The 72,089-nt window shown below is 37.2% G+C and overlaps 3 protein-coding genes across 8 annotated transcripts; 2 read left to right on the top strand and 1 right to left on the bottom strand.

Moving 5' to 3' along the window:
* The first annotated feature begins 5,551 nt into the window (after positions 1–5,551).
* Positions 5,552–13,043, top strand: LOC149828999 (uncharacterized). 4 transcript variants are annotated; one of them, XM_090017856.1, is made up of 9 exons: positions 5,552–5,738; positions 6,606–7,184; positions 8,286–8,451; positions 8,526–8,576; positions 8,684–8,866; positions 9,019–9,136; positions 9,341–9,790; positions 9,860–10,164; positions 12,518–13,043. In XM_090017856.1, the coding sequence occupies exons 2-9, from the start codon at positions 6,724–6,726 to the stop codon at positions 12,881–12,883; spliced, it is 2,100 nt and encodes a 699-aa protein (XP_089873982.1). In that variant the 5' UTR covers positions 5,552–5,738; positions 6,606–6,723; the 3' UTR covers positions 12,884–13,043. The 4 variants fall into 4 exon arrangements, with proteins under 4 accessions (XP_089873982.1, XP_089873983.1, XP_089873981.1 ...); XM_090017857.1 differs by adding an exon at positions 12,331–12,428 and having other exon boundaries at positions 9,341–10,164; positions 12,518–12,668; XM_090017855.1 differs by having other exon boundaries at positions 9,341–10,164.
* A 10,894-nt stretch (positions 13,044–23,937) lies between these two features.
* On the top strand, positions 23,938–42,537 carry LOC149829000 (protein EMSY-LIKE 3-like). Of its 3 annotated transcripts, none has more exons than XM_090017859.1 (10): positions 23,938–24,234; positions 35,821–36,026; positions 36,106–36,215; positions 36,576–36,828; positions 36,910–37,131; positions 37,216–37,284; positions 38,632–38,871; positions 38,942–39,010; positions 39,088–39,160; positions 42,009–42,537. In XM_090017859.1, exons 1-10 carry the CDS (start codon positions 24,207–24,209, stop codon positions 42,215–42,217), a joined length of 1,479 nt encoding a protein of 492 aa, XP_089873985.1. In that variant the 5' UTR covers positions 23,938–24,206; the 3' UTR covers positions 42,218–42,537. The 3 variants fall into 3 exon arrangements, with proteins under 3 accessions (XP_089873985.1, XP_089873986.1, XP_089873987.1); XM_090017860.1 differs by having other exon boundaries at positions 36,576–36,798; XM_090017861.1 differs by lacking the exon at positions 42,009–42,537 and adding an exon at positions 41,575–41,612.
* Positions 42,538–43,967: 1,430 nt separating this feature from the next.
* On the bottom strand, positions 43,968–53,363 carry LOC149829001 (alpha/beta-Hydrolases superfamily protein). The gene is made up of 3 exons (XM_090017024.1): positions 53,189–53,363; positions 52,102–52,459; positions 43,968–44,487 (listed from the first exon to the last, which is right to left on the bottom strand). Exons 2-3 carry the CDS (start codon positions 52,451–52,453, stop codon positions 44,165–44,167), a joined length of 675 nt encoding a protein of 224 aa, XP_089873150.1. The 5' UTR covers positions 52,454–52,459; positions 53,189–53,363; the 3' UTR covers positions 43,968–44,164.
* Positions 53,364–72,089: the final 18,726 nt, after the last annotated feature.

Raw genomic sequence — 72,089 nt, forward strand, 5'->3', positions numbered from 1 at the left:
AATCGTTATCGCAATAATCGTTATACATAGTAATCGTTATACAGAGTAATAACTATTCATAGTAATCGCTATATATAGTAATCGCTTTACATAGTAATCACTATACATAATAATACATATAATAGTACATCGCAACATACAGTAGCGATTAACGTACCTTGGCCACACTTTTCTCTTCTTCATCCCCTCCCTTCCTCTGCTTTTGTACTTCTTCCTTTCTTCCGTCTTTCGGATCCATCGTCTGCTTTTTCCTTTTCCTTTCCTTCTCTTTCTCCTGCTTCTTCTTTTCTTTTTTCTTCTCTTCCTTGTTCTGCTTCTTCCTTTATCTTTCATTCTTTTCCTTGTCCTCCTCTTTTCTTTATCTTTTCTTCTCTTCTTCATCCTCCTTCTTCTTCCTTTGCCTTTCTTTCTCTTCCTCGTCCGCCTTCTCCTTCCTTTGTCTTTCCTTCTCTTCCTCGTCCCCTTCTTTTCATTGCATTTTCTTCTCTTTCTCATCCTGAATCTACTTTATTTGTCTTTCCTCTTCCTTCTTCTTCAATTGTCTTTGTTTCTCTTCCTTCTCCTTCTTCTTTTTCAACTGCTTTTGCTTCTCTTCCTCCTCCTTCTTCTTCTTCAATTGCCTTTGTTTCTCTTCCTCTTTCTCCTTATTCTTCTTTTGCTTTTCCCTCTCCTCCTCTTCCTTCTTTTGCCTTCGCTTCTCTTCCTCCACTTTATTCTTCCTTTGCTTTTCCTCCTCCTCCTCATTCTTTTGCCTTCGCTTCTCTTCCTCCTTCTCCTTATTCTTTCTTTGCTTTTCTCTCTCCTTCTCCACCTTCTTTTGCCTTCGCTTCTCTTCCTCCTTCTCCTTATTCTTCCTTTGCTTTTTCCTCTCCTCCTCCTCCTCCTTTTGCCTTCGCTTCTCTTCCTCCTTCTCCTTATTCTTCCTTTGCTTTTCCCTCTCCTCCTCCTCCTCCTTTTGCCTTCGCTTATCTTCCTCCTTCTCATTATTTCTTTGCTTTCCCCTATCCTCCACCTTCTCCTTCTTTTGCCTTGATTTCCTTTGCTTTTTTTTATTATCCTCCTCTTTCCTTTTATTTTGCTTCTCTTCGTCATCTTTCTTCTTCTTTTTCATATGTACTTCTTACTCGTCATTCTTCGTTGGATTATCATCTTTAATATCTGACGGATTAGGCTTCGCTCTATACTTTATCGGTAATTTCTCCATTTCTTTATCATTCTCTATCTTCATTATTCTGTAGTACGCTTCTAATTGCTCATATAAAGCATATTGTTCAACGATTTCGTCAAGAGATTTTTTCGCTGACGATGAGGTATTTCTTTTCTTACGAATGTAAGCCATTGGTAACCTACACAACACAAAAACTCATCGAGACGACAACGAGTGCTCCGGCAAAAGAAGATGAAGCGTTATATTTTTTATGGAACGTTTAGGTGGAAATATTGGAAAAGCTCCTTTTATAGCTGAGGAGTTTAATGCTTATAGGACCCGCCAAAGATTTTTTGGCGGTTTAATTTTTATAATAAAAGATTTTATAATGACATCTTTGTCGGCCACAAAGATTTGCCTTTGTTACGAAAATATTGTCATAGTATAACGCAAATCGATGATCAAATATCATACAAATCGATATAAAAATTGTTGTTGATAGCTTATAAATCGATATACAGAATCAAGATAGAAATCGATATTTAGAATCAAAACAATATCTTAAATCGATATTAAGAATCAAAACAACATCTTAAATCGATATGAAAATTCTTATTGATATCTTAAAAATCGATATTTAGAATCAAAACAATGTCTTAAATCGATATTAAGAATCAAAACAATATCTTAAATCGATATTAAGAATCAACATAGAAATCGATATTAAGATTCAGAACATTATCTTAAATCGATTTGGAAATTCGTGTTGATATCTTAACAATCGATATTTAGAATCAAAACAATATCTTTAATCGATATTAAGAATCAAAACATCTTAAATCGATATGAAAATTTCTATTGATATCTTAAAAATTGATATTTAGAATCAAAACAATATCTTAAATCGATATTAAGAATCAAAACAATATCTTAAATCGATATTAAGAATCATCATAGAAATTGATATTAATCAATATTAAGATTCAAAACAATTTCTTAAATCGATTTAAAAATTCGTATTGATATCTTTAAAATCGATATTAAGAATCAGAACAATATCTTAAATCGATATTAAGAATCAAAACAACATCTTAAATCGATATAATATTTCCTATTGATATCTTAAAAATCGATATTTAAAATCAAAACAATATCTTAAATCGATATTAAGAATCAAAATAATATCTTAAATTGATATTAATAATCAGCATAAAAATTGATATTAAGATTCAAAACAATATCTTAAATTGATTTGAAAATTCATATTGATATCTTAAAAATCGATATTTAGAATCAAAACAATATCTTAAATCGATATTAATAATCAAAACAATATCTTAAGGGTTTAGGGTTTAGGTTTAGGTTTAGGGTTTAGGGTTAGGATTAGGGTTTTTAGGGTTTAGGGTTAGGGTTTAGGATTCAAGTTTTAGGGTTTTAGGGTTTCAGGTTTAGGGTTTTGGGTTAGGGTTTAGGCATTAGGGTTTAGGCATTAGGGTTTACGATTTAGGGTTTAGTTTAGGTTAGGGTTTAGGTTTAGGGTTTAGGGTTTAGAGTTTAGGGTTTAGGGTTAAAGGGTTTACGGTTAAAGGGTTTAAGGTTAATAGGGTTTAGGGTTCAGGGTTTATGGTTCAAGGTTCGGGTTTAGGCATTAGGGTTTACTGTTTAGTGTTTAGTAACATATTATGGGTTTAGGGTTAGGGTTTAGGTTTAGGGTTTATGGTCTAGGTTTAGGTTTAGGGTTCAAACATTAGGATTTACGGTTTAGTATTTAGTAATATATTATGGGTTTAGGGTTGGGGTTTAGTAAGATATTAAGGGTTTAGGGTTGGGGTTTAGTAAGATATTAAGGGTTTAGGGTTTAGAGTATAGGGTTAGGTATAGTAATATATTATGAGATATATGTACCGATTTGTAAAATATTAAGTGCTTTCTAGTGTCAATTTGTTAGATATTGTAGTATGTAATTAAAAATTATGCATAAGAAATTTACATTATAGCGATATGAGGTGACCATCTGTGTGTTCAAATTGTTGCTCGTTTAGTGATTTTTATGGAAAATGCTTCAAAGCTTCGTATCTGTAATTAAATAGTTGTCAAGTGAATCGTTAATCGTCAACAAGTATACATTGCTATTTTATCAAACGTATAAATCGTTCCTGCTTTAAACGTATAAATCGCTGCTTCAAACGTACAAATCAATGAGTAAATCGCAACCTTCATAAGTACATATCGTTGTAACATTTAGAATTCAACAGTAAACGTCGTTTCACATCCCGCTCGTTGTCAAAAATTGATATGCCTTGTGAGACCTGGATTCCGGATGACGATTTATGCAATGACGTATATGTCGGCCACAATGATTTGCCTTTGTATAGAAAATATTGGAATAGTATAACGCAAATCGTGATTGGTAAGCTATTATGCTAAATTTTCATATCGATTTGTAATATATTATGCGATATGTATATCGATTTGTAATATATTATGTGCTTGCTAGTGTCGATTTGTATTATGATATTGAAATGTGTGCGTACGACATTTACATTATTGCGCGATTGCGGTGGCGATTTGCGTATTCAAATCATTGTTCATTTAGCGATTAAAATTAAAATTGCTTCACAGCGTCATAGCTGTCATTAAATCGCTGTCACGTGAATTGCTATCGTCAACACACATATATATGCTAAGTCATTTCTTTAATTAACACGGTAAATAATAACTCGATGCATAGTATAGTGCGATGCAACTGAGGATTATGACAGATAAAATGAAGAATGATGTGCATGTAGATTTAATTTTGCATGGTCGGCAGAAAGAATCATTTTGCCTCATAAGTGCGCGTAGTTTTCATTCTCCTCCTCCTTCTTTCTTTGCTTTTCCTTCTCTTCGTCATCCTTCTTCTTCTTCTTCATTTTTAGTTCTTCCTCATATTTCTTTGTTTGATTTTCATCTTCAATATTTGATGGATCAGGTTCTGCATAATAAATATCCAACAATTTGTTCATGTCTTTTTCATGGTCAATGTTCATTATATTTTGGTACTTTATATAGCCCTCATATATATCGGATTAGCGGATGATTTCTCCAAGAGTCATCCCCTCCAACAGCGAAGGCTTTCTTGTCTTACGAATTATAGTCATTGCTAACCTGCACAACACATAAATTTAACCGCAAATCATTGTAGAAATCGAACCCTTCATAAGTACATATCATTGTAAATCATAAATCGCTATTGCATTAAATGTATAAATCATGAATCATAAATCGGCTAAATCGCTATTGCTTGAAACATATAAATCGTTGCTGCATTAAACAAATTGCTACTGCATTAATTGTATAAATCATTGTTAAATTCAAACTTACAAATCGTTGTAGAAATTTACCGCTCATAAGTACATATCATTGTAATGTTTGGCCTTCATAAGAACAAATCGTGCTAACTGTTTTTCAATGCTCAGAAGGTAGATAGGTACAAATCGATTTGTTTCAGTATAAAATAAAAATAAGTGTTATTTAGCATGAATAATATAACCAGTTGTAAGATTTAGCATTTAGATTATATAACAAAAATTGATTTGTTTACATAACGAAACCTTACATAAAACTCGCCGAAAGGACACAAGTTTTGTTAATCCGATAGTGGAAGAGAAACACTTAGAAAGTAGATGCAACCGATGGTGCCAACGGTGCTTCGACTACGCTCTGACGACAGTAGATGACGAAAATGGGTGATCCAGCGACAGTAGACAACCACAAAGGTGATCTCGTAGCAGCAAACAATGGCAAAAGGTGATCTCACAGCAGCAGACGACGTCAAAGGCTACGTCGTCAAAAAAAGCTCCTCTTATAGCAAATGGTGCATCGTCAAAAGGTAAGCCAGAACGTTTAGGGCGACATATTGCAAGGAGCTCTTGCTAAAGCAGAATCGTTTACTCATTAGGGCGAAGACGATGATGATTTTGTTTGAAGGATATTTTTGTCTTTTACTCAAAATATCATTTCATAACGCTAATGACGGAAAAGGGCACTTAAGTCTTTGCAAACACACTGAACTCCGTTGCTAGGGCTTATACCCGTGGCGCTCATTCAGACCCCGAGGAAGATGGAAGCGGATCAGGTCATGCTGAACATGAGCATTTTTTGAGCATTTTTTCTAGCTTGGCATCGTGGCCATCCGATTTGCATTTTAAAAAGCTCAAAAGTCAACAAAACCACATGGCATTAATCCAAAATGCAAACAGACGGCTCATGTTCAGCATGACCTGATCTGCGCCCGGGGAAGATATAGCCTGCTTCGATCTTAAGTTGATGATCAAGGTCACACCAAACCCCTTGTAATTTTTTTTCTCTTCCTCCCTCGCTTTCGCCTATAAATACTCTCTCTCTCTCTCTCTCGTTTGCTGCTAATAAACAAGAGACGACGTGCTATTCACTCTATCTCGCTCTCTCCGTCTCTCTCTCCCCCTTCTTGGATCTCCTTCCAGGACGCCAAACTAAGCGAAGACTATCTCATCGAGGGTGGAAGGCTCCGATCTCTCATCTCTGGACGATAATTCTGGCTTGGATTCGTCGATTCTTTAGGGTTTTCGCGGTAAAAACTCCCACCTTTTCTCTTCTTTCTTCTTTTTCGGATCAAGAATTCGAGATCTCGGATGGCTTAATGGAGAAATTTGAGATGCGGATCTATCGATTGATCGATTTTTTAGATCGTTGCTAAGATCTCGATGAAGCTTTCTTTCTGTCCTTTCTTTTTTCAATTCTTGTTCGTGCGATTTGGTGTTGAATAAAGAGGAGGAGATCAGTAGGTTAGGTTAGGGTTTTGTCTCTTGAACGAGCGACACCGATTTTGAATTTGATGTTTCATTTGCAAAGAGAAAGCTCAGATCTCGTGAAAAGGATTTCAGATTCGATGGGAAAAATTATGATTATTCGTTTAGTGATGGAATCTTCATCCATAAATTTGTCTGTTTTTTTTAGTTCTTCTTGTTTGTAATTGTACCCCGCCTGCACTTGTAAGAGACAATTAAAAAGTAACGGAATTTTCTTTTTTGATTCATTTTGATTGAGTTTCTTTGGGCCAATTTTAGCTTCTTGTTCTTTTACTCTCAAGATTTCCCCTTAAATGGAAGGGTCGATGATTTTTCTGATGTATGCATTGGTACAGTGACGCTATCTTGACTGAGAACTTGCCTAGGAAAAGAAAAGGAAAAGATCTGTTCTTACCACTTAGAAATTGAAGAGAGTAATAATAATTTTGTAACTCTAAGCAGTATCTAAAAGCAACGAGGGTGCTGCATTGTCAGTAATGTTCTCATCGGTTTCTGGGTTTTCATTTGATTGCAATAACCACTATTGGTTTGATCTGGCTCTGTGTGCTTTGATTTTTTCTCTCTCCTTATTCTACCCTCTTTTATTTATTGCAACTCTAAGTGACATTTCATGTGTCAAAAACGTGCAGATCTTGTGTGTGGAGAGGGGATTCAAAACTGTAGTCAATCTTTGAGAGTTCATTTGTGGTTTAAGGGTTGGTTGATAAAGGGTGCTTCCCGGTTGAGAAGGCACACCCCTTTCCGACTATGTGGAGATTCAAGCATTTCATGCCGAGGGAGCAGTCTGGTCTTGACGGCCGCACATTAGATATTGGGAATTTGAAGATACAGGTCCGAAATTCTATTGCTGAAGGTGGGTTCTCCTGCGTCTATCTTTCCCGTGATGTTCATTCTGGGAAGCAGTATGCCTTGAAACACATCATCTGCAATGATGAGGAGTCACTTGATCTTGTGAAGAAGGAGATTGATGTTATGAAGTTGCTGAAGGGGCATCCAAATGTGGTTACTCTCTATGCTCAGACGATTATGGATTTTGGACGTACAAAGGAGGCATTTCTAGTGATGGAGTTCTGCGAGAAGTTGCTAGTTAGTGTATTGGAGAATAGAGGAGCTGGTTTCTTTGAGGAGACGCAGATCCTTTTGATATTTAGGGATGTCTGTAATGCAGTTTTTGCGATGCATTGCCAGTCACCACCAATCGCCCATAGGTAAATTTTTCTTCCATGGTCTCAAATTAAAGGAACTTTCTGAGGCTGTTTGAGATGAGATAGAATACTAGCCTGACATGAATTGTGACATTTAGCTCTTCATTTGTCACTTTTATGACAGGACCATCTGTATAGATGCTTATTTAGGAAATTTTGATTTCATAATATGGGCATGTTTACAATCATTAAAGTACATCATTTCTCCAGCAAAGGTGGCAGAATTTTTTCCCCAGAAAGAGGAGTGGGAAAATTTCATGTGAATTTTTTTTGTTATTTTGCCATGAGAAAATTAATTACATGTTCACAAGTCACAACCCCTATGAAAAAGTTTTCACCTACAAAAAAAAATGACCTACTTTCTCAGCTACTCCCAGTGGGTGTGATGGTTGTGTACGTGCCCTAAATGTGGATCCTGAACTTGTGGAATTGCCTATGTATATCTGTAAGCCTATGTCACAGATGTCATTCTTGGAAATTTATCTGAAAGTATACCTACATTTCAAAAAAAAGGAGAGAGAAAAGCATCAGCTTATTGCATCAGCTAATTTCAATAAACAAAGGAAAACACTACATTGCTGAAGGAAAAAGTTGGGTGGTACCGTGGTACCATTATTGTAAATTCTGGGACCATATCAGGACTCAAAGTTTGGTGGATTTTATTTGCAAATTTTCATTTTAGAGAGCTCAATGAAAATTGCTTGAGGACATTTGTAACCGAATGCTTAAGAAAAAGAAAAAGTTCTCAGATAGAAAATTTCTCTACAAGGTGAACTGAATGATTAAATTTTGTTTGCAAGACATTGTTCAATTTGGCTGGAAATTAAATGTAAAACTTAAAAAGATAAATTAAAAAAAGAAAGAAAGATGTTTATCCTTTTCCTGGTTTGTAATCACTTCCAGCCCATATCAACCCTGACTGTATTGTCCATTTTGATAACCAATGGTAATAGTCACTTGATGCAATTGAAACAATTTGGAGCAAAATTTGTGTCCTCAGAAGAAGGGAGCAGAAATTTTAATCCTTATTCTACCACTGCAAATAAGTTGTTAGGCTGAAACATAGTTGTTCCTTCTTTGAGTGTCCTTATTTCACTTACGCAGGGACCTGAAAGCTGAGAATGTTTTATTGGGGCCTGATGGAGCATGGAAATTGTGTGATTTTGGTAGCACTTCAACCCAGCACAAGCGGTATGAAAGGCCTGAAGAGATGGGTATTGAAGAGGACAACATCAGGAAGCATACAACACCTGCATATAGAGCTCCTGAGGTTAGATCAAGAACTTTGCACGTCTTTCATGAAAGCGCTCAAATTGCTAAATTTTGTCTCTTGTTGCTTCGTAGATGTGGGATCTTTTCAGGAGAGAACTCATAAATGAGAAGGTTGATATCTGGGTGAGTTCATTTGCCTCTATCATTTATTTGACTTTCAGTTTTCCAATAATTGGGAAATGTGGAAAATTTGCCAACTTATGAACTTTGTTTTCTGTTGTGGATCTCAGGCTCTAGGATGCCTTTTGTACAGAATATGTTACTTTAAGTCTGCTTTTGATGGAGAATCCAAGCTGCAAATTTTGAACGGGAACTATCGGATTCCAGAGCTACCCAGATACAGTTCATTGGTGACGGATTTGATCAAGGACATGCTTCAAGCCATTCCGGATGCCCGACCAGACATCACGCAGGCAAGGGCTTTGCTTGATTGGACATTCATCTCGATGATAGTAGGTTAGTTTCTAGATTGTCGGTCTCTGTACTAGCCTTGGACGGTGAGGTCTGGGGCCAGAAGCTTGTTCCATTGTCCTCTGAACCCATTTGTTTGTGGTTCTTCTGATAGGTATGGTGTCGTGTTAATGAGCAGCTACCAATAGATTTGCAGAAAATGACTCCTGATAAGCCAGTGTCTGCAATTTCAACCGATGCGCATCAGAATATTGTTGATAGCAAAGATGAGGGTAACAATCTTAGTTTGCTATCTTTTTTTTTTGTTGGTTCAGTGTCAGATGCTGTTCAACTTTTTTTTTCAATATTTATAATCGTGGTTTTATGTCTCCTTCTCTTGTTGAAGAGAATATCCAAAATCTAATTCACAAATCTGAATGTTCTTGCTTGATTGGTTGGTTAGAAGATTCTAATCTGCTTTGGAATGGCATTGATAGGTATTCAAGTTCCTCAGAAGCGAACAACTCCCAGCAGAACTCCTCCCCCACCACCATCATATACGGAACAAGTTCATACCTCATCATCCATGCAAAGCAGTTCAAAGTCTACTGGAAGCAGTGGCCAGCTGGGTGCTTTCTGGTCCACTCTTCATGCTCAGGAGTCAAGTTCTTCCGATGAAAACGGTCCAAAGTTTGATGAAGATCCCTTTAAAATTAACACCATAAAAAGTAGCCAACAGAGTCCCCCAGAAAATAGATGCCATACTGTAGATAGTATTAGCCCTCCAAAGGAACACCACCCAAGAGCAGGAAACCATCTTAGGAGGAGTGCCCCTGGTAATGTACATAAAAAATATGATGATGGGCCTTCAGAGGGATATGAGATAAGATTTTTCTCGGAGAATGCTGATCATAGTTCTGATACTTCCAACAATTCCTCCTTTCCTGGTAATAAAGCAGCAAAATCTGAAAGCATAGGAACTTTTCATAATGAGACATTTGGTTCTTTCATTGCAGACTTTGATATCAATAAGTTGAACCCAGAGAGTGACAGATTGAGCAAAGAAAAACTGCAGGCAGAAGTGGGGAGGTTGAAAGAAGAACTGAAACAGGTGCATGCAGAGAAGGCAGAAATAGCATCCAAATATGAGAAACTGGCAGCTATTTGTCGTTCTCAGAGACAGGAGATCCAGGAGCTAAAACAATCTGTTTCATCTGGAAGTTGCTCACAGAACAAGGACTTTTTAAAGGCTTCTGGAGGATCGCAGGTGCAAGCACAACAAAGCCATAAGTCTTCTGAAAGTTGGCAGTCAAACAGTCAGGTATTAATTTCCTCCTGATTTTTCATTTCAAGCTATATTTTCTGATCACAATCCGTAAGTGTAACTTTTTTACTCTTTGCTAATGCACACTGTTAATTTCTAACCAGATTTTCACAAAGTAACTTCTATCTTTTTTATCAACTCCTCGAGTGAATTCCTTTGGAGGGTATCTGTGGATAGAGGGCAAATGAACAATGAACATATGCCATCATTTTCTTTATATTGTATTTTAAGATATCCATTTGCCTGTAACATTCCCTTTGGCTATAATGCCAGAATTGGAAGCAAGAAAACTTTTTATAGAAGAATTTTCACATGAAAAGCATGAGAAGTATGACAGAAAATTTTCTCCACCGATTCTGCACCTTTTTAGGTGGAGAAATTTTTTGTATGTATGAAAGGAAAATTGGAAAAAAATGTGAATCTATTCATTTCGTTTGGAATAGCATGGCAAGATTTCAATTTTCAATTTTTGTTGTTTTTTCCCTGCCTTTTTATGAAACCTAAGAGTCTATGGGAACTCAAATTAGTAAAGAAAATTTTCATTTATCATGCATAAACTTGTTTTCTTCACATTTTCTTGTGTCTATGCTGACCTCTAATCTACAAACACGTATTGCCAAAATTTTCAATGTAGTTTTTTGGTTTCTATGTAAAAGTTCTTTTAACTTTTATGTTCAGGTGTCTCTATGTTCTGTTTGTATGCCTTTTTGTTGGACACAAGATTTTGGTATTTTGTTGGTGTTCTTTTGTATCTAACCATCTGTGGTAGGAGGTGTAGTCACTTGTGTTTCACTATAAATTTTCAGGTTCTGGAATGGTATGAGTAGTTTGCTAGATATGGAATTTGCTATCTTTTAATTTGTCTAGTGGTCGTCTGCCTTATTCTTGTGTTTCTCGGGTCATTCATGTATAATTGACATCAGCAGATGACTGTTGGTTGTGGAAATTATGGGAAATTAACTGAATCTTGGTTGATTTTGCTCTTAGATGAAAAAGAAAAAGCCCATAATCTTCTTTGAAATCTGTACAGTATGCCTTGCTTTGATTTTTATTTATCTTATTTTGACATTTTTATGATATTTAGTGACAGGGCCTGATTAGATTGCTCGGCAAAGTCATTAGCTCTTGCTAATTCTTCACGTTTTATGCTTTAAAAGCTTGACGTGTTTTGTTGCCATGGCAATTTCTATATGCTGAGTTGTGGAATTTACTGCAAAATAAAAGTTGTGTTTTGAAGGTTGTGAATTATTATCCATACTTAATATTGACCAATCTTTTATGTTTCTAAAAGTCTCAAATTTTGTTTCACGATCTGGCTTCTGCTAGCAAGGGTTACTTTTATAATTTAAGAAAAAGTAAGCAGATGTCATACTGATAATATTTTATCTAAAATTATTGTTTCCTTCCTCCCATCCTTCAAGGGTTTTGCATTGCAATCTTTAATCCCAGGTTGATATTTATACCAATTTTTTTCTCTAACTGTCATATTTGGTATCCATAAGCCCTCAACAGAGAATTTTTCTCGTCCAGATACATTTCTTTCTTCAAATACTAATCCATTTCTCTAATTGCTTTTCCCTGCATGTCAAACCCTGCGTCCTTCTCAGACCCAAGGGGTTTGGCATAGTGGGATGGGGCCTAGACCGTTTGACGGGCAGTCTAGGTTCAAGTCCCATGGGCGTCACGCCCTTGCATAAACTGAAACTTGGCGACTCCCTGGAGTCGAGGGGTAATCCCTCAGAGTTGTACGCCGGCATGGAAAGAGACCGTTAGTATGGCAGGCTGAGCCAGCGCGGCTAGGTCTCTGCACCTGGGGCAGTTTCTCCGAGTAAAAAAAAAACCTGCGGCCTCCAAGTTCTCTACTCCATGTATCAAGTTCTGTAGTCCCTGTACTTGTCACTTATAGGCACATTACATGTCTATCTTTTTATCCTCGTTTTGTTCATTACCTTTGAACAGATCCTGATTAATGTGTTTATATTTCAAGAGCTTGTAAGCTAGTTTTGGACGTCTCCCTCTCTCTCTCTCTCTCTTGCTTGACTTTTTCGAAATCAATCTGCTTCTTCGGAAAGCCCTTCTGAATATTTTACACCAATAAATGGCAGCCGGGCTTGAGTTTTTTTTCTTTTTCCTACTTTTAAATTGATATCTTCGTTTCTGCAGTTGTCAATGGGAAAGCCACATGTTGTATTTGTTGGACTGCCTTCAATCTGTGCTTTTACACCAATTAGCAGGTTTTAACCTGTAATGATAGAAAAAAGGTTGAATGCAATGTAGGGGATTATGCTTTGTGCTTCTTTCCTTTAAAATGTTTCAGCCACTCAATGTACATGTTTTTAGCGTTTGACAGCCAAGGGATAAGATAGAAGGAGCTATTTGGGACCTTCAGCAAGGCATGATAGCAAACAGTTCGTCAACCACAGACTCCCCTGAATCCACAGTTTGGCATGCCTTTTCTGACAATCAAGACAATCAGCCTGCACCAAAATTTAATCCCAAAATGTCTGTCCGCACAACAAGCAGAGGTGCCAACGGTAAAACTGTGAAGTCGGCAGATGCATGTGGCTTCAGTGAGGATCATTTTATGGCGACCCCTGGATATTCACAGCCATCCAAGACTTCAACCCAAAGAAATTCTCAGTGCTTCAGCCGTGCTGGGACAGCAACAGAAAGTAGCAGCAGCAGCACTCATCCTGCAGGTTGGGCTGGTTTCTAGATGCATGTTTATGGATTGACCCACTGGCCAAATGCAGCTACTCAAGTGCTTCTATGTTTTTCAGCAATGCTGGACCTGCAAGGAAGTATGCACTCTCAGTTTTTTATAATACTTATATATATGTTAATAAACAGATCATGGTATTCTTCATTTGGATGAATCTTCGTGTGCTCTTGCTGATCCTATAGCTTTGAGTTGTTTCACCACGCAGTCTGCTTTTCCGAGTTTTCTAAGTACTTGTGTTGTAAAAAAGGGAGAGATAAGTAAATAGGAGGAAAGATGTGCACCTTTTCTTCATGTGCTTAGATGTGGGCCACGTAAGACAGGGTGGGGGTTTTCCCTCGCTTCGGCAAGAGTTTCTGGTCATAACAATATATATATATATATATATATATATATATATATATGTTCTTCTATGCTCACATGCCTATCCTTAAGAGGATGTCTATGAATTGAACTCAATTCATCATTGATCTGATTCTACTGAGACTTGGACCCCATAAAGGTTGTCCCCGTTTTTCAAATCATGTTAGCGTGCTTTTACAATCTTGTGTTGGCTTCTTGGGCCCTTACTACTATAGAACAATGGGCAGAATTTAAATTTAAATAGGTTTTCTTTTTTTGGCAGAGTATATCAAATCTTGCTAAGGCTGTCAATGAGTTAGTTGGATCTCTCCCAAATCCATATTTTTCTGGTATGATGAACAGGGTACAAAACCTGAATAAAAAACAGATTAGTGTGGTATGCAACTTTTACAAACAAATCGGATATAAAATTGTTAGTAGTTGAGGTTTAGAAAGAATAACTTGTTTCAAAAAAGGGTTAAGATTTGTACCCAACAAGGGATTTTTTGCAGGTTTCACGAGGTTCACATAATAATATTTGCCAACATCTTGCCAAACTTGAACATCGTAACTCCGCAAATGCTTGACTAAGTACGCATAAAAATATATGTCAACATTCTGTTAAACTCTAACCTCGAAACTTCGCAAATATTATATTAAGTGTACATATATATTAGAAGTTTGCATAAAAATAGGTGCTAACATCCGGTTAAAGTCCAACCTTGTAACCTCACAACTAAGTGCACATATATGTAAGAAGTTTGCATAAAATAGGTGTGAACGTTTTCAAACCTTGAAATTTTACCAATATTTGAATAAGTTCGTATATACCTCAGAAGTTTGCATAAAATTAATTGTGTTAAACTGAACTTCGAAACTTCGCAAATATTAAACTAAGTGCGCTTATACCTCATGAAGTTTGCACTCCTTAACAATTGGGTATAAATATTTTCACAAAATTTTTTTAGGGTTCTTTGTGATCTTCAACTAGTGGTCCCCAACATGCTTTCCGCCAATAACATTTTCAACAACTATTTTTGGCGGCACTTTATTTTGGAGTATTTTGAAATCATTGACGGCTATTTTTTTTTAGTAAGCACATCTTTAACTCAACAACCAGTTTTTTTTTTTGAAACAATATTTTTTTTATTTGTTTCAATGATTCGCATGCCATTATCCTCTAGTTGTGTTGTTTATATGTTGCATATCTTATATGATAAACATGGTATGTTGGGGACACTATTTGATTTTCTTTGTTATTTCTTTAACGATTCGGGTTTTTGCATTGTCAATATGTTATTCTGAATGTTTTTTACAATGCTTTTTCAATAGTCTATGTATCATATTTCTTTTGGTTGCTTGTTTACCTATATTTTTTTGTTTTATTATTGTAAATTTTTTTGAAGTTGTTTAATATAATATAACCACTGATAAGACTATGTCGGAAGGGTTTACACCCACATAATATTCTATTGTTGGAGCATAGCATAAAAAGCTAAAAAAGAAAAATTATGAACTAGGTCATTTTGTAAACTATGAAACATGGAGCTTGCTCGACACGTGGATAGAGAGGGAGCCATATCCACTGCCAAGAGTTTTGGTGTCAGACATTTTCAACAAAAAAAGCACCCTCCATAAACCCAAAAGTTTGTACTCAAACAATCAACAACAAACACAAAAAATGTTAGGCAAAACCTAAGGTTGAGGTTAATGTGCAAGGTCCAAGGGAGTGGTTGCTGCAGGAAATTCTAGGCAATCATTAATAGTTATAACATGAAACAATTTGTATTTGTGTATTCTAATTAGATAAAGATAAAATCTCTTCATGCCTACTTATGTGTATTTTCTCGTTGAATTATGTATATGTGAAATATGTAACATTTAGGATAACTAGATTGTTAAAATGTTATATTTATATGTGTGTAATTTAATGATTAATTTGACTGATTTCAACAAAATTAATTGTGATTGCAAGATTCATAGCAAAAAGATTCAGAAAATCCAACATCTCGCACTTACCAATTCTAATAGTTTCAAGCCCATAAATGTTTTCTAACACTAACCGAGGATATGAAAGAAATGTTTCATGGGATGCATTTACGATAATTCTTAGAGATCACACCATGAAACATCAGTCACCCCTTTTAGAGGCCGTTATTCAGTTCTGAAATCTGGCAATTAATACATTTAGGTTCGAAGATCTTGAGATAACCATCACGTTGGAGGATGTGACACGAATCACCAGATTTAAGTATCATGAAAACGCCAGTGAACGGACATTGGTGGGCAAAATTCAAACACTGATGTAAGTTTTTTTGTAAAGTAAAGGATGATGTGTTTGATGAAAAAAGGTTGAAGCTATCGTGACTAAGGAACAGATATGACCCCAACAATAGGAGGACAATAAAGGAAAAGCTATTGTATTGAAGAGAAGGGCGGTAGTAGATTAGACAACGAAGTGAGAACATTATTGCTCTACTTCTTTGAAACATGCTTATTCATCGATATTGGTGTGCAGTTGATTCATATATCGTAGATCCAATTTTTGTAAGACATGAATCACGTCGATGAATATGCTCTCATTTGCACACCTACACGCAAGATTGACTAGTGTGAGGAGTGAAAGAAAAAATATCGATAGGGTATTGTCCTGGTTTGAGGTATTTATTTCTTCGTTGTACAATAGGGCTTTTGATTTATGTTCAGCTCGATGATTGATGATTGGCATCTAAAATTATGTCCCAACCGAATGGACCTTTGAAAAACACCCAGAAATTGCAAAGCGAAGGAATTTGACTGCTCTGAACCCTGCTATGTGAGGTGAGTTCCGCTCGACCTTTCGTATGTTCGGTCGCCTGCAGAGAGGGGGTGGGCTGCCCTTAAGCAAGTTGGTGATGGTGTTGGAACCCAATTCAAGTGAGTTACCCAGACTTCAGAAAACCCAACAATGTTTTTCCCTAATGAAACTCATTAGCTGGAAGACCAAGATTATGGAGGAGGATACCCTACAAGGCATTCGTTTCGAATTTTCCCAGCTATGTAATAGTGGGGATTTTTGAATCCTCACATTCCAGTCGCATCCTTTGCTTGTGGCACGCCCAACAGGTTCAAGTGGAGGTTCTTTGGCATTCCAACCAGGTTATGACTGTGCTAGTTGACAATGGTGCGGGCATTGTTGTTGCCTCTGGTGTCTTCAGAAGTAACAACTACCTTGAGCGTCAAGTCCCATGGCAGATCCCCTACCAACATCAACTTGATTCTCTCTGGTTGGTCATGGGAGATTGGAATGCCACTCGTTCCCTTTCTGAATGGTGGGGATCATCGTCTCACCATCTAGGAGCAGAGGACTTCAACCAATTCATTAGTGGGGTTGTTCTTATGGAGCTAGAAGATCCTGTATGTAAGTTTACTTGACATAACAAGCAACTCAGGCCTAGATTTCGAGCGAGCAAGTTAGATCAATGCTTCATGAATGACTATTGGCTTCTCAAATACTCGACTACCTCTATTATGGCTCTCCCAAAATCTGTTTCAAATCATAATGCTCTCTTGGTGCTGGCCAATATTCGTTCTTCCACTCTTCGACCTTTCAAATATTTTTCATTGCAGGCTTCTCTCCCGAACTGCTATGAGGTGGTGAACCGAGCTTGGTCCACCTGTGTACAAGGCTGTCCTATGTATCTGGTTGTGACCAAATTGTCTACCGTGCGTCGTCGTCTAAAGGAATGGAGAAAGCAGGTCATTGGTGACCTTCAAGTGCGCGAATGGTGCATCAATGCAGCTATTTCCAACTTGCATGACCAAGTGGATTTGGGCAGCCTGCCAGCTATTGAGAAGGAATCCAACCTTCAAGATGAATTAGCAGATATCCTTCGTCTGGAGGAAGCTCATTGGCGCCAAAAATCTAGGTGTTGATGGTTAAGAGAGGGAGACCGTAACTCTCATTTTTCCACCTTCTAGCTAATAAAAACTTGCAAAGCAAATACAGTGCCTTCAAAGGAATAGACGACTCATGTGTGTCAGACAGAGAGGCCATTTTTAAAGAAGCACCAGATTTCTTTTCTAGTCTCTTCACTAAAACTGATGTTCTCACAAGTGGGGTTGAAGGTCCTGTGGAACCTGGTGTTGGCCTAGAAGAAAATATTTATCTTCTTGATCTTGGTCACAGATGAGGAAGTCTGTAAAGCCATTTTTGATCTCGATGGTGACAATGCTCTGGGTCCTGATGGCTTCCAAGACAGTTTCTTTTATCTTCTGGTTTATTATTGCTAAAGATGTGTGGCTATTAAGGATTTTTTTTTGCCAAAGGAAAAATCCTTTCGTGCATCAATGCTACTCACATCATTCTGATTCCAAAAGAAGAGGGAGCTCACTCTCTTTCAAAGTTCAGACCTATTAGCTTCTGTAATGTTCTTTATAAGATCATTACCAAGATAATGGTCACCCGCATGCCCACAAATTCTTTTGAAGAACTGCCCAACCCAATTTGGTAAGACACGCTACATTGTGTTCTCCCAAGGGTTTAATCCCCAAACCTTCCTCTTCTTTGGATCTGCACACCATGTCTCAGGCCACTAAGTGGATATGCCAATTGGGTGGTGCATCATACTGTAGGAATTGTTTCATGATTTTCTCCAGTTGGGCAATCACAGAGAAAGAAACAAGGCATCAAGTAAATAAGGATGAAAGAACTGACTTAATAAGGGTTAACCTTCCTGCCATAGACAATCTCCTGCAACTCCAACTCTTAAGCTTTTTCCTGAACTTGGTTATCAGAGGATCATAGTGATTCTTCTTCAGTCAGCCTTTGAAAAGAGGCATACCTAGATAGGTGATAGGGAGGGAGACTCTTTGCCAACTGCACAAATTGGCAATATGATGCATATGATCAACCGACAAATTAAAAGGGATAAATAAAGATTTACTCAGACTAACCACCAGTCCCGATTTAGCATCAAAATCTTTGATAATGTCTAGGAAATTATGAACCGACTGCTCTTTATCTCTAAAAAAAAAATAATGCATCATCAGCGAATAAAGAGGACTCCAGCATAAACCCTTGAATGAAATTATGGGCAATAAGGTGTTTCCCTTCCGCTTGATGAAGTCTTTGACTTAATCCCTTCATGACCAGCAGAAAAAGAACAAGATTATATTTGAGGGCAAAAACTTCAATATCCAGCACATTCAAAAGTTATCTTTTCAGGTTGTTCGTGAACATGTTATGCTCATTTGAGGCAATATGGACCATTTGGTCCTATAGAGGTGGCGTAATGCTGGCCAATGGGATCCACCTCCTGCTCAACGGTTAAAGATTCACATCTACCACAGCAGATGGCAAATAGGGTATGTTCTGTGATTCTCAGGGTCGGTTTGTATCAGTCGGTTGGATGATTGTTAGATCCAGTCTTATTGAAAGGGGGGTTACAAGGATGGGTGAGAATATTGAATCTCATTTCTGATTCATCACTTATTATTATTGAAACCTCGAGAAGAGATTAGGTAGATCTCATCGACAGAGGCATGGAAGGAAGAGGCTAATGTCCACATGCAGCTCTTGATTCATCGTTTATGGTCATTTGACAGAAGTTTAGTCCGGTTTACTCCGATTGAGTTTAATGTTCTTGCGAGATCTCTTGCTATATTGGCCACCATGGAGGTCGACAAACAATTGTGTAACATGAACCCTGACTGAGTTCCCTCAATGTAAATCTGTTACTATTTTCCTAATAAACATGTAGGATCTGCCTAACCCCAGCTTTCTACGTCGAAACAGAATGTGGAAAAGGATCTCATTCAATGGGAACCCAAACATAGATCCAACATAAAACACCGATTTCTCATCTGAATCCAATTATTAGAAAATATATATATATATATATATATATATATATATATATATATATATATATATATATATATATATATATATATATATATATAGACACACACACGAATGAAAACCTACCCAATGAAAAACCCTCCCAAACCTACCCAGTGGATATTTTATTGGATTTTTGGTATTTTTTTCAATATTCCGACTGTACAGATGTGATCTCTATGCTTGTTTTTATAGGAATCAGATCTTGGAGCATTTGATTCCGATGCATGGATAGGTTTTTATAAGTTTCACCAATGGGGGCTCGGCTTGTCTGGCAGGAGCAGTTAGTGCATGTCACCTTGTGTTGGGACATTGCAAGTTCGAACCCCAAATGGTATGGTTGTATAATTGGTAGGGGTATGCCTAACCCCAGTTTTCTCTTTAAGAACAAAGTTTCAATATCATTTTTTTTATCCAAAATTCATGATTCAAGTATCGATTTTTAGTAAATCAATCATGTTGAATACATCTATACATAATACCAAAATATTTTCATTGGTAGTTTGGGACCATTTTGATTGGGGAGGTTTTAATTCCTCTATATAAATATATAGATAGAGCGATTAGAAAGCTATGTCACATAGACGCACCAATTTGTCCTAGTGTCCCTGATGACATGATGGGACATGCAAATTTATTTAAAAAACGATCATACTGTACGGACGTGATTTTTTAAAAAATCCTATAATTTTTTATATTCTCTCAATGTCCAAAATCATAATTATTAGGCATCCGTAAAACACTTTTACCCTTTGCAACTACGAATTTAGGCATTTTTACAATAAAATTGTATCACCCGTTGAATATGTTCAACACCCATTTAAATCCAAAATTGTAAGTTTTTTTATGTGAATTTAGACCTCACTAACTCGCATAAATTTATTTGTGAAATCTTGGTAAAAATGCAACCACCAAAATCGTAAATATCATACTCTTTTGCATATATTTCAAATTTTGTACAAATATATTTGCAAAACTCCACTTACCACTAATTTTGCAAATATCTTACTTTTTGCATATAATTTTAAAAATTGCATAAATTTATGCACGAAAATGCACTTACCACTAACCACTAAATTTGTAAATATCTTACTTATTCGCAAATATCTTATTTATTTGCATACACGACACAAATATCCATTTTACGAAACCTCATTAAATTAGGAAATATCTTACTTATTCGCATATACTACATGTTCTTGCATAACATAATTTGTGAATCACCTTAGATTGCAAATATCTTACATAACTATTTGTGAAAGAATGACACATATGTGATATTGCTTATTTGTTGTAAAATATTTTCTTGAATCATATATAAACCCGTTGTGGTCCCCAACATAATTATTTTCGCATAATCTAGGGTTTATTTTTTGTCTTTTGTCTCCAACTAGTGATCCCCAACCTGCTTTCCTTCTGGCAACTATTTTCATCAAATATTTTTGGCAACTATTTTCCTCCACTATTCATCAGAGGCATTTCATAGTTGAATCATCAACAACGTGTTTTTCTAGTAAGCACAGTGTGCCATTTTGTTTAACGGTTGAATTAAACATTGTTCTATTTTATACAACGGTTGAATAACACATTATTTCATTTGTTTAATAATTGAATTAAATATTGTTCTATTTTGTTTAATGATTGAATGAAATAATGCATTTTATTTATTTTTTAATGTTTTTTGAAACACAAATATGTTGTTTGCTTTTTGCAATGCTTGTTCAATATTTCATGTATTGTTATTGTAGGAAAATTTGAATTTGTTTATTAATACAATATAGCCAATATGAAGAAGATTGTGTTGAAGGGGACCACACCCACATGATCTAAAAATTTTCAAGCACAACAACAAAAGCCAACGAAGAACTATAAGCAGGTTCATCCTAATAATTTGGAAGCACGACTTAGTGTGCATAAGTGGGTAGAGAGGGAGTCACATCCATTGCCAAAAATGTGGGTGACCGATGTTTTTTCACAAAAAATACACCATCAATAATCACACACAGTTGTGTTCAAGTAGTGAGTTAAAAAAAAAAAACTGAATTATCGTACAGAAAGTGGCCTGTATATAAGGCAAAATGTGTAAAAAAAGTTAAGCAGTTTGTGGGCACAATATTATCTTTCATCTTGAAAGCATCTAAGGATGAGGAGGGTGACCCATTGGCTGACGATGAAGTTGTTGCTAACCTTAATGTCCGAAAAAATGAAGCTGAAGATGCGGCCACCTGTAGTGGCAGTGGTGAGAGGGTGAATGAAGTACTTGACCAAGGGGCTAAGGTTAATGTGGAACATCCTTAGGAAGTAAATGTAAGTGAGGGTCATGTAGTTGGGTAGGATGTGAACATCATTGAGGAGTTTGATGTTGCTCTCCATGCACAGGAGAAAGTGTATACTCCAATGAAAAGGTCACAACGGGAAAAAATGTCTGGTGCTCGTGAACAAGTAAATATTCATTGCTATTAACTGATTTTATTTATTAAATTGATATATATATATATTGCTACAATACATGAATGCAATTGATTAGTTTATCATGTATGCATGCAATTCATTATATATATTGCTATTACTTATTCTAATTTATTGTTTTTATTGATTAAATTGATATATATATATATATATATATATATATATATATATACATACATTAATGCAATTGATTAGTATATCATGTATGTCTACAAAATATAGAAATTCACTCTAATTGATTGATTTCATAGATTAAATTGATATATATATATATATATATATATTGTTGTTATATATGAATGCAATGGATTAGTTTGTCACACATGTGTGTAAAATACAGAAATTCATTCTAATTGATTAATTTCATTGATTAAATTGATATATATATATATATATATATATATATATATATATATATATATATATATATATTGCTACTATACATGAATGCGATTGATTAGTTTGTCATGTACGTGTGAAAAATATAAAAATTCATTAAAATTGACTGATTTAAGTAAAATAATTTCGATTGCAGTATTTTCATCCAATTGATTCAGAAGAGCTAACATCATGCATACACTGGTTCTATTAGAACCATGTATACCAATGATTTTTAACATTAACAAAGAAAGCAAATGAGTTATTGTATCGAATGTATTTTCACATATTCTTAGGGATCATACTATGGAACATCAGTCAACACCTTTTAGAGCTCGTTGTGCAGTTTTGGAATCCGACAAGTCATTTGTTTGCTATTCATTTGTATATAATGTCATTAATTGAATGTTTAAATGATTTGAATATAAAACTAAACCCATTGTTGAATGTTCAAATGATTTGAATGTTGAAACTGAAAGTCTATTGAATGATTTGTATATAACATCATTGTTTATATGTTTTCAAATCATTTGATTGTTTAATTGTTTTGAATATCTATTTGCTTATATTCGCCGTTATTTGGTTTGTTATATGCAAAAATTCACCCTTGGTTTATATATGATTTGAGAAATTTCCAAAAAGTTAACATTTTTGCATATTTGTCATAATTTTGCAACTATGTAAGTACTATATTTGTGATATATGAAGATTCACAAATAACTTCATGCGAGAGCGTTCAATATATGTGAAAAATAATCTATTTACAAAATTAATGGCAGAAATTTTTGCAAATATGTTTTTGTGAAATATGAAATATATGTGAAAGAGTATGATATATGAGAAAGTCTATGACATATGCAAAAAAATTATGATATTTGCGATTTTGGTGATTTCAGTTTCACCAAGATTTCACAAATAAATTTATATGAGTTTGCGAGGTCTAAATTCGTATAAAAGACCCGCAATTCTGGATTTAAGTGGTGGTGTACATATTCGACGGACGATACAATTTTATTCAAAAAATGCCTAAATTCGCAGTTGCAAAGGATAAAAGTGTTCTACCGATGTTTGATATTTACGATTTTAGACATCAATAGAATATCTAAAAATTGTAGAGTTTTTAGGGAATCACGTCAAATTACCCGTACAATATGTTCATTTTCTAAATTTGTTTTGTGTGTCCCAAGTGACATAATGATTCAAACATGGACATACACAAATATTATTTTAATAACATTTAATTGTTTTTTAATAATATACAAAAGGTACATATTTAAATATTAAAAAAAAAATTATTGCCTAATAACTTGAAGAATTTCGTACCCTCATGTTCTATTTTTCAAAAAAGATATTGAACTTGCAACTCAAAAATGTGTTGCGTGTCCTCGTCTATCTATGTATCATTGTGACATTATAGAAAGCACACTGGACAAGGCACGGACGTGCATCCAAGCGGGGAGAGGGCCCAAAAGAAGTCTGAAACCAAACGGATCACCCCACACCCGTTAACTCAACAACACATACTGGAACCCTCCAACTAAGGGTGTCAACGGGTCAGGTTTGGTTCGGACCCAGGTGGAACCAGACTTGGACTAGTTTTTTGGGTATGATATCGGGTTCAGACCTGGGTCTAATCGGGTCCACTATAAGAAAAATCATACCCGGACCAACAAGAACTACATGAACCAAACCCGGATCATACCGGATAAAACTATATTTTTTTATCATTTTTACATTGAAAATTGCGGGTCTTAATTGGAACTCGGGTCAGGTCTGGGTCTGGTGTAAAATTTCACAAACTATAACCGGGTCCATGTATTAATCGGACTTTCGAGTCCGGATCCGAGTCTTAATCGGGTCTTCATATTTATCACCATACCCGGACCCTATAGGGTTTGGTTCGGGTTGGGTCCGGATAAACCAGGCCCGTTGACACACCGAGCCTCTATAAAAACGCCCTTAGAGTCCCTCCTTCGCGCCCTCTCTCTCTAACGTGAATTCGCTTCCATTCGACCGCCCGAATCGACCCCAAGACCCCTCCAAGATCCCTTCTTTCGCTTCTCTCCGCTTCCTCGCTTCCTATTTCTAGGGTTTTCTTTCGTTCGCCTTCTTTCCGCGGTGGAATTCCCATGATTGGAAGGGAGAATGCTAGTCCCAGGCGCGCATGATCCCCGAGAGGCTCGTCCCGAGGAGTCTGGAGCTGTTCCTAGGGTTTTTATGCGGCGGAGGAGCTAGGCGGAGGTGAGAACGATGGACTATGGCCCCTCGGATAGCAGCGGTGAGTGCCCCCCCCCCCTCGATTCACATTCTTTCTTTCCCCTTTCTTTTGGTTCGCGGTTCTTGGTTGTTTTTGGGTGTTTTGTCCCTTGAGAACGGAGAACTCTGTTTGTTGACTTCTGTTTCTTTTCCGGGTTTCGGTGGCGGATTGTTGGTGCTGTTAGTGTTTGCTTTGGTTGGGGAAGGCTAGGGTTTTGGGGAAGATCTGCTGGTTATGTGATTACGGGAGGTTTTGGGGATCGATTTTAGCTTTTTTTTGTTGCTTTCTTCGTTGTGAAGGGGTTCGCGGAGAGAATATGGAGGATAGTAATGCTTGTCGATTTTGAGCTGAGATTAGGGGCTTCCTTCTTACACTGCTTTTGGTCAGTATTAGAGCCTGTGAGGAGTTTTCATGTGAAAAAATGAGGTTTTTGGAGGTCTGAGTCACAGTGCGTGCTTATTAGTTAGGAGGCAAGCGGTGGAGGTTCGGTGTGTGTATTTCGTCGAGGAAATAAATGGTTTCTTGTGCGTCTTTCGGTTTCTTTGCTCTGATTGGTTGATGGAGACAACGTGATGGCTGTTCTTTAAAATTTCGTATGGTGGTAGTGTTAATTTAGGTACATTTGCGGCAATTTTTTTGTCTGGTGGGTTACTTTTATATGAATGGTAAATGGTGCTCGTGGTCATATAACTGTTTCTTTAGCACATCTTGTAATGGAGAATTCATGATTATTAAAAGTATACTAGGAAGCCTGAAAACCGTAGATGGAACTTGTTGTGGTGTGCTTGCTGTCATGTATGAGGTCGGTACAAAGATCAGTACTGCCGTAAAAAAAAACTGAAGTTCTGTAGGAAAACTACACAATTGTAGAAGATTATGAGAATTTCTTTTCAACACCAATTTGAATAGAAGACTGAGTTATAACAAAGCAGTATAACAATTGATTAATATATTAATGGCTGGTGGATGACATTACGTTATCCAATGAAAGCATATAATAATATACTGTAGGGACCCTCTGCTGAGTCATCTCTCTGCTCCTGAATGCTTTTCAAGATAACTCTACACACTGTGAATAAGAGCGGTCTTCAAAAGCCACATCCTTTTTGCTGTAGCCAATTCTGCAGTCATGTCCATCCACGATCCTTTTGAGGTGTATAACTTGCCTGGTAACATTATAAGGAACCATTAAACTTATCAAAATTGGAGCATGAACAAAAAGTGCTGTGAGATACCAAACTCACATTTTGCAAAGAAGTGTTCAGAAAAACTCAATCTCATGCTTGCACTGCTATGCCTTATAGTCCAAAGGTGTAACTTGCCTGGTAACATTATAAGGAACCATTAAACTTATCAAAATTGGAGCATGAACAAAAAGTGCTGTGAGATACCAAACTCACATTTTGCAAAGAAGTGTTCAGAAAAACTCAATCTCATGCTTTCACTGCTATGCCTTATAGTCCAAAGGTGTTTTTATCACCTTCTTTAGTGGGGGCCAATAGAAACACCTCTACTACTAGCATATAGCTGCAGTCCTCACAAGACCTAGTTGCTGGAAAGGAACCATGTAACATTGGGTAAACAGAACACTTGTATTCACAGTCTGCCAGGAGGCATTTCAGAGAATCTTTTTAGAGACTCACCGCCTTCCCAAGCTTCTGCCTAGCGCTGACAATGGGTTGGGTTTGTGTGGCTACCCGATTCGACACAAACCCAAATACCTGGGTATAAGCATATGAAATGTTGACTTAGATAACATTTGGGTCAACCCAAACCAAACTTGAGTAATATCATGCGGGTTGGTTTTGGGTTATGATTTTTATTAGATGTCTGACCTGATTCGGCTTGACCTAAGTATTTTATATGTACTTTTAGTTGAATGTAAGATCTTTAAATTTTATGGGTCTGGGTTTGAGATTTCTTTTTTCTTGACCCATCAAAATAGAACCCGTACCCTAATCCGGTGACTATCTATTTCAGAGGTTTGGGTACACCCTATTGGTGTCCACACCAATGCACCCCCAGTATGCATATCATGATTCTCTAGGATTAATATCCGTACAACTACAATATGTATCAACTTTATGCTCTTCATTTTTTTGAGTTCCATCTTATGTTGTGCTAGAGGATTGCTGGCTTCGTAGCACCTTTGGATGTCAACCATCATGATGATCTAACTCTCCTATTGATTGTTAAGCTAGCATCTTCTGCTGCAAAATTGAGAATAAAAAGGCTTTGAATCACCCTGATACTTCCTATTACTTATTCTTGAAGTTGTTGGTTATGCTAAATTGATGACATTATTGAGCTATATGCTCTGAACTTCTCCATTCCCTATATGGTATGACATGTATTGAAGATGTCTACTGAAAGGTTTTTATACTATATCATGGTTTTAGTTCATTCCAGGAAGATTCTGGTGCAGTTCAAGGCAAGGTTTTTGTATTGTGCTGTATCGTACAATATGGTATGATACATGTTATTACTTTTGTGGTTTACGATACACATTCGTATCGCGATACAAGTGTATATCATACCCGTATGGGGTGTATTGTATGATAAACCTCTGTATCGTGTTGTATTATACGATACACCTTCGGCGCACTTTAAAAAGACCAAAAATTCTTATTTTTTCATTTTGGGTTTTAAATACCTTTTGAGGGACAACTTCTCCATTTGTCTAGAGGCCAGAGATGCTGCCCCCCTACAGCCCCCATCCACTTACCGCGAAGTTGGATCCGCAAAAATGGAAGATTTATATGAAGGTAGAAATCAGGCTCCACACTCCTCTAATAAAGATGGCATCAAATGATCTGATATAGCAATGGGGTACTGAAGTAATGAGTGAAAACCTATTGAAAATTGAGTGCAACTATTGTCATAATATTTTTGTTTATGTAGTATGAAGTATGAGTCTTGTGGCATGTTCTTAATTGCAAGGTATTTAATATTTTGCATTGTTCTTGTGGGATAGTTGATGTTTGATGATGTCTTATGCAGCTCATAGAGACATAAATTCTTCATATGTCATCTTATGGTTGTATTTTGTGCAATTCATCATTATTTGATGTGATATGATTTTTTTAGAATTTTTACTATTTTTTTCTGATTTTTCTTGATTATTTTGAATTTTTAAAAAGTTTTTATTAAAAATTTCCGATACATTTACATTACGATACAATACACTACAGTGTTACTATTGGCATGACCAATACAAGTAACGATACACTACTTATAACCTTGGTTCAAGGTACAACTATATTAGGCTGGTCTAGTAGCGGGGGAATTCCTGAGGTATTTAGAGTATGTGAGGCATTCGTTCTTAACAACCAAATGAAATATATACTGTAGGCAATTTTTGGCCTTAAACTTTTAATCCTTTTCTTTTGACATTAGTCTTCTACTTTTTCTCCTTTTCAGCTTGTCTCATAGCAGAGTTTGAAAAGTTCTTGTGACTATTGATTCAAACCATTTGCTTTTTCATATCACATGGATTTGTTATATTCATATATGGACAAAATATAGACTATTTATCTAGTAGTTGGAAGTGTTGGTAGTCTAGTATAAAGTCATACATTCATGTATTATTAAGCATCATATCCCATAAATGTGGTTATCATGGTTCATTTAATACCAAGCACGCTTTGTGTAGATCTATGTCACATAGATGCGGGTGCGGATACAAGTGCAGATGCGACACTTTAAAAAAACTTGGGTGCAGGGAAGGTTTATATGTATAATTTTTAATAGTTATAAGTTAACACTAATGAAACAAAAAATAATTATCATATCATCAATTTATCATGCATAAATTCATGCAATAAATTAAATTAACAATCTATAACTGCTATTCCTCACCAATAAAAAATAACACCACAATTAAATCAACCTGAATATTATAGATTGTTGGTTCACCAGAGCTTCTTTTGGAGCAGGTTTGGGTTTGGTTCTGTTGAATCCGGGCTTGAGTTCACCAGAGCCGAACCCGGCAGGCCGGGGTTCGGCCCTTGTTCTAACGAGGGGTGGAGGAAGGAGGAGAAGGAAGAAGAAAAAAGAGAAGAAGAAGAAGATTGAGTGGAGGAGGCAGAGGAGGGAGGAGAAGGAATAAGAAGAATCCAGAGAAGAGGAGGCGGCCAAGGGAGAGGGAGAAGGAGAAGGAAGAAGAAAGATTGGCGGAGGAGGAAGGGGAGGAGAAGGAATAAGAAGAAGAAAGAGAGGAGGAGATGGTAGAGGGAGGACGAAAATGAAGAAGAAGAAAAACAAGAGGAGGAGGAGAAGGAAGAAGAAGAAAGAGAGGAGGAAGAAGAAGAAAGACGAGGAGAAGGAAGAAGAGAGAGAGATGTACCTATTTTATTGTTGCTGTCGGCGGAAGAGGAGGGGGTTGCGATCGTTCCCTAACCTCAATTTTTTTGACGAATGGACCCGGTTAAAGTTGACTTTGTCCATTTTGGACAAATATAACCCTGGATGTAGGTTGACTGCTCCCAGAGATATTTGACTGCACCCGGTGCGGAAAATTTTGAGATTTGCCACACTGGGTGATGAACCTGCAACACGGGACGTGGGTGCGACGGCCTAAATGACGAGTCCATGTGATTTAGGTGTAGATTATTTCAGGTGTGAAGATCCTTTTTCTGTTACTATGATATTTCGGTACAATCTGTATCTTTATTGTCATTCTCGAGAAAGCAATTCAAAGTCTAAATGTCCAGTTTCCTTGATCTGTCTGTAGTTGTACTAAATGGGCCATGTTGATTGCATCTGGTGGGTCCAATATGCTTGATAATCTTTTAATTTTGGGGTGTAGAAGTTGGTGCCTGCTATCTAGTACGCCAGATTCTACCAATTAATTTACTGAAACAAATAACAAAATATAAACATATGTAAACAAATTTACAATGTACATGCACTGTAGACAGCTGAAGTTTTCTCCCCACAATTGTTTTCATGTTTGGATCGTTGACATGAAGTCATTTTGAGAAGCATTAGATTTCCTGTATATATGATCAAGATGATGCATAGAAGGACAGGGAACAAAAATATACATGCTTACATCTTAGATCAACCAACATATCTTTTATCATGCTATTTTTATTTTAAAAGGTCCTCGACTCAGCGTTCGTTTAGGCAATGATAAAATTTTCATTGTACATGATTGAAACCGTGCATGAGAAGGATGCAACAAAAAGATGTTGATGCATGATTGTCTCAGTTGCTAGCTGTTTTTCCTACTATTCACTGTGGAGTGGTGGGGATCTTTTACACCTACTATAACATTTTTTGTGTAATGGTACTTGAAATTGAAACTAAGCAATATTTTGTAAGATTAACTGGTTGATTTTCTCAATTTGTCCAACTTCATAGACAATCTGTTAATAACCGTTTAGAATTGTTTGGAGGTGATGACATTTAGTTATATATTGATGGTATGTCAAATTTTTATATCACGCCATTTGCGGCATGCTGTCAAATGTACAAAAGCAAGTGGTGTTTGGAAATTGCAGAAAACATGTGGGTTACTTTGTTAAAAGTGCTTTTACTTCTTTACATTTGACAGCATATATTTAATGTGTTGGTTTAGAATGCAAGAATGTGCCGAAGACATCACTTTTATTTAACATATACACCTGACAATTGAGCCAAATAAGCCTGTTTACTCAATAACCTTAAGACAATTGGCCAAGTCAAATTTTGTCAATGTTTCCTGCTCAACCCTAGCATTTGAGCCTTAGATTAAGCTCAAATGTAGTCCATATTCAACATTGACTTTTCTGCCAATGATTGTGTTATCTTTTGTTGAGATTCCTGGTTTTGTCATATCATTCATCTGCTTATTTCAGCTTTACATCTTCGAGTTGACTGCATCATGAGTAAATTCTTATGAACTTGACAATCATGAAATAATGCCTGACATCTTTTGCCTAATAGTATATGCTGAACAGAAGTGGTTCTTAACAGGCTTTCAGGTTTATGCCATTTGGTTCTTAACAGGCTTTATGTATCTTATTTTTTACCATGGCAAAGTGCCAATTCTACTGTACCGGCGGAGAAAAATTATCTAAATCCATTAGTTTTCTCAAATGCATCACAACAAGAAAAACACCTAGAACCTCGTGTCAGACCAAACCCGATGCTAGACTTTCTAGGGTTTCCTTTTTTTTTTCCACAATAAATCTTGCCTTTTTACTTGGTTGATAAAAGAATCATTGGCCGATCACTGATATTTTGAAAATGTTGTGATTCTATTGCAATATTTTCGGAAGCTACTATAATATTGAGAAAATGTGATTCTTTTTAATGACACTTATCTTGAAAAGTGTTTTTATCATGATATTAATGCGATAAAGGTAGATTTCCTGATATTCTTTATATTGCATATTTCTGTATATATCTTTATGTATATTTCTTGAAATTTTATATATGTCGATATTTTCTTGATTAAAACCAGATTTTTTAAAAATATAATGAGATTATCCCTCGTGATTTTCCAAGAAATTGTATATATGCCAATATTTTTCTAGAGTTTTCTTGATTAAAACCATATTTTTTAAAATATAATCAGATTATCCTTCGTTATTTTTCCAAGAGCGAGATTTGTGACATTGGTTCTAAGAAACATCAAGCTGTTGATGAGATCTGTTCTCTTTGATCTTTTGTTTCCCTTACGGCCCATTTGGATCCAGGATTTTGAAATGGGGATCATATAATCTTGGACACACAGAATCATGGGGTTCATGAAATCTTGGATTTTAAGAATGTATCTCGATTTCATCTGAAACCTCAATATTCTTTATGAATTATGAACCATAACTAACAGAGGAACATGGGTAGATCTAGGTTGGATTGGTAACCCTTAATTTTGGTTGGTGAAATTTGCCATTTTACAAGTCAATCTTGAGTAGATAGTTATGCACTTAATACAAGCTTTACTTGACTCGAAGAAAGAAAATAAGTTAGTATCAGATTATTTGACTTATCTTAAGAATATTTATGATCACTTGGAGATGATTGGGCATTCAGTCAATGAGTATGACATAGTATAGTATGCTCTACGTGGATTAGGTGATGTCTATAAGAACTTCTCTATGTCTGTCAGTAAGGCCAGAGTACCCAACATTTGCAAAGCTTTGACTTCTTCTATTACATCATGGAGCTAATTTTTTCAAGAGGTCGAAAAACAATTCGAATGAAGTGTTGATTACAAATAACAACAATATGACAGTCGGAGGAGGAAGGGGTTGAGGAAGAGAAAGATTTCATGGTAGAAATCAAGGATTGTGTAATGATGCTGGTCAGGGTTAGAAATCAAGGATTGTGTAATGATTCTGGCCATGGTTTTCTCCCTAATCCCAATGTACGCAATCTAAATCTGGGATGTAATTTTAATAATGTTAGTCAATTTAATTCTGGGTATGTGAACAATAACACTTATGCCAATTTTAGTGGAACTGGAATAGTGTGTCAGCTATCTGGTATAAGAGGGTGTACTGCTGAGTTTTGCAAGGATCAATACGAACAAGATGAAACAGAACAATACGCAGCCATTACAGCACCATATGATCCAACTTTTGCTGTGGATTGTGGTGCAGCGAAGCAAAACATTTTTGGTTGCATGAAATGAGCTGCTGAAACTTATCAGGTCAATGCAAACACTTCATATGTCAATGCTTTTGCGTTGAAGCAATGTTCTGAGAGAAAAATTTGGTGTGCAAGTTAGTTCTTATTGGAGAGCTTGGATTTATTGTCCTAATTAAAGTGGATATTGCCTAAACTTGTCATTTTGTGCTTCATAGGATACTGACTTTGAGAGGAAGGAAAATACCAGAATACATCTTTTAAAGGTTTATTTCATTAATAAAAGGAAAGGTTTTTGCACCTCCAACAAGGAAATTACTGGAATATAATTTGTGAGGAGCAAATTGATAAAAAAGGAACGAGTTTAGTGGAATCTAAATTATTTTGCTTTCTGTTTGCTAGTGCTTGCCTTGTCATGGAACAAGTTTGCTTGGGATTTTTAATACTTCATATGTGTTTCTATTGTATCATGTGTTCCATTTATTTGGTGAGTTTATTTATTGATTATGCATCTTTATGCTGACTTTGCTTTCATCTTATTTAGGGTTCTTTACTATGCTATTGGGTTGTGTTTTTTGCTCGTAAATGACGCCATTGAAGTGTTTTCTCCCTGCTCTGGTTCAATTGAGTACTGTTTTTGTGGTTAAAATGCAAGGAGCCAAATGTAATTGGAAATCTATAAATTGTCTAGAAAACATTCAAAAAGCAATCTTCACAATGTTGGGCACACCTATCATGTTATATCATCATCATCATCATAACATGTTATATCATCATCATCATCATCACATATACAGATCCTAGCAACCATCTGAGACAAGAAAAGCACATTTGGAGTCTTCTGCTTCCAATGCATGTTGTACATACTTGTGGTCTTATAGTCTTAAAAGGGTAGTCTATCCTAACTTTATAGCTGTATTTGATGAATTTGTCTTTATTGTCTTTAAAGAATAAATGCAAAGGTTAACAAACGATAAACTTGTAGTTAGGTCTGTTTTATGGCCATGTCTATTATTTGCAAATGTAAATAAAAGTTGTTTGGATGGCATAATGCAGTTTATAGATGCCTGTCTGTATATGCGTAAATGAATATATTGAGTCTGACCAAGTCTAGCCCAAGATGGATCCAAATGTACTTATATCTGCTTTGTGTTTAATCATTACTGGCCCTAGTAGGTTTAAGTTGGACTTGTGGTGGTGCCATTAGATATTATTTGCAAATGTAAATAAAAGTTGTTTGGATGGCATACTGCAGTTTGTAGATGTGTCTGGTATATACATAAATAAATAGATTGAGCCTGACCAAAGCTAGCCCAAGATGGACCCAAGTGGACTTGTATCTGCTTTGTGTTTAATCATTACTGGCCTTAGTAGGTTTAAGTGGGATCTGTAGTGGTATCATTAGATCTTGGTTATACTGAAGTGGTCTGAGTTGTATCCAATTGGACCGGTTCCAGTCAGGTGTCTTGTGTCAGCACTAGGTTGGGCCTAGTTGGGTTAGGAACTTAGGACCATGTGGATTGGATTGAGATTGAAGTGTCCTTGTTAATATAGGCTGCATATGATGGATCAAGTTTGATTTGGCATGGTATCATATAGGTAAATTTGAGTCAAGCAGGTGCAGTCCTTTATGTCTCTGGTTGGTCCAGTTGGACCTGCAACATACTTAATCAGGCCTATCTCTACTCTGATTTAGATCTGTGTCTGATGTTGGTCGAATCCAAGTGGGAAAAAGTGGATCCAGGTTAAATTTAGATACATCCATGTGGGACCCATGGGGTAACATTTAGGTTGCTCATGGATCAAATACAGGCTGTTTCATGTTTGATCTGAAACTGGGTTCAAATTGTATTCAACTGATCTAAGTTCGGTTTTGGATCCAGATGATATCTGATGAGGTAGGGTTGAATCTAGATTCAAAACATATATGTTAATACTGAATTGATAAAAAGAAGACTGAAGACAAGCTTTGACATCTGAAAGTACAAAAATTTTGTATTTGATCTGAATCCAGATATAGATCTGACATGAACTACTAATTCGAACTCGATTTGGAACAAAAATAATTCAATTTGTTATCAAAGTGGACATTCAGATCTTCTTTTTAAGGATCTGTATCGAAAAATAAAGTATCGGATTCATATTTGAGGTTCAACCAAAACCAATCAATTTGTATCCCTAGGATCTAGTGTTAAGAGATGTATGCTTATATATATACACAAATATGTATAGAGTAATGGGTAGGTGCGAAATGATAGGTGCTAAATGAGTTTTTCAGGGTGTTTTTCATTTTATTTTTAAATTCTGACCATACAAATGTGATCTATGTACTTGATTTTATAGGGATCAGCTCTTGAAGTGTTCGATTCCGACACATGGGTGGGTTTTTATAAGGTTCGAAAAATCAACGGTCCAAAATCTTTGTAAATTTTTGAGGCTCCAAATATCAGTTTTTTCATCGAAAACACATGATCCAGGTGTAGATTCCTCATAAATCGACCATGCCCGACACATTTATGAGGTTGAAACTGCAAAAAAAACACCGAAAGGGCAGACAAACCTATTTAGCACGTATCAATTTTGCACCTACCCATTTCTCTACACACACACACACACACACACATATATATATATATATGTGTGTGTGTGTGTGTGTGTGTGTGTGTGTGTGTGTGTGTGTGTGTGCGTGTATTTTATATTTACTATATATGTATGCATTTGATTATTTTTATTACTAGATTGTATTTAGGATTTTTTGTTTTTTGTATTTTATTTATTTGACCATGGGTATACTGGTCATTTTGGCCAGCTAGTGGCTTGATATTCTAGCTGTTGGGATCTCCCCAATGTCTAGTTGGTCCCTCTCCCCTCTCTCTATCTTGTATATATATGGGACTTTGTGTCCCTGACTCCCTATTCATGTATGCATGTTTTGACTACATAGTGCTTGGTCATCTTCAGACAAGTATTGCATATGAATTCATTTTGTTGGTCGTCAATCAGTAGCTGTTTTTGTGTGTGATGTGATATACTCTGGTGATTATGGATCATGCCATATTATTTTGATCTTCAAAACTTGCAGTGGCACTTGCATAGATTCAAACTTAGGAGGATCTTTTGGTTGATAAAAGATCTGATTTTTGTGTTGACTTAGTCCTCTATAGATGTCAAGTCCACTATAGGGGTTGAGAATAGCTATGGCTCATAAAACTGTGGATATCGTATGGCTTTGCACACTTTTGAATGATATGGAAATTTGAAGTCTTTAACTGAATATGTAGTTAAAGCACTAGGCGGCAGTGTCTAGGTGATGTCTTGTCTTCACTTAGAAACCAAAACAAAAATTGGGTTGCAATAAATATTTTTGAAAGGGTGTGCTTTAAGTGACTACATAGACTGCTAAAAACCTGGAGTTCCATGAGAGGACTAACCACATTGACATCGACTGTTATTTTGGGAGGTAGGATTGCTTAGTTGACTTAAGACCTGTTTCACTCTGTTATATTCTAGTGCAGAGCAGATCACAGATTTATCTATCAAGGTGAGTTCTGCTTGTTGGTTTCACTTCTTTACAAATTCTTGATGCTTTGTGTTGATTCCTCGAGCACGAGGGGGAGTGCAAATTTTATTTTTCCAACTATTTCCCTTTCTTTCTAGAATTTTCTTTATCATTTATGTAAAGTTATTAATAAATTGTCAGAGGTTAGGATAAGTCCAGTGTTTTGTTCTTGTATGTATGGCCTGCTGTAATGTGGCAATCATCTTGAATGAAAATTGCTTCGATTATGACCTCCTCTTCAGAGGAATCAGCATGTATTGGGTCTGATGAGTTTGTTGCTCTTGGAAAGAAATCCAGGCACATAAAAGATATGATTTGTTGTGACATCTTTTCTTTGTTTTTGGATGTTTTCCTTTTCGCTGGCATCAATATATAAATTTGGAACCAAACTAGTACGAGAGTTTGGTTCTTTGTTCAAGGCACACATCGTGCTCTTTGGGCTCACCTGTTGTTGCTTCTTGAAATGGATACAGGCACGGATGATGATCTTCCTCCTTCTCATCAAAACAGATTAACAAGAGGAGCACGTGTTGCTGGAAATGGTAGAGCTGCTGTTGTGGGTAATTTACCTTATAACAGAATGCAAAATGACATGGAGAGTGAGATCCACTGGCTGGAACAAGAAGCATACTGTTCAGTTTTAAGGGCTTTTAAGGCCCAGGCTGATGTCATCACTTGGGTATTTTTCTGAATTCATTCTTGACATGTTACAGGTCCCCATTTTCTTTGCTAACATGTAAATTGATGGTTTCTTTTAGGAAAAGGAGGAGTTAATGACAGGTCTGCGGAAAGAATTGAGAGTACCTGATGACGAACATAGAGAACTTCTTGGGCGGGTTAATGCAGATGATATGATCAGGAGAATAAGGTCTTTCTTTGTCATTGTGCTATTTTGATGAATAATAGTGCTGAAAACCTTTCAATTGGACTTGCCATTGGTGGTTGAACAATCTTTGACTCACTAGGTGTGCTTATCAAGTTCAGAAAGCCATGCAAGCAGGCAGCATGGCTTCACCAGAACTGGTCTCTGTATTGGATCAACCTATTTTTAGGCTGAGCTAACCTGAGCCGTCATAAAATGAGTTGTGTTCCAGTTTGTTGTTTTAGTGCTTTGGGTTTATGTGTTCCCTCCATATGATTTGATCTGTGATTTGATATTTCATCAGCTTATTTTATGTTGACCATTTGTTACTACAACCACCATAACTGTTTGGGAAAATGACATTAGGGAGTGGAGGCAAGCAGGAGGCATCCAACATAGCATGCACAGTGCTTCACAACCTGGTCATGAACCTTTACCTAGTCCTACAGTGTCAGCGTCCAGGAAGAAACAGAAGACCTCTCATTCAGTGGCTTCTCTCTCTTTAGGAGCTCCATCACCTGCAGTGCACCCTCGATCTGTTGCTGCACCCTTGCGGCCATCCTCATCAGCGTCAAAACGTGGAGCTGCGGTAGGAGCCAGGGGCAAGAAGCCTAAATCTGTAAGTTAGAGTTTTGAACAGTAACACCAGTGCAAGATTGTTAAGGGTAACACCTTTGTTTTCCTTTCTTTTTCATAATAGGGTCATACAATGGTTGGTGTAAACTCAATGAAGTCGGCACTGTACCCTTCTAGTGGTCCATCTGGTGGGGGTCAAGCTGCAAACCGTGGTTCATCTGGTGCTCTTGTTGCTAATGAACCTGCTGAGGCTGCTTCGGTTGATCCTCTGATTGGCCGGAAAGTGATGACGAGGTGGCCTGAAGATAACAACTTTTATGAGGCTGTCATCACTGATTATAAGGAGGTTTGTTGTTGATTGATCCATACTGCAATAAGCCAATGCAGTGCATCTGGTTGTTTGACATGGCTAATCTACCATCATTTTTAGGGTCGGCATGCTCTAGTTTATGATATAAATACAAAAAGGGAGACATGGGAGTGGGTCAATCTCAAAGAGGTAAGGCTCTTTTATTCTGCCTGCACATGGTAATTTGGAGGCATTTCTCTACTCATGTTAGCAGCCTTATTCTCACTTTTTCAAAAAGCGGTTCAAATATGTGCAATTTTTAAAGTCAAGAAGTTATTTTATTAAGTGTTTGAAAAAACCTAAAAGATTCAATGTGCTTGTAAAAAATTGAACAAGTTTCAACATCCGCCGAATCCAAAATTTAGACGAATTTAGTTGGAGTGCTTGTTGACTGCACCTGACCAGTTTGTGAATCCTGTTGGAATTTAAAAGAAAATCCCTTTGATGAAGTTGATCATAGTCAAAACTTAAAGGATTCAAAATGCTTGTACAAAATTGAACGATTTCAACATTGGTTGAATCCAAAATTTGGACGAATTTTGGTGGAGTGCTTGTTGACTGCACCTGACTAGTTATTGAATCCTGTTAGACTTAAAAAAAGGCCCTTTGATAAAGTTGATCATAGTCTTGGCTGAATTCATAAATGGACAAAATTGGTCCAGTCAATGGACTCAATCTGAAATTTGGCATACGTGTGCTTAACTTTCTCTTTAAATATCACTTGCAATTCTTGTTGCACTATTATTACATTAATTTAATTAGTCGTGGGCTCTTTGTAAAGAAGAAAAAGCCAAACAATGAACAAATAAAGTTCATGAAGAATTTCAGCCGCATAAGCTGTAAAAGAATTGCCCTTTTTTATGATGAGGAACCCTCGCGAAAGCGAGGAAAATCTTGGGTGGGGCCTCACGACCACCCTGCCTTACGTGGCCCACCTCTGAAAGCTACGGAAAAGAAGCGAATTTGAATGATGCTGTAAAAGAATTACATCTTAATGTTCAAGTTGCTTGACCAAACAAAGACAGCTTCAAATGAATTTGAAAAAGGAAATCACATTCACTTAGCCTTGTCCCAAAAAATAGTCCCGAGGCCCGAGCTTCTTAGTATTCGGGAATTTTTGAGCTTTGTGTGTGCACGTTCACATTCATTATTCCCCATACTCGTTATTTTGTGTTTACAAATTTGCTAACTGTACGTACTTTTTTGAAAATTTGCTGCCAGTTGTAGAGGCGCATGTAGCAATGCGTTTATACACTTTCTTCAGTGATTTGCTTTTATGGGGCTACCATACTCAGTAGGAGGAACAAACACTTTGAATGGAAAGAGCAGAACAATCATTAGAAGGAGCTTTATTCATGATGCTTTAATAAGCTGTGCTGTATGTGTTACACACATGCAAGCGTGCATGCACACACACACACACTAATATAATGAATTCCCTTTCTAACATTAACTGTTTCTTCTGTTGCACATATCGATTTATTTATGAAATGGCAGATATCCCCTGAGGACATCCTATGGGAAGACAGGGATCCCTGTATCTCTCGTCGAGGTCGTGGAGGACCAGGATGTGGAATTAAGAAATCCATGTCTCGTGGTGGCTCTGTTGTAGTAGGCAGAGGAAGGGGTGCTCTAAAGAGCCATTCTAGGCAAGAGTTTACTCCATCTCAGAATGGCATTGGAAAAAAAGGCCCTGATAAAATAGAAATACTGCACACAGAATCTCTAATTAAGGAGGTATATCCCAGCATATTTCCTCTATGTTTTGAGATTCAAATGTAAAGTATTTTTCTCATGGATTGAATAGGTGGAAAGAATCTTCCATGGAAGCCATCTCGATCCTGCAGAGTTGGAGAAAGCAAAGAAATTGCTGAAAGTAAGAGCTGTCATTTTGACTGGACATTTTTGTGATTGTTATTCTACAACATATAAGTATTCGTTTTCTATTGGCAGGAGCATGAACAAACACTGCTTGATGCCATCTCAAACATTTCTAGACTGGAAGATGCATCAGATGGTGAAAGTGGTAAAAGCCTTGCTTTTTGCACTTTGTACAATCGAGCTATTTGTTTTCTTTCTAGGGTGCGTTTGGATTTACTTGAGAAGAATTCTCTCGGAAGGAGAATTCTTATTCCATAGAAATGTGAAGAAAGGGAATTCTTAATCTTAAGAATTCTCTTGTTTGGATGACCCAAGCATGCTCAAATTCTATTGAAAAGTCTTTTTCTAATTTCATATTTGTTTTGCAATATACAATAAAAAAGAAAAAAACATTTTCTTACCACACAGTCATTGACATCCCTGCTGCAACGATCTGGGTTCATCTGTTTTTCCATATTTAAAAAATCAGAAAATACCAAAAAATCAGAAAAATAAGGAAAAACAGTTTTTTTTTTTAAATAAATGAAAAAAAAGTAAATGCCAAGCGGTGGCCGAAAAAGGGGCCATGGGCGGCCCTTTCCGGCTATAGAGAAAGACCTTTGGGCTCGTCGTCTCCCTCCTTGAGTTGGCAATGGACGTGTAGAGTGTCGGGGAACCTCTTGCCGTTTGTCAGGTTGCCGGAGTCTGAGTAGAGCCACAAGGGTTTTCGACGGGGAGAGGGAGCGAAGCCTCTAGAGAGAGAGAGAGAGAGAGAGAGAGAGAGAGAGAGCACCCTTTTATTTTATTTACCCCAAATCGACGTCATTCGCAGCCGTCACAGAGTTCCTTGGCTGCTGGAGGGACTTCAAGGTGGTGTGCATCCTCAACTGCTTCCTCTGGCAGTTCCCCATCGGAACCACTATCACGCATTGGCGTTGATTGCCTCACCTGTGATGGTTGGTCGACACAGATCATTGCCTTTTTCTGCGAGATCGACATCTTCGAATTCAAGATCAACCACCAAGAGGCCCTCTCGATCATCCTGGCGAGAGGGAGGTAAGGAGGGAGCCAGAAAGAGAGGAGTAGGAGAGATGAAGGGAGCGATAAAGAGAGGAGGTGGAGAGATGGAGGGAGAGTGATAGAGGGAAGAGAGGCGTCGGGAGAGTGAGGAGAGACGGTGGTAGAGAGGATGGGGGAGGGAGGGAGAGTGACAGAGGGAAGGGGGAAAGAGAGGATTGGGGGGGGGGGGGAGTGAGAGAGGGAAGGGGGAATAGAGCGAGAGAGGATGATGTGGAAAATTAGGGTTCCCACCTAATTAGGTGGGAACTCTAAATAAGAGAATTCTAAAAATTTAGAATTCTCTTTCATGAAAAAATATAGGAACCAAACAGAAGAATACTGCATTTGGGGAAATGTGAATTCTCATTCCTGAGAATTCACATTAATCCAAACACACCCCTAGTCTAACTGATTGAGCAATTGCTAGCTTTATTTTTTTTTCAATGAATTTCTAGCTTTATACATGTTCTTGTACAATTAACAGGAAGGCGATTAATGTTTGTACATTGTAGTCTCTGTTTGAATTTATAGATTTCTGTTTTTGGAGATTATGTGCCACTTGTGGAATTTTCCTGTGATGGGGCTTGCACTTGTTTGGATGCCATAGTGGTTAACCTAAAAATTTTACTCTCTCTCTCATATACAATATTGTTATCATCACCATTGTCATTTTCTTTTGTCCCCCACCACCATAATCATCATCATATCCTCTATAGCTTCATCATCGTTATCATCTTCTTCAATATTATCATCATCATCATCCTCTTTTTTCCTTTTGAGAGAAAATCACCATTTTCATCCTTGTGTCGCTGTCTTTTCTCTCAAAATATTATCATCATGACCATCAATACTATTACCCCAATTATGGATTATCTATCAACATAATCATCTTTTTCTCTTTTGGTTTTACAATTTCCCTTCTGTCTCTCTACCCAGTCATTTAGATGGAATTGTTTGGCACAACCTGGACCAATTTTTGGCAGTGTGACTGGAACAAGGCTGAGGCAGTGCTAACATACTCTCCAATACCTATCATTTTCCACCTAACATGTTCGCTGAGACACGGAGGGAGAGGTAGGAAGGAAGAAAGGTGGGAGATGATGAAAGGTGGAAGGGGTGTTGACCCTACGGAAATCATATGCATAACCCTGTCATTTGTAAGGCCTTAGTGCCTTGCAAGATTGCAATTCACTAGAAAACTGCTCATGTTGACATTTTTTACTAAGGATTACGTATGTCATTCTTTATATCATGATATTGCCGACTTATCTTATGCAATTGAAACTGTAAGGAGTTGTTATTGCCACGATCTTGATCAGTTTTGTTATGGGATGTGTTTTTTCTGGTTTTACCAAACTTAGTATGGTTATAGGTTCCCTGTTTCCATAGTCTTGTAAAGCGTTTTTAATTGATTATGGAACAAACTTATGATACCTTTTTAGAGTTGTAAAATGATTACATGACTAATATCTCTGGTTTGAATGACAAGGCCCATAAGCTGTTTTCTGACATGTGTTGAAGGAGTGCCAGCTTCTCTTCCGTGAGGAAAAAGCCCTGTTTTTGTTTAAACTGGAGCAAAATAATGCAGCTTGATATTTAGGTTCTATTTAGGTACCTTTTTCGCTAGTCTTTTCGGGCACATGTATTATTGTTAATTTTTTTATCTTCTGTCTGAAACAAGGAAAGCAATATGATCAGCACTTGGTGCAAAGTTATATTTGAGATTGAATTATAGTTTTTCCATATTCTTGGCCAATCAACATTGGTGAAGTTTGCAATACGTGACACTCATTTTCAGTGAAGGAATCCGTCTGTTCCTCGTCACTGTAATTTGCGCCCCTATCCCAACTGGGGTCAGGTTGTAGTGGGCTTGACTGTTCTGATTTTTCTTATTAAGCATTAAGAAAAATTTAGAAACCATTAACAATCTGATACTTCTCTGTTTTCCTGTGCAGAAGAGGGAGAACATCCATTTTCACACGATCAGTCTGTTGACCGGGGAAGAGGGTGGAGAAACCACCAATACAGTGCAAACCAGCACAATGCAGACTTTGAGGACGATACAGCTGGTGTGGGCAGGGTTGAAGGCTCAGAGGGAGATCATATGGTTGCAGTGGGTGGAGTTGCTTCTGATGACCAACAAGACGGTGATGATGATGACTGATTTTTCGAGCTTTCAGGATACGGTCGTTCTGCTGTCTGTTGATCAAAATGGAAACATCGGTTTAACATGCCGTGCTCCAAGTTTGTGTCTTCTGCTTGGAAACCACCAATCATTCTTTTGGCCGCAGCAGTGATGATATGTCTCAGGCGGGTGTAGATTTTCTCAGGGTGGAGCTGGCTAGTGTTGTAAATTTGCTGAGTTGAATAACCTGTGACCGTGTAAGCCGATGGTTTGTGAAAAACTAGTGCACATTCTTGGGGTTGCAAATTGTATTGGGAAGTATTTATCAAGAAATCAAATCTGATCTGGTATTTTTATTAGTTAAGGTTTTTATTCTCTGGAGAAACTAATGGTGCTTTTCTAGTAAGCTAACAAAAAGGTCGTGGAAAGTTGCAGGCAATGTAGTTAGCCCCCTCCCGCCAAAAAAATCTTGGGTTTTCTTTCCACCTTTCACCAGCAAGTGCAATTGTGTGAATCGACTTGTGTTTTTTTTTCCCTCTTTTGGGTTTTTTCCCATAGCTTTGTTATTTTTTTATTATAATCCAAGGGGAAACCCTCATCACCAACCAACCACACTTGGCTGGCCTTAAGTTGCTAAAATCGTTGAGGTGTCCCCCCTGCCCCCCGAGTACACTCAGCTTCAACGTTTCCTTTTTGAATTTATAACATGAAGAAACCGCACCCAGCACGAAGACCTGGTAGCCTAAGCCTGTCATACCTACGGTTGTCATGCTGGCAGTGTAAAACTCCAAGGTTAGGAACCCTGATCGGAGCCCTTTCAGGAGATTTCTGCCTTATGGATGATATCCAAAAACATCAATAGAAAAAAAACTTAAAACCCTAATCAATAAAATCAAACAAAAACCTAATCTATGAAAATAAAACAAAAACCCCTAATTTAAGAAAACCCTCACATATGAAAACCTAAAAATGCCCTAAAAAGAAATTTGATTCAAACCAAAACAAAAGACGAAGAAGAAGAAAGAAGAAAAAATGAAGAAAAGGGGAAACCTTGCCAGCAGCGTCATCCCCGGCCGGTCATCGCCTCGCCGACCTCTCAACGGCGGCCTCATCCCCGGCATCGATGACCCTGGCACCGGTGACCCCTGACTGCCAAAGAGAGAGAGAGAGAGAGAGAGAGAGAGAGAGAGAGAGAGAGAGAGAGAGAGAGAGAGAGAGAGAGTCGAGGGACCCTTACCCCCATTTTTTTTAAACGTTCCCCACGTCTTGTTCTTTTTGTAACAGGGAGAGGGGTGTTACAAAAAGAACATGTTTTTAAAGATGCGGCGGATGCTGTTCCGAGCGTCCACCACATCCAACGTTTGTTAAAATCGCCCCCCCCCCCCCCCCCCCCCCGGCCATTTTGGGCAGGGGGCAGTGATTCAAACATACCTTACGGAAACAATGGATATGGGTTTGCCTTATGGGGGATGATTATGGAAAAAATTCTTCTCGAGTTGAAAACTTGAAATGGCATGAATTGATGCTTGGAACAAATTAGATAATTCGGTAGATACATAGTCAAACTGTGGGTTTGGAAACTGGTAGCTGGAATGGAAGCATTGAGAGAGGAAGCGAGACCGTTTCCCCTTCATATTTGCACTAAAGAGTGGATTTGACAGCTACCACTTTTCCAAATGAATGAACTTCCCAGACTACCAGTTTCCAAACTTGGTTGAGTTAAAAGGTTGATTATGGACTTAGTTCAGTTAAAGATTTACAGGGCTATCAGCGTTTTGAAAGTGCATAATACACATAAAATTGTAGTTTTCCTAATACCAGCAAAGTTGGTACAACCAAACATTAAGACAGGATTGCTCAAGCCATTAGCAGGGAGGACTGCGCGTGGCTTGCAACGTTATGAAGATTGTTACAAGCTCCTGCTTTCCAGAAAGAAACACAATGCAAATCTTCAACCTGACACAAGAAATCATATAATATCACTTTTTACAAGGTTGCAATGAAGGTGTCGATCAAATCGACCATTTGAGAATCATATTCTGGCCCCTCCATCTGAAAGTGGGAGACTCCTTCAAGTAGATGTGTCTCCACTCTGCCAGCCGCAGTTTTGAGCTTGTTCTCTAATTGTTTTACACTTGTAAACCCGTCTCTTGTACCCATCACGAAGAGTTTTGGCTTTGAGGATTGCAGAATGGCTTTGTGATGCCTTCCAAATAGAATGGAAGCTGTAAGCCCAAATGGGTACCCTAAGCTCACATACCCCAACACTTTCTCTACCTGATCAACAGCAGAACCTGCTATGGCAGCACCTAAGCAAAGTAAAAAGCAACAAGTGAACAACTTCACAAATAGACAAGAAGCGGTCATAAGATTCTGCAATAATTATGGAAGATTTTGGCATGGGTGACACACAAATACAGCATTCAATCGTCCTTGCACTTTGAAAATATTCCAAGTCTTGGAATATGCATTGTGCATCTTCATCAAATTTGGCACACTACTTTGACAATGGATGCCATGGGGGTATTGGGATTGACTTTTCAGGGTTAGTTTTGGATTGCTAACAATTACAAGCTAAGCTTGTTCTAACTGAATATTAAGTCTCTTTCCAACAACTAATAAATCCAAATGCTTCAAGAAGAATTTAATTGTAATTGATAAGATAAACCAACGTATTTAGCCAAAAGGCAACTGTAAACAATAAAGAAAATAACAATTGCAACTTGTTTGCATGGTTGAGTCCATCACAAGCTGGTGAAACAGATTATTACACCTGGACAGAGTGTTTGTTTATTAATAGACAAATAAATTATCCAAATTATCAAAGCTAACAGCCTCTCCAGCACGCAGAAGCAGAAGAGCAAAGAAAAATTGATGAAAGTACAACCATGACAACCACGAAGTGTAAATACATAAAAAAAGTCATCTTAAATTTGCATGACATTTTCTATTTATTGGCACACATTTAAGCCAGCAGTCATCGTCCACCCAGATCCATGCTTGGTTAGATGTGTATAACTATCACATAATATAGTTTTTTCTCGTACATGATGCACACATCGATGTTAATAGGGTAATTACTACTGTGATACCATCAGAAACGATATTCTAGCCAGAAGCATGGGAAGAGCAAGTCTTGAATGATTGGAAATGATTGAAGGATCTACAACTATACAAAGTTTATATTTATTTACTAGGGCAATCCCCCCAAAGTCTCATAGACTTGGCTGATTTTCCTCCCACTTTTCTTTTTCTTCAACATTCTCTCTTTCTACCGGTATGCAAACTTGTTATCTGCAATACTCAATCTATTCAAACCCCTTGTCTCTCAAGCCAAATGTTCACTGGGACTTTCATGTTCTTGGTAGATCCAAAAGGTATTTTGTCCAGTGTGAAAAACATAGCGAGATTTATGAAAAACTCATGAAAAGATCACGAGAAATTACCTAAAAGTTTTAAACTTTAATTTCTCATGATATTTTCAAAATATTGCAATTTTTTTGTAGAAACATAAATATCATGTTTTAAATGGAATATTTATGTTCTTATCTGCCATTTATCATAACAAAACCATGTGTTTTTATTTGTAAATATTTTCATTTGCATTTCTTTATAAAAAATTATTTTGTTATATTTTTAATTTATTTTTTATTGCCAATATTTTTCCAAAAAACACGAGTTCTTCAAAAAATTTGTTTCTTGCAAGTTTTTGGCTGCCGATATTTTTCCATTTTCAACTTTTGTCACTATGATTTTGTCTAATCAAGCTTTGAGACTTTGACGTTGATTGTATTGAGACATGACACTTTGGGTCCAGATCCAGATCTAGAGTCCTAGACCCAGACTGACGTCATTACTAATCCCTAATGTAACGCCCCTTTAATGTATTCATCCGTTTGCTGTTTTCCCCATCTGATGTAGGTTATATTGTATATTAATCCTAAGGGCATTTCTGTACATGTAATGTTGTTTATTAAAAAGGTATCCATGACCCACATTGGGTGTGAGGAATATTGCTGCAGCCCTCTTCTCCTCCTATCTTCTTCTTCCTCCTCTCTCAATCTCTGGTGACACGTCCCTGATTTACATGGTATCAGAATGTGGTTGGGTTTGGATCTTCTCATCGTGGTAAGTTTGGAAGGGTCTTGGTTCTCTCTAATGAAGCTAATGGTGAGCTTGCTGGTTCAGAAGACAATAGATGAGAAATACGTTGCAGGGCAGCAAATCAGCAGATTAGACTCAGTGGATGGCAAGTTAAAAGGTATTGTGTACAGCCGCAGGGACAAAAGTAGCTCCGAAAATGATTTGGAGCAAAGAACCATTGCATTGCAAGATGATCGGAATGTCCAATTAGCAAGAAGATCTGAAAGAGCTCGACACCCTATTGATCGGTGGGTGAGCTATGAAAGCTTCAGTACTGAACATCAAGCATTTATTTCTACCATTTCAAAACAAGAGGAACCCCGTTTTTATAACTAAGCTTCAAAATCTAACAACATGAATGAAGAGATGCAAGCATTATATAAATGCAAAACTTGGGATATAATTAAAAAGCCTACAAATAATAAAACATTGTTGGATCAAAATGGGTGTTCAAGATCAAATACACACCAAATGATAACATAGAAAGGTACAAAGCAAGGCTGGTTGCAAAGGGGTTTACTCAAGAACAAAGACTAGACTACGAAGAAACCTTTAATTCGGTGGTAAAAATGGGGACTATTTGAGTCAGTCTCTCTCTAGCAATAGATCACGATTGGTTCTTGAGCCAACTAGATGTCAAAAATGTCTTTTTGCATGGATATCTCAAAGAAGAAGTGCATATGGAGCAGCCACAATGGTACATTGAAAATGATCTCACTGGTTATGTATGTAAGCTGAACAGGGCCATATATGGCCTCAAACAAGCCTCTAGATCATGGTTTGAAAGTTTTTCTCTTGAGATTCAGAAACATGGCTTCGGTAGATCACTCTCTTTTTATTTATAAAGGTCAAGGTTGGATAACTGAGTTACTAATTTATGTGGATGATATCATAGTTGCAGGGAACTCTGAAAAACATATTAATGAGATCAAAGAAGTGTTGAGTCAAAGGTTTAAAATAAAGGATCTAGGAGATCACAAACATTTCTTAGGCGTGGAGGTTGATAGGAGAAAAGATGCATTAATATTGACTCAACATAGGTATACGATTGATCTACTCAACAAGGCTGGGATGAAGGATTATAAGCTACTATTGACTCCGAGTGTATTGCAGCAGAAGCTAGGACATGATTAAACATAAATTTATTATGATTCTACATGATATAGAAGCATTGCGGGTATGTTCCAATATCTCACTTTTACTCATCCTGATGTTGTATATGCAGTGAATCAAGTTTCACGATTCATGCACTGTCTACGAACTAGTCACGTTGAATCAGTTAAGAGGAGTCTTAGATATCTGAAGGGCACTCTCTGTTATCAAAACAGGGATAGTGGTGAGAACATGGTAATAATGATGGCCCTTTCAGATGCGGACTGGGCATGAGACCCAAACAAAAGAAGACCAGTCTCTGGATACTATGTTTTTATTGAGAAAATCTAGTTTCATGGAGCAACAAGAAACAAAAGGCAGTGACCTGTTCTAGTACTGAGGCTGAGTATCGGTTGATGGTGGCAGCTTCATCGGAGGTAACCTGGATTAGGTATTTACTGTCTGATCTAAATCAGCAGACACCAAGTTCCATATTGTTCTGTGATAATCAAAACACGATTAAGATCTCACTTAATCCAAATCAGCATGGAAGAACCAAACATATTGAGATAGATCAACATTTTATCAAAAGCAAAATAGAAAGTGGGGAGATTACAACCTAGTTTGTTGGGACTCAAGATCAAGTGCTGATTTATTCACAAAGGGGCTAAGCAAGCAGAGGTTTTGGTACTTGAAGAGCAAGTTTCCCATGGTTCTCACCATGCACAACTCGAGAGAGGCTAATGAGATGTGACACTTTGAATCCAAGTCTAGATTTGGACCCAAACTGATGTCATTATTGATCCCTAATGTAACACCCCTTTAATGTATTCATTTGTTTCTTGTTTTGCCCCTCTAATGTAAGTTATATTGTATATTAATCCTAGGGGCATTTCTGTACATGTAATATTGTTTATTAAAAAGGTACCAACAACCCACATCGGGTGTGAGGAATATTGCTGCAACCCTCTTCTTCTCCTCTCTCTCTTCTTCCTCCCCTCTCTCTCAATCTCTGGTGACGCATCCCTGATTTACAGATTATAGCACAAATGGCAACAATCATAGTTGACATGATTTAGGTAAGACACTTTTCTTTTGCCCTTGGTCAAAAGCCACCAACATCATTTTCTGACAGAGTGCACTCAAGAGGCATAAAAATCATATTTTGCATAAAGGGAATAATGTATATAGGTGAAATATATATAAAGATAGACATATAGAACATTGGAATAGAATGTTGGGTATTAAAGATCAAGATGACATATTCATCAGACAACTCAATTCATAGTATGGTTACTGTAAAAATGGGTATAGATGGAAGGTCACTAATTCTATCTTAATCTTGTAGTAGATGCACTCGATGTCATTGCTAATTGAATTCATCTGAATGTTTTACTCTTGATGCCTCATTGTTAACATTTAGGTATGTCTGGTAAACACACTGGTTTATTAGACTTGTTATAAGCTTCCTTTTGGGCGCATTTGAATCACAGGACACACCTGAGCAGGGACAGACTGGTCCCTGCCTGGGTGCTGTCCTGAATTTGATATGCAGGAACCGAGAGACCACTTGCTTCCCGCCCCTTTAGATTTCAAAAGGGTGCATGGTATCAGTGAGTTGCACCCTGGGGCTGCGACTCACAACTCCTGGACAAACGCTACCTGGTGTGTCCAGGTGGCATTTGTCCAGTAAATCAAACACACCTTTTATGTCAATTTTTGTTCTTTTCACTATAATTGTGATTTGTAATAAGATATGACATAAAGTGCAGTATGCAATTATCCTTAAAAAGGAGGTGACAATGGACTATAAGGAGCTTGCACAGGCCTAGCTCCTGAGACCAACTCAATGGCATGGTCCACATCTCTCTGATGGGCCAACGACTTAGGCAACTCTACAGGATCATCAAGATGTGATGCATGTAGAGTTGCAATTGATGCTAATACAGAGATTCCACATATTTTTGCCCCAACATAGAGAAAGATTAGGGGAGAGGGGGCATGACCACATTTGCTAGAGCAATGAGCCAAAATGAATCTGAAGAAAGGAAAGGAACTGCTTTAAGAATTGAGGATATTTAAAGTGGGAAGTGATAATGAAGCAATATGAAGCATTATTTGGGAAGTAACATGAGATTAGTTATAGGGAAGTAAGCGGGAAGATATTGGAGGATTCAAAAGATAATATTGAAGACAATATAAGTAGTCTATAAAGTATAAACCATATATTAAAGTCATATTATTTTAATTAAAAGCAACAGTTGTTACAGCAGTACATGTAACTTTCATAAAGAGCAATAAATAGAAATCATGCTTCCCAAGTCATGAACTCTGTCCTATTCTTCTTATCTCTTCTATTTTATATTTCCATGGATCATGAATGGATTGTTGGTATAATTTACAATGATGACAAGCACGTCACTCCTAATATGCATTTTGTTTCTTCTACTTCCACAAACATAATCTTATCTGAACCAACTACTCTCTCCCTCTCTCTCAGTTTCTTCTTCGCTTGCTTTTTTCCCCTTGTTCCTTTTCTTGTATGCCTTGATTTCTTGCAATATTTCCCTTTTTTCTTTAAGTTAAAATAACGGTCATATGAGACTTATTTGGGGCAATTATTTCAACTTGAAATCACATGAAAGTTTACATTTCTATGATTAATAATAATAAATAAACAACTTAAACAGGTTTAACTATAAAAGGCTTGATAACAAGCTCTAAGATCTTTTCTTCTTACTCTATGATTTTTTCTTTTATAGACCCTTTGTCCACCATATATATATATATATATATATATATATATATGTATATGTATGTGATATACGGGATTATATTTGGTGAACTGAATTGTATCACTCCCTAGTAGAAAGCATGGTTGAGTTTTATCTGATCAATCTGACACAGATGTTCAGCATGGTTCATTCGTTAGGAATCACACCTTGGATCAATTATTATCAGCATAGAAATATATTCTTTGTGACATGCATTTTTAGACACAAGGAAAAAAGAAGACAGTGGACCTACTTGCATCCAGGCATTCTGAGAAGCAGAAGCATCAGAATTGAAAGTAGAGGATATCTTCCTTCTAGTTTACTGAGATACTTATCAATAAAAGTGGAAAAAATACAATAAATATTTCCATCTATATATGGCATCATCATATCCTCATTGCGATGTAGCCTATGTCACAGGGACTCTCCAACTAGGTGCCGCACCCGCGTCGCACCCGCACCCGATGCAGTCAACCTGACCCTGGGTGCAGTCAATGCACCCAGGGTCATTTATGTCCAACTTTTGGACTTTATATAATATATAATTTTTTATATTTTTGCCGCACCCCCGCACCCAAGTTTTTTGAAAGTGCCGCACCCCCGCCCCCGCACCCGCCCCCGCACCCACACCCGCACCCATGTGACATAGGATGTAGCCTTATCTCATCTACATTTCTTCATATTTACAAGCCTATCTGAAAGCACATAGTTTTTCGATGTTCAAGATGAGAAAACATGCTTATAAAAGTTGCATATGATGAGAATTTTTTGTTGGAAAATATCCTTCAATGTTTTCCTAGATGAAAAGACAGGTGATTGCTCTCTTAGTTACTTAGAGGACTTGTACTTAAGAAACTATGTTTACATCAAGTAACAATATCATTGAAAGCAACTTCAAAAGAAGGCCGATGAACATTCATAAAAATCTGATCACAACAAATGTCAAGGCGTGTAAATAAATCCCACATGCATATAAGACAGGCTAGACAGCAAAAGGCTATCAAGGTATAAGAGAAAAATAAATTCAATGTATTCCAAAATCTCCCTTCATTTCTCTAAGGGGATGGGTGAATAAAAGAGGGCAAAAGAAGAAAGGAGAATTTGGGCATGCAGGAGATCAGAAATGAAATGGCAACAATTGCATTTGACTTGTGTTTCCATTTCATCATTGCCTTTTAGTACTATTCACCCACCTGGCCTCAGTCTGAGAAAAGGTTACTCACAACTGCAATTGGAAAAGGTTCTTCCATTCAGCTGTGAAAAGAACCAAAGAGGATTCCTTGTATGTGATGTTTCTCTTCAATGCTCCAGGCTCAATAGTGCAGATTTAGTTTGATTGTCTCATTCCCTAGTTATACACATCTAGGATATAGTTGCCATGCCTACCCAATTCCCACAATCTTCTTTTTTGAAATGACAATTTACCTTAACTTGGTTTGTCCATTCATTTGTGTTTGTGCAGTGACTGTAGCATAATATAAAACTTCATCTGACACAAATTATGTTCATGGCAAGAGACAAACTGGAATCCCCTCTGTAGTCCTATTTTAACCTCGCAGAAATGCATGCTATTCTTGATGAACATTACAAGTTCCTTTCGCGTTCCTCGACATGATTCTATGTACAGAAACCATGAACTCATATGGCCTAAAACTACATATGAGCCAAAACTCAGTATCCTTGTACATGAACCATGCACGCAAGCATAGGAGTTCATCTAGGCAATTGCATACATTAAAAAAACATCGACACAGCAGAGAAAGGAAAAGACCCGTAATTTCCTTGGATATCATTGAATCCATCTAATCTAAAAACACAATTTACGAAAAATAAAGAGGCTAATGCTACAAACTTCACATGACAAATCAACTGAGAAGAAAGAAATGCAAGGTAGAGAAGAGCAAGAAAACGTACCAGCAGATGACCCCACAAGCAGGATCCTATCTGAACCAAGATTCTGAGCCACCCATCTGCAGACATCAACGGTATCATTGACTTCTGATGAACCAGTGAGGCTGGCCCTCCCTGTTGATCTGCCTGCGCCCCTCATGTCAAAGGTGACGGCCTTGTAGCCCCTCCTTGCTAACCCAAAGGCAATGCCCTTCATGAGGCCCTGCACACCTCCCAACACGGTGTAGGGATGGACCAGGACAATGGCCAAGTTGGCCTTCTCCTCCCCACTGGGCCCGTAAATTCTGGCCTGAAGCTTCAATCCCTCTCTCGTTTCCACAATTGGGAACTCAGTACCAGGCTTGTTTGACATCATGGAATTCTGCAGAGAAGCAAGAAGTCTATTTGGTGGAAATTTGGAAAAACTAGATTGATGGGATCTTGTGTTTCTGGTATAATTGGTGCCGAAAGTTGTGTGCTCCAATGGAGGTGGTGTTGGTCACCAAGGTTGGGTGAACAAACAGGTTGTTGGGAACCTTTTTTTTTTCTTTTCAGGTGAGAAATGTGAAATTCAAGTTAAGAATTTTGGTATTGACATGTTGTAATGTTGTTGTGTTCAAGTACTCAATATAAAAGATGGGCAACTTTGGGGTTTTTTTTTTTTTAACTTCAAAGTGGCACCACATGCCACCTTTTGTCAATTTGCACTCGGAAAATGGTTTGCCCCTCCCTCTTCACCTTGACCAATGTCACAAGTCTCGCTATTAGAGTGTGAAAAATCTATGACCAAGACAAAGAAAAAAGAGACTCAGAGAAGATCAACTTTCTTGGTAGCTGAAAGATTGATCAACCAACAAATAATAAACTAAAAAATTCAGCAGATCTGAAGCCCCACTGTGCTTGCTCCATGCCACCAACTAGTTTGCTGCCCCTAATTCAACTTCATATTTGGAGAAGAAAGCTTATAGAATCGAAGAAATTTATATTTAGGACAAAGCAGGAAAGGAAACTAAAGAAAACAACCAAGCAGCACTTGACCGCGATCCTCTAGATGATGCAACTGATGTGTGGTGTCGTCCATATCAATGACTCGTGAAAACCAGCAAGTTACCTTTGTCGGCGTTTTATGAAAATGGTATGATGGTGTTGGCTCCTCCCACTAAACGTTCAGTTGGCAGAACAACGTTGATAGGGGCGGAATGGGAACGGGGATTTGCAGATCAGGTATTGCCACTTAGCGTTGTGGCAGTTCAGGCGGGGATGGAGAAAGGCGATGGGAAGGTCGTCCAAGAACAACGTGGGTTTTAAATGAAATATGCTAAATGTAACATGCTAAATAGGGTTTTCTGATTTCTTTTTGCGATTCTCAGCCATAAATGTTTTTGGCATGGTCGATACGCTAGAATCATGTGTTTTTGACGAAAAAAAACAACAATTGGAGCCTTCAAAATTTATAAAGATTTTGATGTTGATTTTAGAAACTTATAAAAACCCACCCATGCACATGCACTCGGAATTGAATTTTCCAAGAGCTGATCCCTGTAAAATCGTATACGTGAATCACTTCTATATGGTGAGAATTTAAATATATATATATATATATATATATGATTTTGAAAACCTACCAATTAAAAACCCTACCAAACCTACCCACCACTCATTTTATTGGATTTATAGTATTTGTTTTATTGGATTTATAGTATTTTTTTCAAAATTTTGACCATACAAATGTGTGATCTATGCACTTGTTTTTATAAGAATCACTTCTTGGAGCATTTGATTCCATGCATGGACAGGTTTTTATAAGTTTCAAAAATCAACAAAGTACACTTTTCATAAATTTTGAGGCTCAAAATACCATTTTTTATATCTGAAATTCATGATCCAAGTATCTATTTCTAGTAAATCAATCATGCTGAACACATTTGTATGGTCAGAATTTTGAAAAAAACAACAAAATTTTCCAATGGATAGGATTGGCATGGTTTTTGATTGGTAGGTTTTCATATATATATATATATGAATGATAAAGTGCTCCCTCAATACCTACTCCCACTTAATAAAAGCTTTAGATTTTCAAATTTCTTAAACTTTTTTTTGTTGACCAGACCCTATAGCCTATAGGCATTATTTAATAAAAAACAAGTTTTGGATTATGTGATTATAGCATACATGTGTATTTTTTAAGACCTTTAAAAATCAATGGCTTACAATGTATCAAAATTTTATAACTTAAAAAATCTTATTTTTATTTCAAAAAACAAGATTCAAAGCATGATTTCTATCAAATAAACAATGTTGAGTACATCCATAAGGTTTAATTGATAAGATACAACCTACAACCATACGTGGGAATAGGTATCCCGAAGCACCATAGCATTACTCCCTCTCTCTCTCTCTCTCTCTCTCTCTCTCTCTCTCTATATATATATATATATATATATATATATATATATATATATATATATATATCCCCTCCATGCAAACTTCCTACTCAAATGGTGATAGGTTTGTTAGACCCCCCTCACGACCTGCTGTAGGAGTTTCGTGATACTGCTCTATCAGAAGAGCCATCAAATCAGACTTGGGAGAAGCTACTATCTGCCTATGGTGCACCACCAAATTCTCTTGAATCTTGAGTTTGGGAGCCTCTCTCCTTTGAATCAGCGCCCTGACTGTAGAGAGGAAGTCATGCACTGCATACTCTCGTTGGAAGTCATCCAAGAAGGAGAAGGTGGTCATGTTGAGACACATCAACTCGTCCTCATGTCCCCGCTGCGAGAGAGCATCATCCACCTGATTATTGCCCCCCTTGCGGTATTAGATCTCAAAGTTATACCCTAGGAGCTTCAAGATCTACTTTTGATGCGCAAGAGTGCTTACCCATTGCTCAAGCATGAACTTGAGACTCCTATGGTCTGTCTGAACTATAAAGTATTGATCAATCAAATACGGTCATCATTTGTCTATGTCCAGGATGACAACCATGAACTCCTCGTATGTGGATATGCCCCGCTTCTCAACTCGATGACCTTACTAAAATAAGCAAGGGGATGCTTCTGATGCATGAGAACAACCCCAATAATAAGTTTAAATGTGTTAGTGTCAACAATGAAAGTCTCCATGAAGTTCAATAGGGCCAAAACAGGCACCTGAGTCATGGCCTCTTTCAGAGACTCAAAGGTCATGGTAGACTCCAGGCTCCAATGAAAAGCACCCTTCTTAAAGAGGGCCATTAGGGGATGCAAGATCTGAGCATACCTCTGAACAAATTTCTGGTAATACTTAGTAAGGCTGAGAAATCCTTGCAGTCCCTTGATCGACTGGGGTACTTGCCAACTCTGCATCACTTCGAATTTCTTGAGGTCCACATCAACTTTCTCGAGGTCCACCTCCACACCCTGACCCAAGATAACATGTCCCAAGTAATAGACACGAGACTGACCAAAGTTGCACTTGGTCCATTTAACATATAACTGATGTTCAACGAGGGTCTCTAGGGTAATTCGCAGGTAGTGTATATGTTTTTTCTAAGAAGAAATGTAGATCAAGATGTCGTCGAAGAAGACCAGTATGAACTACCATAGGTAGGGTCAAAAAACATCATTCATCATGCCCTGCAAAGTTGCTGGAGTGTTGGTGAGACCGAAAGGCATCACCAGAGACTTGTAATGGCCGTCATGCATCCAGAACGCCGCTCTTTGGATGTCTTCTAGGGGCATTCAGATCTAATGATAACCAGACCTAAGGTCCGCTTAAATTTTTTTTACACCCCATGGAGTTCATCCAACAACTCTTTGATTATCAGAATCTGGTACTTGTCCTTAATCATAATCTAATTAAGAGCCTGCTAATCAATGCAAAACCACCAAGATATGTCTTTCTTCTTCACCAACAGAATCGAAGAATAATACAGACTCTTGCTGGCCTGAATGATCCCATTAGAAAGCATCTCCTTGACCAACTGCTTAATTTCTTGTTTCTAAGTGTGCACATACCTGTAGGGTCATACATTCATGGGCTTAGCTTGTGGCTCAATATGTATTGCATGGTCATGAGACCAAGAGAGCATTAGGCCCCTGATCTCGTCAAACACTGTGCCTAGCTCCTAAAGAAACACCTCCAAATCAATTGGGTCTCTCCTAGGATCGTGGGTACCCCATCTGCTACAATAATCAAGAACACTTGAGAGACGCCCTCTCGAATGGCCTTGACGAGTTGTTTAGATTCGATTAGAGAAAAAGGTGTCCTTGGAGGAGCTCCGATCGAAACCTGATGGCCCTCATACTCAAACTCCATCATCATGTTCTTGAAGTTTTAACTGACAGAACCCAAGGGCTGGAGCCACTGCATTCCTAAAATCATGCTCACACCCTTAATTGGTAGTACATGCATATCCTTGGTCAGGATGGTTCCTTGGATCTTCATACAGACCCAAGGGCAAAGGGCAGTGTATCTGAGCTTGCTTTAGTTCTTGACCACCACTTTAAAAGGGTCTTGCAGGGTAGTCGTGCATTTGGCTCATTTAGCCATCTATGCACACACGAAGTTGGGTATCGAACTAGTGTCTATCAACATTGAAATTATCAACTGACCGATTCTACCATGTATCCTCATCATTTGAGGCACCTCCACGTCGGCTAGCATGTGGTACAATATATTTGAAACCTCCTCAAGTGCGTCCTTGACCGAATCAGACAAATCAACCTCAGTGCCACACAAGTACAGACTCACGACCTTACACTTGTGGTCGTTGGTCCATACCTCATCATCATAGTAATAGAGGCCCTTTTTGTGGCGCTCCTTCATGTGCTCGCGAGAGAGATGCTTTACTTGGAACTTAGGGTGTGCATTTGTCACCTACCTCTGTTGCATAGGGCAATCTATGGCCCGCTCGCTGGAACGAGAAGGGGTAGTTTCCTGTGTGGGGTAGGACACAGTCCTGCTAGAGGCTGGGTTGGGACGTGAAGCTCTAACTAAATTCCCACTTGACCGGGTCCAACGTGAGTTCATCCATGACATTTTTTCCTCAATCACACATGCCAATTAAAAACCTTGCATAAGAGATATAGGTCTCGCAGCATGTACCTCAATTTGCAGATCCAATTTAAGACCCACAATAAACATCCCAATCAACAATTCTTAGGACCAACCAACAACAAGGTTACTTAACTTCTCAAACTCTACTTGTTAGTCGATAAAGCTACCCAAGATGGTGGTTGACGGATCTTGTACAATGAGACATGGTGATTGGCATAGACTGAGGAACTAAATCATATCACTAGGGCTCTAGAGAAGCCCTCCCAAGTAGGCATCTCCAATTGGGACACTAACTAGTGATATCAGCGGGTGACATCTTCCTCAAAGTGGATTGAGGTGAACACCACCATGTCCTCCTTGAGTGTCCTAGCAATCTGAAAATATTGCTTAGGCTGAAACAACCAACTTGTAAGATCAACCCCAATAATTTTAGAAAATTCCAGTCGGGGTTGATGGGCTTGATAAAGTCCGTTGGTGGACCCTGAGGTCTGGCCACCTGAGTTGGATTCCATGTTACGATCATGACTTCGTCAATCGATATGCACGAGGAGCTACCAGAATCACCCATCCAACTTCCTATTGAGTGTAACCATGTCTTTGAACAATTGAGTGAGTTGCTTATCGACTCGAGTGGATCTCGCTTTGAACGCGATGCATAGTTCACCATACATCTTTTGTGACCGAGTCATATCATGGGTTTTCAGGGTTAAGGAAACGAGAAGGGTGTGGGCCCTCACTGAATAAGCTCGTTATACAAAAAAGAATTATGATAACGGCATCAATAACGCTGCACACACAAATGCCTGGGTTGGCATGGGGCTCCCATACATAAGACAAAACATCCCAAAACAGTCTAGCACTTGGGTTGGTCACACCCTCTCAAAAGTGCCTAGGTTGCACCAAAATACATATTCGGTACGTCTACAAAGCCACCAGGATTCTTTAGAGATCCAAAAAATATTACGAGCACAAAAAATGAAATAGAATCCTCGAGATTCGGGTTAGATAAGTGTTGGATCTGATCTAACACTCTACACGATAAAATCCGATGTAATAGAATTGAAATATAATTCAAAATTTTAACATTTATGATGAATCATACCTGAGCAAAAGCGAGAAGGGCATGGGCCCTTATTGCATAGACTAGGGCTATCTGCTGGTCTACGTGGCTCACAAGATTAAACTTCTCTAATACCAATTGTCAAGACCTAATTCCCAAAGGGGTTGGACCTGCGAATCTGGCTTGCGAAGCGCAAATCAAGCTCGAGAAGAAACTTAACTTGTTTAACTAAGGGTCGATCATAGTTCAGGCAGCGAGCAAGTATATTGTCTCTCTTTGTAGCAATAATGTTAGATTTCTTATTCTTGTTTCTAAGTCCTGGTTTGAACCTTGGTTTATGTTCAATCATGTTCACCTTAGCACCAACTTCTTTCACTTTATCTTTCTTATTTCAAGATTGAGCTTCATCTTCTATTCTAAGACATTGAAGAAGTTATTCTAAGGTAAACTTCTCATTTTTATATTTTAATTTATTATTATAATATTTCTAAGATAGAGACAATCTACCAATAATTGAAGCCATCTAAAATGATTCATCAATGTGCATATCCTCAGACTTGATCTGATTAGTCAGAAACTATATCTCATGGACTTGAGGTTGCAGTGATTTATCATTGAAGAATTTAAAATCCATAAACTTATTAACAAAAAACTTATGATATTTTATATCCTCTATCTTGTATTTACTTTTAAGTGATTTTCATAACTCTTTAGCCATATCAACCTTTGAGTATAGGTCAAACAGAGTGTTCGAGAGCACATTAAGGATGAGGCTATGACACACAAAGTGATCTTCCTTTCATTTCCTCTTTTTACAATTTTCAACAATGGTCTTGTTTTCCTATTCTTCTAAACACACATTCTTGAGCATGTACATTAAATTCACAATTATGAGAAAAATGTGAACCTTGTACTGCTACCTTTTGAAGTTAGTGCCATCAAATTGAGATAATTTGCGTAGCACCTAGTTTCCAACTTTTGTTGTTGTCATTTTATAGAAATATTCCTTGAAAATTATTGAGAAATTATATAACCTAGTGGGTAAGGCAACTGAGCTTGAATCAGGTGCGCTCGGAGGCACGTGTTACATACACAATATTTCAAATGATAGTTTCCCCGCTTAGGATAAGTTCTTGGTATAATGGATATTCATGCAACTTGGCTCTCAGGATATAATCGAGCTTTTGCCTATTCTCGAAGATCAGCCTACACTCTGCACTGGATAAGACCGAGCAACTCGACATAGATCACCTTGAATAACCTCATGACTATGTTAGAGGCCCAACTTAAGCAGGAAACCTATGTTTAACTTAGGTAAAGCCTTGACTAAGTCAAGATTTGAACTCACTAGCTTGAGTGATAGATAAGAAAAGTATTAGTAAGAGAGAGAGAGAGAGAGAGTATGGAGAAACTAAGCTCGTTAGAGAGAAAAGAGAGGAGAAGAGCGGAGAGCTATAAGTGATGGTGAGAATGGAAGAGGGTTGAGGTATATATAGGCTCTAGCCCAACAACTAATAAAAATAAGGAGGCCAATGCTAGCCAAATGAATGACAAAAAGTCTTGGTCAACAAAACTGAAAAGGCCTTGTCGGGGCAAAAAAAAGTCCAAAATAAGGGCACATTCAATGGTTCTGGGTGGCTAAGGGTCGTTGGACAATAAATGGTTTGCATGTAAAAATGTTGGGTAGGTAAGAACATTCCACTATGACCAGGTCATGGTCTTAAAATGGTTGGTCAACTCAAAACATATTTGATCAAAGACTTGGGGATAAAATCATCCCAAGTTAAAAAAAGAATGGTCATAGTTCAAGAATAGCCATGACCAATACCAAACCAAATATAACTAAGCTACGCCAACATGACTAAATCAAAATCCAAAGTCCAAAGTTTAAAGTTCAATTGATATGCCTCCAATGAGCCTTGCCCATAAATGCAACTCTACATTATTTAAAGCCAAGTAGAGTTCTCACACTCTTCAATGTCAGACTAAACTTTTAAAGGGTTTACACTAGGTTCTAAACTAATAGTTTTGAGACAAAACCCCAACACCTTCTTCTAGAACCTGCTTCGCACTAGGTGAAAGTTGAATGTCTAGTGGGTGAATGAATCCTCATTAGCAAAGGGCTTCCTTATAGGGCCACGATCATTGCAAGGATCCCAAAAGTGGTTCCACATTTGGCGATGTTGGCTGATCACAACATGGTGGGCAGTTTGGAAGGAGAGGTATATATGATTGCATCTTTCGAGCATCAACCACTTCATGTAAAGCATTCACAAGAAGGGTGCTTGATGTTTTCAGTATGGCAGCCCTAAAATAACACAAAACTGATCTCAAGTGGTTCAGGCCAATTTTTTTTCTTTTACTGAACTCTTCTCATGACTTATGGTCGATTCCTCATCGGCCCACTCGTGAGTAGTGTACTCACATAAATGTCATTAATAACATTATTTCTTGTTCTTTAAAAAAAAAAACCTTTAAATCATATGGGTTTCATTTGGTCTTCCCTTTCCTTGAACCCACATAGCCTAGACCTGAACAATAGCCAGTTGGGCTGCTAAACGAATTAAACAAACCGAACTTGAGATGTTCAAGCTCAGCTCATTTTTGCAGTGAGTCTAGCCAAGTTCAAGCTAGCTATTGTTTAAAAGCTGGAAGTAATAGGATTTGAACTCTAGACCTATTGAACCAAGTTCAAGCTGACTCATTTACAAAAAATTGGGTTCAAGCCATTGGATACTCAATACAAACCCGACCAGTGTACAGACCTAGTCATTGACAAATATCATCAGTTTTTTCAAAAAAAAAATGGCAAATAATATTTGCTGAAAATGCAAGAAAATTAAGTATTAAGATGGCATTTTTTATCGTTTAAAACATTTTGCTACTGCGAACACCACCACCACAACCGAACCATTTCATACCTGAACTCATGTCTCAATCAAATCCATACCTAAAATCAATCCCAAACCAACTTTGTATTGCTTCAGGTATGGGTCCAACTGTTAGATCCGATTAAAAATAAGCCCGATTGAAACCCAATTGGGTTTATATCAGAACCCAATTATCCTCGTGGGGTTATAATTTTAATCATACTAAAAAAATATTGAAGTTTGGTTCCGTACAATTTTTAGACATGTTCCGATAACGGGTCTGATGAAAACTAACTACAGTTTTAATAATGTCTACGTCTTAACTCCTTGTTCCCATTAAAAAAATATTCCCTTTTTCTAAGCTCACAAGGTGCTTTTTCCACGTTGTTTACCTTTAGTTATACTGGGGGGCTTCAAATAAGACCTATGTGGGGGCACCTTTCGGGTGTGGGATGCTCGTTTGAACATATGGTATTAGATGTGAGAAAAAAATATTTAAAACTATAATTTTTGAAGGGGCCTAATGAGACCTAACTAAAAAGGGAGACTAAGGAATGCATTACTCATATATATATATATATATATATATATATATATATATATATATAAAAAGAGAGAGATAGATAGTAATGAGCTCGTGCTAAACCGCATGCTAAATGGGGTTTTCAGCTTCTCCGGTGCTTTTTATGCAGTTCCGGTCCTATAAATGTGATGGGCACGATTGATTTACTAAGAATCCACACCTGGATCATGTGTTTTCCATGAAAAAAATGATGTTTGGAGCCTTGAAAATTTACAAAGATTTTTGACCGTTGATTTTTTTCAAACGTTTATAAAAACCCACCCATGTGTTGGAATCAACGCTTCAAGAGCTGATCCCTATAAAATCAAGTACATAGATCACATCTGTACGGTCAGAATTTAAAAATAAAATTAAAAAAACCTAAAAAATCTATTTAGCATAAGGTTTAGCAGCAGATGTGTTTAGCACTGACCCATTACTATACATATATATAGACTATCAATGCAGAAAGAGCAAAAGAGGTGCTCTCCATTGTAGCTTAGCCTTAGAAGAGAATGCAACCAGAAGAGAAGAACATGTACATCACAAGACGCTAAACCATTTGACAGGGAAATTTTGAAAACTCAGTGCACCCAAGTAAATAAGGAATGAGATGAAAGGTTTTGTTCAGTGGGAACCGGCTTTTGGATCGCCGGAATCTGACCTTTATACAGGTTTTTCCAGTGATGGCTACGAAGGTACCAGTTTTTTCTGGCTAACAAAAACATGTTTTTTCATTGAAAAACATGATCCAAGAGTCGATTTCCACTAAATCGAGTATGCTAAACACATCTAACAATTAAGATCTATCATAAAACACTTAAAACATACTGGACAGAACGAGAAATGGGAACTAATATGTTCAGTTTCTCTCCCTCTCTCTCTCTATATATTAGTAAAAAAATTTGCATTATTCATTTAAATTTAAAGTATTCTTTTTGTGTTTTGTAGTTAATTATTATAAAAGTATTTATATTAATATAATACATTTATTATAAAATATATTAATATTGCCTACTTACAAGAGTATTTTTGTAATATTTATTGTAAGAAGAAAGTGACTCTCTCTCTGAATAGAGGATTATTATGTCACATGGCCACGCTGTTTGATGTCCTATGTCTATGGGACACTTTGTTATGACAAGTTTTTATTATATTTTATAATTGTAATAACCTCATGCTTTATTATTAATATAAAAATACTTTTATGTACGATATAAATTTGCAAGTCATTTTTCTTTGGATGAGCAAGCTGAGATTAAGCAATTTGCAAGTCACCTGTGCAATGTACACTTTTTTTTCAAAGTTGTTTTCACTTTTCTTTTTCTTTTTTTTAATCTAACCTTGTGGATGTCTTATGGATGCCATTCTAAGTAGCTTGTTTAATAGAGAACAGGTTCTTGATCATGTTTTTGCAACAAGTAAGTTGGTTTTTCAAGGGCTTCAACTACAATTTCATGATTACAACAACAACAACTACGCCTTCATCCCAAAACAATTGGGGTCGGCGATATAAACCAAAAAAGAAAATCATTCTGGGTTTTTCACATGAATCCCAAATTCAGGGATTTACTAGTCTTATATATTATGAATTTGATTTATGATTCTCGGGAATTGATACATTATAAATAGTACTCATGTCACTTCGTACATCTTACATATACGATTTTGGACCTCGCTCATCAATATATATATATATATATATATATATATATATATAGAGAGAGAGAGAGAGAGAGAGAGAGAGAGAGAGAGAGAGAGAAAGAGAGAGAGAGATTCTCGTAACCATACGAGAAATTATATCTACTGAGACACATCATATTTTACATTATCTCAGAACTATCATGGGCCTTACACCAATTGGATCTTAATGGATCCAAATATGGTCAAATTGCAATCAAGATCAAAAAATAGTTGAATCACAATCAAGTTCCGAAAATGCAGTAAATAAGAGCTCAAAATTCTCAGGAGAATGATGTCATAATCAAGTAAGAGGACGATGAGACACAACCCGTACTTAAAGGATATTGAGTCAAGAGGCAAGACAAGGAGAAACGTCTCAGGTTTGAAACCCCCGTCTGCGGAAAAAGTATGTGAAAACGTCCATTCTAGGGATTTAGATGGATGATCATAAGAGGATAAAAGGATTTTAGTTGCAAGAATGAGCAACTAAAGAGGGGTTGGCATAGTGGTCAAAAGGATGTACTCTCAGAAAGGTGAACTTAGGTTCAAACCCCTTGGGTGCCAAAACGTTTTATTTAAGAAATCATTTTTATGTATAAAGGCCATTCTGCTATAACGGAGATAAATACATTAGTGTTGAAAGATATTGCAATGGAACACATCCTAGCGCATTGGTGGGGTTCGTTACCCCTTAGGAAGGAGACCTTAGTTTGAATCCTCTGGGCGCCAATAGTAAAGAATATTTTTGCAAAAAGGTAGATTAGTAATATTTTTTTTATGAAATTTTAAAAAGAGGCGTTTCACCTTCCCATTTAAGACGGCTTAAATGTAGAATGGGTGGTGCACAAGGAAAGAGGGCTGGGTGTTTTCCCAAATGAAAAGCCCAACCAAATACGTTAATGAAAAAAAAGGGCTCTTGGATTTTCAAATTTTGGGGTGGGAGTTACAAGGCGGAATTTATGAGGAGGATTTGAGAAGTGAAAAAAATGGATGCTTTTGGGGGTTTACAAAGTTGGACCCCTTGGGACTCACCCTTCTCTTTCAAGCCCCTTCTCTCTTTACTCTCATGATTCCCCATTTCCCCTCTCAAACTCCTCATCTCCCACATCAGCCTCTTCCCTCTCTCATGCCTACCCTCTCCAGCCAGCCGTGTGATCCACCTTGGTCGAGCACTCCACCATTGATTCCGGCGAGGTGTTAGTGTGGAAGGACTGGACGTCCACCAGGGAGAAGAATATTTTACCGTTGGGTTCGCGCTCCCACAAGGTAAGGGCATAACTTCTCTATGCGTGTCTGCAGTGCTGTGGGGCACGTATATGCATTTCACCATGCGAATACACATACCGTGATATATTTATTTCAACAAGTAACCATAAAATTAGACGAATCTGCATATTTCTCTGTAGATGTAAGTCTAAAACCATGTATTCACGTGAACCTAAGTATATGCATGTGAATGTAGGTTCCATGAAATATTGATTGTTCATGTTGTGAATTTCTGAAAATATTCATTTTAGCAATATGGTGGTTTGACATAAACAAAGTTGAGTGTGTTTGACGATTTTCTGTTTATGATGAAAATTGCTGAGAGTCTCGTTTTGATCAGCCCTATTAATGGATGTCAAATATTGTATTGCTACCTACCAATTTTATTTGTTGTCAAATATGATTGTCATTTCCTTTGATAGCACATATCATGTTGGGAATCAAAATGATTTATGACACCATTAATCAATAAGATAAGCACGCATTTAGATTTATATTATGTGTGTACACAGAGACTGTTTGGTTGAAAGATGTTGATATTATACGTGCATCTATGTGGATGCAAATGAATGAAAGGATAAAGAAAAAAATTATAAGAAACAAAAGTTTCTTAGTTTGTTCTTCATTGAGAGTGCAAGACAATTTTCTTTTTGGTATTTGGATTAACAATATATATATATTTTGTAAGAACTGCATTTTTCTGAAACAGTCCAGCCAGTGTGTTGGTTTGATCACATAGAAAATGTGTAACACACGATCAGTTTTAACATAATCAGTTTCTGAAACGAGCTTATAAAGAAACAGAAAAAAAAACACAAGATTTCCTTTATTCATTTTTCAATAAGATGGTGAGACGATTTTTTTTTTATGTGGATTAGTGATAGGTCTTCCAAGAACTGCATTTTTTTTAACCATCTAGCAGGTGAGTATTGGTTGGTCACACAACAAATTTGTGGCATATGAATGATGAACCTCCTTAACATAATCGGCTCTTGAATCAGGCCTATAAAGAAATAGAAAAAAAAATTGCCATTTATGATTCAAGTAGTGACCTATGGCTAAAAATCTGAGATTTTGTAAAATGAGATTTGGATTCTAATGTTCAATGTCAATAAGTGATTTCATTCAATGTATTATATATATATATATATATATATATATGTGTGTGTGTGTGTGTGTGTGTGTGTGTGTGTGTGTGTGTGTGTGTGTGTGTGTGTGTTTCATGAACTAAATATTAACCTGCGATTCAAATTTGGTTTTTTGTGAAGAAAAAAAAATGAATGATGAAACCTATGTTATGGTATCCAAATTCTATGTTCATGAGAAATGATTTGTGAACTAATGATTAAAAAAAATCAGTAATTTAACCTCTATAACGTGTTAATCGAGTTTGCTAATTCTGCTAGAAAACAATTCACAGTTTAACCTATGTTTAATGTTAGGAGTTGTATATGTTACAAGTGTCGAAAAAAAATTGGCAACTTAGTCTTTGCTTATGTATTTTAAATCTGCCATTTTCATTAAGTAAAGTTATGATTTATTTTATATGATGTGAAATTTTTGTGTATCAAGCATGACCATGTCCTGCGTGATGTATCAAGACACATCATACATGTTATTTGATGAACATGGCACGAACACCGAGCCATATGGAATGGTGTGGTTGTTCGAATAAGAAAAATTAGCTTGTGATTGCAAGATGGTTGTTGGCTTCTTGTTGGTGGATGGATTTCTGTTTCTTCTAGTTTCTTTTTGGATCTAATTTTGTAGAATTTTTATTCATGACTCATTTCTCCATGATTTGTGGCACCTTTATATGATTATTACTATCGTAGCATTAGTTGAGCTTATATAGGGGGCTGCCTGAATTTTTCATGTTTTGCAAGGAGTGATAATGATAGATTAACAATGCATATTCTTTCTTTTGAATTCATGAGTAAAGTTCAGGAAGAGGTTCGCACAGTTGAACACTAATGGGTCCGTGCAATACCTGTACTTTGTTGAAGTTAGTGTTGGTGTGAGTCTGTGCACACTCACACATGTGTGTGCACGTGTAAAGAAAAAGTTTGGCAAGATCTTGGCCAGGGTAGTCATAAGACAAACGTTAATATCCCCTGAAGCCACGAGCATAACACATGGCATAGATACCCAATTTTGAGTGAAATAAATACCGTGACTCCAATCTTTTTCAATAAAATCATCACGTAGTGATTATCTAAAGTTGTGGCGCAAACTTTTTCCAGATCACTAAAACATCATGTTTCTGTGGGGCTTACACCTAATTTTAAGGTATGCACCTTCACAAGGGTCACAATCACAAGTCTCACGACCATACAAGCTATTTCATTGTTTCAACTGATGTAAAGCATAAGCCTCAAGAGTATTATAGACTAATCACATAAATTCATGCCTTGTGGCTACTATTGAATACCTTGATTGCTCATGTCCACAATGCATACTTTATTATTCGGGCCATTAGGTTATTGGAATGAGTGTGCTTGGATGTTTTCGCAAAAATGCAATTTTCATCGTATACATATGAAAATAATGTTATGCTATTACTGTGCTTTACCAGAAAATGAAATATCCATATTGGAAATGGTTTTGATAGTAAACTAAATATGTTATTCACATATGAATTCTAAGACTATGTCCAGTATGTAGACCGCACATGATATGGATATTTGCACATTTAAGATCATTGCATGTTCATGATTATATAAGGGTTCAAAATGGAACAAGTGGTTTCGCCAAATGCTGGTAGTGCCATACGAGCACTTATGAATTGTTAAAGCTGAGTTATGCCAGGTTATAACATAACCAGAGAGGTACAATATGTATACCCTAGCACAAAAAACAAAAGCTAAATTAAAATATGTTCACATAAATAAAAAATCTAGATCCTGGGTATACCTGAAAGACAGTATGTTACCAGTTTCGATTGGGATTCTGGGTATACCTGAAAGATGGTATATGTTACTGGTTTTGCAGGGCTCTAGGTACACCTGAACGACTGTGTATGTTACTGGACCCAAACAAAAAATAATGAAAAATATGCACATATAAAATAAATAAGGGATTCTGGGTATACCTGAAAGATGATATATGTTACTGGTTTCCCAAGATACTGGGTATACTTGACAACGGTATATGTTACTAGTTTTCCAGGGCTTTGGGTATACCTGAAAGACGGTGTATATTACTGGACCCATGGTTTACCTTGGAGAGGGTAGACAATACAAACTCCATGGGACATTCTAGTTTTTGTGAGAGCTAGGCGTCTCACCCGGTCTCCAGTCCTTAGAATTAGGGGGTCAGGACTACCAATGCGTCCTAGGTGGTAGATCCAAGTCTTCTGCAGAAATACATGGTGCATCCTAATTCTAGTTCTAGCCATTGGGGAGTACTCTCTCGGTTATGAACTGTCCCCTTTGGATATCCGTATGACTAGTCACATGGGTTATAAAATAATAGACCCTCGTGTAGTCTCAGTCTGCTACGATGTCGAATGCCTGTCCGTACCCACAGGGCAAGTAACAAGAGAAACTTAAAGTTAGTACATTTTTAAAAGTCTTCAAGTATGCGCACAATACTTGATGTTTCTATGGTTAAAGTATGATTGTCGTTCACTCGTGTGATGCATAGCTCAGACACATATTTCTTTAAATGCAGAATACATGATAACCTAAATGTGGTTCATGCATATGATGTATCGTGCTTTGATGTTTATGGAATATATCATGAAATACTTGACCTTAATGAACTGTACATTCACCATTTGTCTAAAAGGTTATTAGTTCTATCTAAACATGTTGCACATATACTTGTACACATGACATTGTGCACATTCATATGTATATTATGCTTCTTATTCAGACGGGGTAGTCTAACCCCTTCTGAATTAATATTTTTCTGAAAACAGTATGGCGAGCAATTGCGGTCATCGCTGCGGACAGTGCCATGTGACCATATCTTCTTCGGATGTCCTGAAGAATTCTGACTTGTAATAAATTATTAAGTTGTAATTGATAACTTGTAGTATTTCAATGCAAGAGTTTATTTTACTTAATGCCTTGAGTCTGTGCTATTACTTGTAACCCACTCAAATAATTTGACTAAGGATTTAATACAACTTTTCCGCTATTGTTTAGAAAAAAAATTATTCCAAATTTTCAAGCTAAATATTTCGGGCGTTACAATTTCATGACTCAAAAAATTATATTTTGGTCATTGAAAAAAAATGATCCAAAGTGTGATCCCTAGCAAACAAACTGTGTGCTGGACCCATTTGTGAGGTTACATTGAGTAGATACCACTTGCACATATGATTTACTTAACTAGATTGTCCATATAATAGCCAGCAACAAACATATTATTTTTATATATTATAATTATTAAATATGAGCAATTATATATGTTAAAGGTATGAGAGAGTACGTCTTCTCATGCCCTACTTTCTAAGAAAATTACACTACAAGAAATTTGGGTTTTACTGACGCACCTGAGAGGTCACGACATTGTAGAATATATTAATGGCGCAGAAAAGAGTTGCGCCACAAAACATGTTTTTTCCTGACACATACCTTCGCCAGTAAAAGTATTATTTGAATAGGACTTTTGGCGGGCCCTCTTTTTCTTTTCGTTTTCTCCCGAAAACTCTTCTTCCTTTTCTCTCTCTCTCTCTCTCCTACGGCGTCTGCTCTCTCTGCAATCTCTACAACTCCTGTATTTTCCTCTCGTTTTTTTTCATTTTCCCCTATCCCTGCCTTCTCCCCATAAGAAAGAAGAGAGCGAGAAGGTTAGGAGGGTCTGTCTGCTTGGATCGGTGGGGGATGCAGGAGGTTTTGACGTCTCTCCAATCGGCTCCGTGCTTCCCAAGTGGTCCAGGAGGAGGGAGTTATTCCTCAATGGGTGTTCCCAATTTCCTAGTTCTTCTTCTTCTTCTTCTTCTTCTCCCTCTTCTTTGAAGAACTTGAGAAAGGATTTCTCTGAAGAAGGGCAGCCTAATTCCATATCGCGTTCGAAGTGAGTCTCGTAGTTTCTTTGAATTTTGTTTCTTTTCTGTTTTTCTTTTTTTCTTTTCTATTTCTCTGAGCAAGGGCTCGCCGAATTCCGTATCGCGTTAAATATTTGCATCTTTCTACTCTCAAACAACAACAAAATAAAATTGCATTTTTTTTGGTGAAATTGCGAGTGTAATTTGTGAGATTTACGTCCTTTGAGATTTTTATAGCCTGATCTCACTGTCTTCTGGTTCATGTAGAAAAATTGAATAAGTGCAATAAGGAAAAGGCAGTCCACTGGTCTATTCATAAAGTTATCTGCGTAGGTTTGTGATTTCATATCCAGTAACGATTTTCTTACCTGATCTTGTTAAACTCGTGTCTTATATATGATTTTCCTCCCAAATATGATTAGAAAATTTCTCTCTTCAGGCATTTGAATAAATGAAATGACTTTTATTGTTACAAAGATATTTTGTTATACTTGATCTCATTTGGAGTGGTTATACCTGGTTATGTACTTATGCAGTGGTTTTGGAAATAAGACTGGCTATGGATCCATACAGCCTGAGATCTGTCTCAGATCTACCGGCACCTTTTAGACCAACTTTTAAGTTCAGGTACGATCAAATAATTATGTTTGATCTTTTAAGATCTACCGAAACCTGTATATTTTTTTAAATACATTCAACCTTTAGTTGGTGCCACGTTTGTTCCATAACTTCTCTTCAATTGCATTTTTATGCATTGTAGTATCATTACAGATCCTGTAGGCTAAATGTGAGCTTTCATTGATCATCAGTCAGTGAACTGATGCAAATGCTCTGTTGTTTCCTGTTTGAATGGTTTGTGTTAATAGCTAATCCAATGGAAACCAGTAGTACGAGTCATTGATTTTCCTCCATTTAATCAAGTCCTCTAAATTGGTAAACTGGTCCAACAAGTCAATTGTAAAGCAGCCAATGGACATTTAGTGAGGTATATTGCTTGGAGCAAAAAAAGATTCATGCATTTAACGACCATCCTACTTATTATAGAAAAGTAGTGCAAATTTGCAAGCATTTATTATGGAAAGAGTTGTCTAAAAGTAAATAATGTGCAGCTGTTGTAAACCATTAGTCTGCAGAAAACCAAAAAGAAGAAACTTATTGCATATAGGACGTGTCTAGCTTGAATCTAGAAAAGTGAGCTCCATGGTTTGAGTCATACCTGCAGTAAGCACTTCTTTATAGAAAAGTGAGCTCCGTGGAAAGAGTTGTCTAAAAGTAAATAATGTACATCTGTTGTAAACCATTAGTCTGCAGAAAACCAAAAAGAAGAAACTTATTGCATATAGGACGTGTCTAGCTTGAGAATGAAATGCATGTTGACTGTTATTCTGGTGAACTAATTGAAATTGATTCTGAATTTTGTCTACCCTGACCAATCTTATGGGTGCTGAAGCAAAGTCATGATAAGATTTTATAATATTCACATCTAGGTGGCCCTTTTCATTGGATCATTTTCCATATTAGATATTAAGGCATAATCTTGGCAGGTCAACAGTATGATTGCATATAGATCATATTAATGAAAATTTAATGGCCTTTCTTGTTCCATGCAGATATTTCAATTCTTGGCAGAGTAAGTGTTTTCCTCTCTGTTACCTCTCAAACATAAACGTGATCATATCTGCACCAACCGGCAGTGGTAAAACTGTCCTATTTGAGCTGTGCATCTTGAGAGTTCTTTCCAGGTTTCTAACCCAAGAGGGAAAATTTAACCATGCTAAAGGAGCCTTTAAAACTGTAAGCGTCTTATTCAGCTTATTATATGGCAGTGACTACCTTTCTGATTCATTATTCGTCTCTTGTTCTCTAGAGATTTTCTGTGGTGTAGACTGAAGTTTGTATTTATTAAAAACTCATACCAGATGGGTTTCAAAATGATGAAATCTCCATCAAATGTTTGGTAGGTCTATATAGCCCCATCAAAAACTTTAGTACAAGAGAATCTCTGAGATTGGAACAAAAAACTTGGTTCTTGTGGAATCAGTTGCCTGGAGCTGACGAGCGACAATGAGTCATATAATATTAGGCCTCTACAAAAGCTGATATTATATAAACTACACCAGAGGTTAATATGCCATATTTTAGTTCCTCTGTTTCTTCTTTCTCTAGGAAATCTATTAAAGTCCTTTATATTTACATGGTGTTTTCTCATCTTCATTTGTAACTCTAATACTTAAGCAGTCTCAGATGGTCTGGTTACTGTAGAAATTTGATGCTGTCACACGTCAACGCATTTGGGATGGTGGACGGGTTTTTTGGTGGTATTTGTCTCATACTTATTGATGAAGTTCACCTTCTGAGTGATACACGTGGAGCAGTCCTGGAAGCTAAAGTTAGCAGAATAAAGATGCTTGCTTGCAACCCTAAAATGAGTTCAAGTCCCCTGACTCATGTACGTTTGGTTGCAGTTTTTGCTACAATCCCAAACATTGAAGACCTTCGTAAGTCTTTCTGACTAACGTTGATTTTTATTTTTAT

The sequence above is a fragment of the Nuphar pumila genome, chromosome 9 (assembly GCF_984573655.1).
Source record: "Nuphar pumila chromosome 9, dmNupPumi1.hap1.1, whole genome shotgun sequence".
Lineage (NCBI taxonomy): Eukaryota > Viridiplantae > Streptophyta > Magnoliopsida > Nymphaeales > Nymphaeaceae > Nuphar > Nuphar pumila.

Bases quoted from the DNA above. Each gene is read 5' to 3' on its own strand.
- LOC149828999 (XM_090017855.1), top strand. From the start codon at position 6,724: ATGTGGAGATTCAAGCATTTCATGCCGAGGGAGCAGTCTGGTCTTGAC. The intron at 7,185-8,285 runs GTAAATTTTTCT...TCACTTACGCAG, and splicing joins TCACCACCAATCGCCCATAG to GGACCTGAAAGCTGAGAATG. The intron at 8,867-9,018 runs GCAAGGGCTTTG...TTCTTCTGATAG, and splicing joins CCCGACCAGACATCACGCAG to GTATGGTGTCGTGTTAATGA.
- LOC149829000 (XM_090017859.1), top strand. From the start codon at position 24,207: ATGGACTATGGCCCCTCGGATAGCAGCG. The intron at 39,011-39,087 runs GTAAGAGCTGTC...TTCTATTGGCAG, and splicing joins AAGCAAAGAAATTGCTGAAA to GAGCATGAACAAACACTGCT. The intron at 39,161-42,008 runs GTAAAAGCCTTG...TTTCCTGTGCAG, and splicing joins TGCATCAGATGGTGAAAGTG to AAGAGGGAGAACATCCATTT.
- LOC149829001 (XM_090017024.1), bottom strand. From the start codon at position 52,453: ATGATGTCAAACAAGCCTGGTACTGAGTTCCCAATTGTGGAAACGAGA. The intron at 44,488-52,101 runs GTACGTTTTCTT...TACTTTGCTTAG, and splicing joins GCTTGTGGGGTCATCTGCTG to GTGCTGCCATAGCAGGTTCT.